This window comes from Pleurodeles waltl, chromosome 11, assembly GCF_031143425.1.
Source record: "Pleurodeles waltl isolate 20211129_DDA chromosome 11, aPleWal1.hap1.20221129, whole genome shotgun sequence".
NCBI classification, from domain to species: Eukaryota; Metazoa; Chordata; class Amphibia; order Caudata; family Salamandridae; genus Pleurodeles; species Pleurodeles waltl.
In genome coordinates this window covers 386,653,969-386,714,916 of record NC_090450.1, presented here as the reverse complement: position 1 = coordinate 386,714,916, position 60,948 = coordinate 386,653,969, and the positions used below count along the sequence as shown (strand labels likewise).

The 60,948-nt window shown below is 44.1% G+C and overlaps 1 protein-coding gene across 1 annotated transcript; it reads left to right on the top strand.

Moving 5' to 3' along the window:
* Window positions 1-24,017: 24,017 nt before the first annotated feature.
* GPR148 (G protein-coupled receptor 148) lies at window positions 24,018-25,120 on the top strand. Its single transcript, XM_069212645.1, has one exon. The coding sequence runs from the start codon at window positions 24,018-24,020 to the stop codon at window positions 25,071-25,073; it is 1,056 nt and encodes a 351-aa protein (XP_069068746.1). The 3' UTR covers window positions 25,074-25,120.
* The last annotated feature ends 35,828 nt before the right edge of the window (window positions 25,121-60,948 follow it).

Genomic DNA, 60,948 nt, shown 5'->3' with positions numbered 1-60,948 from the left:
ACGTTCTTCGCAGAGGCAGATGTATAAGGAGTCAGGAAATCCACAGGTGGTGGCGCATGAGATGTCTTGCGTATCAACAGTAGTCTTAATGGACATGACCGTGAATGAACCCTCATCGAGAACATTAACAGATCCATGTACACAGAAGGCACAGGCTGCACTGCAAGGCACATCTTTGGTGCACACTCGAAGAAGTACCACAAGCAATGGAAAATTGACTGCAGACAGGTCAGTATTAGTCGGAATGTCAATGACCAGTTCTGATCACAATACAGGTGGGCTGGTGGGAGCTCCATTACTCTGCTTTGCTGAGATAGGACAGCCCTCAAAAATAGCAACAGCAGGATGCTGCCAATCAACACTAAAGTTATTGGGACTCCACTAAAAACACTTGAAAAGAGTGGATGGATGGCTGAAGGTATCACTCCAATTACAGGACCTTATAACGACCTTGGCAGAGGGGATACTCTGTCACAAATGTAACAGATATCCCATCCATCATACTACAAGTTCCATCATATCCTATGGAACTTGTAAAATGGCGGGCAGGATATCCGTCATGTTTGTGACCGAGTATCCCATCCGCCAAGGTTGTAATCAGGCCCACAGTCTGGAAGGTGCTAACAAATCCAGAACCACCACCGTAAAAAAGTGCACAATTCCTGCAGTATTAGATGCGTTAAAAATCCAGTTAAAAAACTCTCAAAAATGTTTGGGGATGTTGGTACTTAATAGGGACTCTATCTCTACTGATGACCTTGCTAGTGGAAGTTAATAGGTCTCTGGCTGAAGTCAAAACCACATGTTTTTGAAACAATAGCGCCTTTAGTCTGCTCAGCTTGTCAAAATTTACATTTGAAGTAGCAAAGTGCAGCCAAATTTCTGCTTCTTTTATAGCTCGTATGGGGGGTGAATAAGACATGGCCTTAGCAAATTACTATTTGGGAAACTGAAATCACGTAGTTGATTCCAGGCTTCATCCTGCAACAGCCTTCACTACTCAGCATTGTAGGAAGCTGGCCTGGTGCGTGGTGGACACCTATGGTGTTGTCATCCTATACCAGGTCCAGGTATCCCGTTTTAGTGAAGTGTAGGCAGCGTCTAGGAAGTCAGGGCTCTCTAGAGGTAGCTGTGGATGAGCAGCCAAGACTTATCTAGGAGACATGCACAGCTTATGCAATATCACTATAGTCACACAGAACTTATTACACATGAAAGAACCACACAGTGTTACAAAAAATAGGTACTTTATTATGGAAAACAACACTAGAATACTTACAGGCAGTCTCTCTCAACTGGAGGTAGTTACACAATATAATCATACACAATAGCAATCAGTAAATAGCATAGAAACAACCATCATTGGTAATGATGGAAAATAGTGAGGGCCGTAGGGGAGGGTCAAACCATATACTAAGAAAGTAGAATGAGAGATACAGTCCCCCACCCAATGATGTGAATTTGTTATAGGGGAGCTGGAAGAACTGGAAACCCCCAAATTCAAGTACCTGAGGGACCCCCAGCAAACAGGAGAGCAGAGGTAAGTATCTGGTCTTTCCAAGGACTAATAGGAGTATTTAGAAAAAGGATTGTGCAAGAACAGGACCAGACAAGAAGAGACCAAAGGTGGATTCTGACAGAAGAGGACCTGCAACAGAAGGGTACAGAGTCCAGTCCACGATGGAGTGTTCAGTGGGGACAGGAGCCACTACCCACCCTCCTATGGCTGCAGAACCAGGCCGATGAGGGAAAAAGAAGACCACCTGTGGAGCCAAAGAGCTGAGGAGGAGCCCTTGAAGCAGTGCAGATGGTGTCCCACGTCGTTGTTGAGTCGCAGATGGTCAGTGGTGCGGGAGAACCACCAAGAAGCCTTGGCAAATGCAAGAGGAGCCAAAGAAGAGTTGCAAGGTGGAGGAGGACCAACAAGGCCCAGGGGACACGACCCTTGGAGGGGACTCTGTGGTGGCCCTCAGCAGTCTGGAGAGCCAACAGAAGCAGTCACAGCCCCCTCAGGCAACCCCCTGGCAACAGGCACAGTAAACCACAGTGACGCCCAGTCAACCGAAATGAAAAGGAGTTCAGCGTCGCTGGAGCAGCAGAGAGGAGACTGTTGTAGGCAAGATGAAGTGCTGGAGGCTGAGGCTACACAGAGCCTAAAGATCCCTTGGAGCAGGAGCAAACAAGCCTTGGTAGCTTCAAGAGTCGCTGCGCACAGTGGTACTATCCTGCAAGGAGATGCAAGGGCTTACTGTCTCCCAAGTTGGACAGTGGACAGGGAGGAGCAAGAGAACCACTTCTGATTACCACCTGTAATGCAGGACCCACGCAGTTCCAGAGGAGAGCATATCCACGCAGCCGGTCGTTGTTGCAGTTGGTGCCTGCAGATGCAGGGGAGTGACTCTTTCACTCCAAGGGAGATTCCTTCTTACTTCTTGGCGCAGGCTAAAGTCTCACTGACCTCAGAGGATGCACAGCCAGGGAAATGTTGCAGTTGCTGCAGGGAGCCAGAGAAACAATGTTGCAAAGCGGAGTCATTACTAGAATTGCAGTCTTGTCGGTTCCTAAAGAGCCCAGTTGCGGTTTCAGTGGTCAGAAGTGGAAGTAAACAATTCAGAGGAGTCCTAGTGGAGTCTTGCACATCAAATCTGAGGACCCAGCCACAAGGGAGTCTCTAAATAGCCCTAGAAGGGGAATTGGTCACATAGCATGGTGACCACCTACTGGGAGGTTGCTGTGACGTTCACCTGCCTGACTGGCTGCCCAGGTGCTCCCAGGGGCCTCTCCAAATCTTGGTTTTAAGTTGTCAGAATCAATTGGCCACCTGGAGGAGCTCTGGGCATCACCTCTGGGGTGGTAATGGACAGGGGAGTGAGTGGTCACTTCCCTTTCCTTCCATCCCTGGGATGGTGATAGACACTGGAGTGTGAGGTCACTCCCCTTTCCTTTGTCCAGTTTTGTGTCAGAGCACGTATCGGGGGTCCCTGGGCTGGTGGAAAGCGGTTTATGCAAGGAGGGTACCAGATGTGACCTTCAAAGCATAACAGTGGCTTGGGGAGTATACCACTCCCAAGCCTTGTAACACCTATTTCCAAGGGAGAGGGTGTTGCCTCCCTCTCCTACAGGAAATATTTTGTTCTGCCTTCCCTCGCTTGAGCTGGTCAAGCAGCAGGAGGGCAGAAACTTGTCTGAAGGGTGGCAGCAGCGTGGGCTGCCTGGAAAACCCTAGAAGACTGGTAGGAGCAATACTCAGGGGTCCTCTAAGGAGCCCCCAGAGTGCGTGGAATCAAACAACCAATACTGGCAACAATATTGGGGTATTATTCAAACATGTTTGTTACCAAACATGCTCAGGTTCGGAGTTACCATTCTGTAGCTAGAAACAGGTAGTTGCTTGTGTCCAGTACACAGGTAAAATGGCTTTCCTGTACTTACGAAGTCCAGTGAAATGGAAATAGAGTTTGCAGAGGCACCTCTACTCATGCAGGGGTGCACTCACACACAGGGATCTGCACCCTGCCCTCTGGGCTAGGATAGCCTACTATAGGGGTGACTTACAGTCACCTGGTACACCTGTAGTGAAAAGGTGCATGCAACTTTTCACGCAGGCTGCAATGGCAGGCATGCAGACACAGTTTGCATGATCTCCCATGGGTGGCGCAATATATGCTGCAACCCATATGGAACCCCTGGTGCCCCAATGTCCTGTGTACCTAAGTACCATATACTAGGGACTTATAAGGGGGCACCAGTATGCCAATTGTAGGATGTGCAAAGTCCTAGGCAACCAAATTTAGAGGAAGAGACTGGTGTCCTGTGTAGGAGGATCCCAGTGAAAACAGTCTAAGCGTACTGATAGCAGTCAAAAAGTGGAGGTAATCATGCCAAAAAATGAGGGTACTTTCCTGTAGCATCACATAACTTCTGTTTGAAAGTATCTGAAATACTGGCCAAATCAAAGAGACGGTAGTAGTCCTTCAAATAACAAGCCAAGTTCGCTGTGGCCACACTACAAATGCTGTGGCAGTACACCTCCTTACAAATCATAAAATGACTAACTAACAACAGTCTCACATATACTTCCGCTAATAAATACCTCTGTTTTGCTGTTTAAACATTTGTAAACTAAAGTAACTCCCACATCTTGTGGATGGAACTGTCCTCTAACAGCTCAAATCTGCCAACTGCAAAGTGTTTCAAACACTTGGTGAAATGAAATGTTGAAATGGGCACATTAATCACTCTGTGTATTATTCATATTGGTGATGAAATTTCTGCTACATTAAAAGGCAACTTTTCCAATTTCTCAGTGGTTAGCATGATGTAACTTGCTTCTTTTTTAGCCATTATCTGTTGTTGTCTTGTCAAATTGAATGCGGCAAATAACTCTGTAGAGTTAACTTGCTGTCAAGGTATGCAGCCATTTCTAAGAACCTGCAATGTCCAACTGAGCTGTATAATGAACCTAAGTTGACTCTGTCCATGATGTAAAAATGACCTGTCATTTTGAATAATGTCTACTGCAGATGACACAATATTATTTAGTGTATAAATGCGGTTGGACAATGTGTTCATACCATTATCAACAGCGGCTAGAGTCTTTTCCATGTTTTCTTTATCAATCTGCCTTGATGTGCGGCAGCTTCCATTTGCAAAATCTTCCAAATTTTATTATATGTTGCATAAAAACGTTTTGAGCATTGCTTTCTAGAACCTAACAAGAAATCTTGTAAGTCTACTTCTTATGAAACATAACCACTGTTGGCAAAGTTTGCCCACACTATGGCCCTCATTACAACCCTGGCGGTCTGTGATAAAGTGGCAGTAATACCGCCAACAACCTGGTGGTAACTACTGCCAAACTATGACCATGGCAGAAAGAGCTCCTATAGACAAAACTTTACAACACCGACCGCCAGGGCAGAAACAACAGGCACCACAGCAGTAGCCGCCTACAGCCATACGGAAGTCAATGTTCTGCCCTTCATATTATGAGGCACAAATTCGCCACCTTTTCCGGGGCGGTACGAATGACATCAAAAGCCTGGTGGAAACAATGCACAGCAGGGAAAGGACTCACTATTGGAGATACAGGGAAGAACCATGCCGCCATGGAGCCCGAGCTGCAAATATTTCCGATGATCTTCTACGTCCTGTTCCACCACGAACACCAACGACGGCGAAGACGACCACGGTCAGTACAGCTGCCTAGCACACAGGGGATGGAAGGAGGGAAAAGAGAGGGACACACACATGCAACACACGCACCCCCACCCCCAACACCATACACACATACAGCTGCAGTTAGAAAACATATATACCCGGTACCCCTAATGGAATAATGCAAGGACAACATGAATAAATGAAAGTGAGAGTAATAATGTATATACAGTAAAAATATCTACATCCAATCTAAAAGTATATAAATATGTACAATTCACGGGACACTGACCAGTCCTCAATGTGCGTGGGCCACAGGGCCACATGACAAAGTCCAAGGCCCCACTTGTCTCCTGCAACAACATGGAGAGAACACTGCAGGGGCATCAGTTGGAAAATAGCCAGGCACCTCAGGGGGATGGAGAACGGGGGCACTTCAACCGGCAGATGGAACAACACCACTGGTCTTGGAGGGGGCAACATGCCCATTGCTCTGTCCTGGGGAGTGCAAGGCCACCGTCACGCAAGTGGGTGACTTGCCCACATGCTCTGGAGGAGGCAAAATGCCCTATGCTTGGGCATGGGGAGTGCAAGGCCACAGTCTCTCAAGTGGGTGCCTTGTCCACTGGTTCTGGAGGGGGCATTGTGCCCTGTGCTCTTCATCATGGGGAGGATGGGGAGTGGGTGTTTTCGCCACTGGTTTTGGAGGGGGCATCGTGCCCTGTGCTCTTCATCCTGGGAGGCTGGGGTGAAACAGTGTTTTCCCCACTGGTTCTGGAGGGGGTATCTTCGCCTATGATCTTCATCCTGGGGAGGATGGGGTAAGTGGGTGACTTGCCCACTGGTTCTGGAGGGGGCACCATGCCCTGTGCTCTTCATCCTGAGGAGGATGGGGTGAGTGGGTGTTTTCCCCACTGGTTCTGGAGGGGGCATTGTGCCCTGTGCTCTTCATCCTGGGGAGGATGGGGTGAGTGGATGTTTTCCCCACTGGTTCTGGAGGGGGCATCGTGCCCTGTGATCTTCATCCTGGGGAGGATGGGGTGAGTGGGTGTTTTCCCTTACTGGTTCTGGAGGGGGCATCGTGCCCCATGATGCAGATCTTGGGGAGCACAAGGTCACAGTCTCTCAGCTGGGCGTCATACCCACAGGTAGTGCAGGGGGCAGGCCGCACAACAGCCCATGAAGGCAGGTCTACCGAATGTCCGCCAGCGGTGACGGTGCCTCAGTGGTGGCAGTGGTGGTGGTGGTGGTGCTGCTGCTGGTGGTGGTTGTGGGGGGGGAGCTCCTGCCCATCCCGTGCAGTCTCAGATGGCTGCCCACTGGAGGTGGTGGTGGTGCTGCTGCTGCTGCTGGTAGTTGAGGTTGTGGGGTGAAGCTCCTGCCCATCCCCTGCAGCCTCGGACGGCTGCCCACTGGAGGTGGTGGTGGTGCTGCTGCTGCTGTTGGTTGTGGGGGGAAGCTCCTGCCCATCCCCTGCAGCCTCGGACAGCTGCCCACTGGAGGTGGTGGTGATGCTGCTGCTGGTTGTGGAAGGAAGCTCCTGCCCATCCCCTGCAGCCTCGAAGGGCTGCCCACTGGAGGTGGTGGTGGTGTTGCTGCTGCTGCTAGTAGTGGTGGTTGTGGGGGGAAGCTCCTGACCATCCCCTGCAGCTTCGGATGGCTGCACAACCATGGTTGTTGTTGGGGGCTCTGACTGAGTACCAGCACCAGGCCCGTTGTCCTTTCTGCCTGCTGGTGCAGGCCCCTTGCCCTTCCTGGCAGCAGCTGGCGATGGCCCCTTGCCCTTCCTGGCAGCAGCTGAGGATGGCTCCTTGTCCTTCAGGGCAGCAACTAGGGTTGGCTTCTTGCCCTTCCTGGCAGCAGCTGGGGATGGCTCCTTGCCCTTCCTGGCAGCAGCTGAGGATGTCTCCTTGCCCTTCCTGGCAGCAGCTGGGGATGGCTCCTTGCCCTTGCAGGCGGCAGCTGGGGATGGCTCCTTGCCCTTCCGGCCAGCACTTGGAGCTGGCACCCTTTCTGTGAGGCTGCCTGGTGCTCTAGATCCTTTACCACCATGAGTTGCTGTGGACACTACTGGGCCCGTGGACTGGGCAGCTCAGGTGCTTGCCTCGGTTTTAGCCACCCTGGCCTGACGTGAAGGATGGGGGGAGGCGTGGGAAGAGGTCAATGGTGGAGAGGAAAAGCTTCTTAGGGACATTGGGGCGGGAAGACGGAGAAGGTTTGGGAGTGGAAGAAGAGGGAGTATTGGGGAGGTGTCCGTCTGCTGTGTTTGGGTGCAGGTGCATGGGCTGGATGCTGTTGTGAGGTGGATGGCTGTTGGGTGTCTGAGTGCTTGCGTTTGTGTACCTTGGGAGGGGGGGACAGACAAAGTGGGAGAGGACACAGGGGACGTGTGCATGGATGTTGGGGTGGTGTCTGCCAATGAGGTGTGTGTCCTGATAGGTGTGCTGGTGATGGTAGAAGTGGATGAGGATGTAGTGCATGCAGGTGTGAGTGTAGACGCAACTGGGAGGGAGGTGAAGGACGAGGAGGAGGGGGACACAGTGGAGGCAGTGGATGTTGGTATGTCTGCATCTGGATGGTGTTTGTGTGAATTCCTGTGGGATGATGTGTGGTGCTTGTGTTTGCCTGTGCCACTCTTTTGTGTTGTCTTGTGTGCATGCTGGTCTGCCTGTGTGCTTGGGATAGGTTGGGGTTGAGGGTGATGGCATTGGGTAGAGGAAGTTGGTGGGGGAAAGGTGGAAATAGGGACAATGGCTGCCATCAGACAGGAGGCCATAGCCTGGATTGATCTCTGTTGGGCCGCCAAGCCAGTGTGAATGCCCTCCAGAAATGCATTGGTCTATTGCATTTGGGCTGCCTGCCCCTGGATGGCATTCACAATGGTTGACTGCGCAACAGAGATGGATCTGAGAAGGTCAATAGCCTTCTCACTCAGGGCAGCATGGCTAACAGTGGCAGGGCCTGAGGTGCTTGGGGCGAAGGAACTGCCCACCCTCCTGGGTGAGCAGGCAACTCGATGGGGGGCTGCTGGGAGGGCGGTGCTGGTACGGGGGTGGCAGCTGTACCTGTAGCTGGTGTGGTCACAGAGGTGTTTGCCACCACCAGGGAGCTTCCATTGGAGGAAGTTTCTGATTCTGAACTGTCCCCTCCAGTCTCTGCCTTGGTACTCCCCTCGCCCTCCGTCCCACTGGTGCCCTCAGCCTTGGTGGACTCTGCCTCCAGGGTCCTGTGGGATGCAGCTCCCTCTGTTGCTGGTGCCTCTGCTCCTCTGCCAGATGATGCTAATGCACATAAGGACAGGGTGACAAAACAAAAAGGGGGGGGGAGACAAAGGATACACTGGGTCAATGGCTGAACCAACACCACCGTTGGTGTACTCAGCACCCTCACACATAGGGAACAGGCCTACGCACTATGCAATGCACTACCATTAACAATGCTAGGCACCAGGGAATGGAGAGGAACACATACCGCCAACTGCAGCATACCTGAGACCCACACAGCCCTGCCCAGTAGTGGATGCCTACAAGCTAGGTAGGAGGAATATCACATCAGAACCCTGCCCAACATGGAACCTACTCTGAAATGTCAGGCCTGGCCTAGGGGCACCCACAGACACTCATCCACCACCCAGATACCACCCCACCAAGCGTAAGTAGTAATAATGGGCACTGTACTCATCCCCTTGTGGCTGTTGTGATGCCCTCAAGTGCCCATCCAGCTCAGCATAGGCCACCGGCAGTATGCGGACCATCAGGAGGGTCAGGGTTCGACGGGCACCTCTTCCTCATTGGGAGGCCATCCAAAGCTGGGCCTCCGCCGTCTTCCGAGCCCAGCGTCTCAGAACAGATAAAAAATGGCGGTCACCTCCGCAGCGGTGCATACCGTCCCTGCCGGCGTAGATCATCATTGGCCACTGTATCCCATAGGGTGCAATATTATCCAATGAGGCATTGCACCGCGATTCCTGACCGCCTCCTGCAACGGCACACAATGTCAGCAGAATTACCTCACTTCCACCTGTCCCTCCATTCAGGACAGGCAGACGCCATTTCATCGGGGGGGGCAGGCCCTGGATTATAACTGCATCACAGTTCACAATTGTACATTCAGGACAAATGCCACTTATACATTTCAGATTTCCATCATGCATTGTACTGTTGTGGCTACAATGTACAGTTTACGACCGGCTCCTCACTCTTTTGCCCCATAGATTGCTACCGCTGTGGATGAATAGGAGATGGAGACATGCCCCAGTGTACAGACTCCTGGTAGACTTGGCAACAATGGAGGACAGGCACATTATCCTCACCTACAGACTTGACAGGGCCACAATCACAGAGCTGTGTGCCCAATTGGATCCTGACCTGATATCTGCTATCCGTTACCCCACTGGGATCCCCTCCATTGTGCAAGTCCTATCTGTGCTCCAATTCTTGGCAACTGGTTCTTTCCAAGTGACAGTGGGCTTGGCAGCAGGAATGTCACAGCCAATGTGTTCAATAGTGCTAACCAGAGTGTTGTCTGCCCTCATTAAACATATGTGAGGCTACATTGCTTTCCCCAAGGGGAGAATTTGGCCACATTGAAGGCTGACTTCTATGCAATGCGAGATATACCCAACATTATTAGGGCAACTGATGGGACACATATTGCATTTGTCCCCTCCCAGCAAAATGAACAGGTGTTCAGAAAGCAAAAGCTTTCACTCAATGAATGTCCAGATGGTGTGCCTGGCGGACCAGTACATCTCCCACGTCAATGCTAAGTATCCAGGGTCTGTGCTTGATGCTTTTATCCTGAGGAATAGCAGCAGCCCAAATGTGATGGGCCAACTACAGAAGCACCGGGTGTGGCTAATAGGTGAGCCCTGGTTCCCACCCAGTGGATTTTGGTGTATGGGTATGGTGTGGGCCATAAGGGATAGTGTGTGGCTAAATGTTGTCCCTCAATATTTGCAGGTGACTCAGGTTACCCCATCCTTTCATGGCTACTGACTCCTGTGAGGAATCCCAGGACAAGGGCAGAGGAACGTTACAATGAGGCACATGGGCGAACAAGAAGGATGATAGAAAGTACCTTTGGCCTCCTGAAGGCCAGGTTTGTGTGCCTCCATCTAACAGATCCCTGTGCTACTCACTCAAGAAGGTCTGCCAGATAATCGTGGCATGCTGCATGTTGCGTAACCTTGCCTTGAGACGCCATGTGCCTTTTCTGCAGGAGGAGGAGGCTGGAGATGGCCGTGTGGCAGCAGTGGACCCTGTGGACAGTGAAGATGAGGAGGCAGAGGATGAGGACAACAGAACTGCAGTGATTCAACAATACTTCCAATAACACACAGGTAAGACAGTGTAAATTCACATTTCATTGTCATTTTTTTTGTTTCACATTGTCACTGGCATGCTGTTATTTCCCACTTCTATGCTCACTCACTGTACCCTTTGGAAACTCTTTTTGCAGATGTTGGTGCCCCACTATCGTGCCTGGTGTGTTCACTGCAGCCAACTGCAGGTCTATTCTATGTACACATTAGTGTACAGTTGATTTGCAATGTCTGATCCTTGTTAAATGAATACATACTTAAATCATTTCACATACTCCGTAGTTTTCAAAGTGTGTTTATTGCAGTGCTAAGAAGATAACGGGGAAGTGCAATGGGCTGGGGTGAAGATGGAGGAAAGTTCAGGGTATTGTTCAAGTCTATTTGTAGCACAGGTGCATTGTCCAAGGGGGCATAGGAAGGGGAGCAATGGCAGTTCAAGGTGGACAGGGTGACGGAGTGGAACACAAGGGCGACAATCAGGAGAGTCTCATTTCCTGGCGGGGTGCTTGGCAATAGTCTCTGGCTTCTGCCTGGATTGCAGGGAACGTTTGCAGGGTGGTTCCCCTTCTGCAGGGGGAGTGGTGCTGGTGGCCTGTTGGTTCTGTGGTGGGGTCTCCTGACCACTAGCGGCAGCGGAGGTGGAGGGCAGTTCAGTTGTATGGCTAGTGGCAGTGGCCCGCTGTTGGGAGACTGCTTCCCTCATAATGTTGGCCATGTCTGCCAGCACCCCTACAATGGAGACCAGGGTGGTGTTGATGGCCTTCAAGTCCTCCCTGATCCCCTGGTACTGTCCCACCTGTAGCCACCTGTTCTCCTGCACGTTGTCCAGGATCTGGCCCAGAGTATCCTGGGAATGTTGGTATGCTTTGAGGATCTCAGTGAGTGCCTCCTGGAGAGTCGGTTCCCTAGGCCTGTCCTCCCCCTGGTGCACAGCAGTCCTCCCAGTTTGCCTGTTGTACTGTGCCTCTGTCCCCTGAACCGGGTGCCCACTGACCCCAGGTACCTGATTGTCTTGGGTGCGAGGTGTGACCTGGGGTCCCTGTAGAGGTGGACACACTGCTCATTGATGTGTCCTGGGGACAGAGGCATGGGTACTCTGAGTGGATGCTGTGGTGTTTTTTTCTGAGGGGGAGGCTCTGTGGTGGTGTGTGACTGTCCCTGGGTTACCAACTGTCCAGAGGTCCCTGATGGGCCAGGTTGGTCATCCAGATCCAGGCGACCAGAGCTGCTGTCATCACTGTGGGCCTCATCTGTGGGGGGACTGGAAATTGCTGGCTCCTCTTCTCCGCTAACATTGGCTAGGATACCTGTGGGGATGTATATGCAGTGTTATTGTTTCTGCGTTTGACATACTGTGCATGGATGGCTTGCCCTCTTTGGTTGTATGTGCCCTGGCTGCTCTAAAGTGTGTGAGTTGTTATGTGGTGGGCTAGCTGATTCTCTCTAGTGTGCATGCTTTAGTGATGAGTGCCCATGCAGGGCTGTGAGTAGTGTCCATGCATTGTTAGAGAATGCAGGGCTTGGCATTGGGATGAGTGAGATGCGATGGTGGTGTGTGTGGGAAGTGGTGGAGTGATGGGAGTGAGGGTGAGGGTAGGGGTATGTGATGGCATGCAGGTAGGGGTGTGATAGTAATAAAGAGTTGACCTACCAGAGTCCAGTACTCCTGCTACTCCTTCCAGGCCCTCAGGATACATGATTGCCAAGACTTGCTCCCCCCATGTTGTTAGCTGTTGGGGAGGAGGTGGGGATCCACCGCCAGTCCTCTGTATAGCGAGCTGGTGTCTTGATGCAATGGAACATACCTTCCCCCCAGGTCGTTCCACCTCTTCCTAATGTCATCCCTTGTTCTGGGGTGCTGTCCCACGGCGTTGACCCTGTCCACGTCCATCTTCCTAGCAATGGATATCTGTTGCACCTGTGCTCCAAATAGCTGTGGCTCTACCCGGATGATTTCCTCCACCATGACCCTTAGCTCCTCCTCTGACAATCTGGGGTGTTGTTGTGGTGCCATGGGTGTTGTGTGAGTAGTGTTGGTGAGGGTGTGTAGGGTGATGTGTTGGGGTGTGTGTTGTGAGGTGCGTGGGTGGTTTATAGGTGATGGTAGTGTGTGGCTCTGAGCTTGTCTGTGGTCATGGTGTCTATCTTGTCGCAATTGTTTGTATTCGTAAAGAGTTGTGGGTAATGTGGGTGTGTGTTTTATAGTGGTGTGGGTGTGGTGTGTGTATGGGTGTCAGGTGTGTGTAGTTTGAATTGTCCAATGTGGTGTTGTTTTGTATGTGTGTGTATTTTGAGCGCGGTGGTATTTACCGCCAGTGATTTAACGCCATGGATTGTCCGCCATGGTGATTTGTGGGTCATAATGTGATGGGCATAGTTCTCTTGGCGTAACAGTGTTGGGTTTGATACCGCCAGTTTATCACTGACCTTTGGTGTGGCGGATTTGTGTGTGTGGCTGAATAGTGACGGATTGGAGTGTGTGTGTCATAATATGGTGGACGGATATCCGCTGCAGTGGCGGTATGTTGACGGCAGTCAGGGTGGCGGTAAGTGAGATTTACCGGCATTGTCATAATGAGAGCCTATATGTTGTAATGATGTCTGAGTGTTGGGCTTTGACGTTGTGAGGTTCCGGTCGGCTTGCTCGGAACCCAGTGTGAAATTAACAAAAAGTGCCTGACAACCATTTGTGCCCACTGGTCACAATAACCACCCACAAGGGCACGAAAGTGAGGAATTAAATGTACCATTCTATACCGAAGTAGTGAGCTGCTCCTCAGTGACATTTAAAAGTGTCTGCCAGTTGTTAAAATTAGCTGTTGTCGGGATACTAGTCACATTCAGGGCTTTTAATTTTTGCTAACCCAAGGCAAGTTGTTTGCTGAACTGTGTCCTTCAGAAATATAATTTCTAATGGAATAAATCATGCTCTAAATAAATCTTCCTTCTTCTGGGGTGTTGTTGTGGTGCCATGGGTTTTGTTTGAGTAGTGTTGGTGAGGGTGTGTAGGGTGATGTGTTGGGGTGTGTGTTGTGAGGTGCGTGGGTGGTTTATAGGTGATGGTAGTGTGTGGCTCTGAGCTTGTCTGTGGTCATGGTGTCTATCTTGTCGCAATTGTTTGTATTCGTAAAGAGTTGTGGGTAATGTGGGTGTGTGTTTTATAGTGGTGTGGGTGTGGTGTGTGTATGGGTGTCAGGTGTGTGTAGTTTGAATTGTCCAATGTGGTGTTGTTTTGTATGTGTGTGTATTTTGAGCGCAGTGGTATGTACCGTCAGTGGTTAAACGCCATTGATTGTCCGCCGTGGTGATTCGTGGGTCATAATGTGATGGGAATAGTTCTGTTGGCGTAACGGTGTTGGGTTTGATACCGCCAGTTTATCACTGAACTTTGGTGTGGCGGATTTGTGTGTGTGGCTGAATAGTGACGGATTGGTGTGTGTGTGTCATAATATGGTGGACGGATATCTGCTGCGGTGGCGGTATGTTGACGCCAGTCAGGGTGGCGGTAAGTGAGATTTACCGGCATTGTCATAATGAGAGCCTATATGTTGTAATGATATCTGAGTGATGAGCTTTGACGTTGTGAGGGTCCGGTCGGCTTGCTCGGAACCCAGTGTGAAATTAACAAAAAGTGCCTGACAACCATTTGTGCCCACTGGCCACAATAACCACCCACAAGGACATGAAAGTGAGGAATTAAATGTACCATTCTGAACCGAAGTAGTGAGCTGCTCCTCAGTGACATTTAAAAGTGTTTGCCAGTTGTTATAATTAGCTGTTGTCGGGATACTAGTCGCATTCAGGGCTTTTATTTTTGCTAACCCAAGGCAAGTTGTTTGCTGAACTGTGTCATTCAGAAATATAATTTCTAATGGAATAAGTCATGCTCTAAATAAATCTTCCTTACCCTGTATTTGACAATTTGTTGATCCCAAACACATTTCAAATCAAGTGTTTTTCCAAAACTCATAGCCCTAAACACCCAGCTGGGAAACAAAGGAATCTGAATAGATATAATTTTGTGTAGGTTAGCAATCTCTTTCTCACTTTAGAAGGAGGTCATTTAAAATAATATGATTCTGCATTCTTATCATCATGCCCAGTAAAATATGCAAACCTTTGTACATATGTTTTGGAACTCTCTACTGGTGGAGTTGGACAGTGCTTCCATTGTGTGTTATTAAAAATTGATCTCCGGGTACTAGCTTGGTGCAAAAAGTAATGCCCATAATGATGGTAAACAAACATTTCCCCATAATTCACTATGTTCATTTATGCATCTTCACTTTCAAATACAGTATAATATTCAAGCTCAGAAAGCATGGAATCAACTGTTTTAACATCCCCGTCATCAGAAACTACCCCAGGTGTAATAATATAATTCATAGAAACTTTAAAGACATATGGACTTTGAATGACCTCAGTAGGTCCAAATATATCATATGGTACTTTGTCCCACACAATGCCATCAGGAATCAGAACAGCTGAAATGTACACAAGGGACAATTCTCTTCGGACCTTATAGCAAGAAAGGTAAGATGTGAAAACCTCATCCACCAGTTCAACAGCAGAGCGTTCAGGAAGATAGTGATCATCTATCAGTAATAAGAAAATGATGACAAACCAAATCCAAGACAATCAATGTCAGCAGTATCCATAAATAGTACCATGGACGAAACAAATAATTGTTTTTAAGCCAGTTGTAAAATGTTCGTGTTCTTGCGACAGGTGTAGTCGCAGATGCAGGGGAATTTGAAGAAAATTTGTTAATGTCGACAAAATAACCAGAAGCTGTTTGTGCAAAAACAGGAGCTGATGCAGAACTGGTAGATGGACCCAAAGGTGGTGGTTAATAATAAACAATGTCATCCATTTGTGTTGAATTGGAATAGCAATGATCCAAGTTCTGGATGTTTCTTGCCAGTGAAGTGGTGACCGAAAGTAACAAAAATTAATTCTCCACCCTCCGCAAGCTTCGGAGACACTTGTAGCATTGGTACTTACAGAAGCATTATTGAGTGCTTGAAGGGGTATATCCCATTGGGTAGTGAGGGAGGCTAGGGAACTACCCAGGAATCCTTGTGGTCTATTGTGCAGGATTTGCCACATTATGCAATTTGACGTTGTCAATTGGAACACAGCAGTTTTCTTTACAACCAGGCAGTGGTAGGATTGATGAAAGTTCTGGTACCATCTATTTCCAGGAGAGGAACCAGTGCTCTATATGATGGACAAGATTCCTTTTTCACAGCAATCTTTTCTCGTACTAGATCCCACACTTTAGGAATCCAGATTACACATCGGTGTAAATTTATGTTCTGTATTGATCAAGAGGCATGATTTTAAAGGGCACGGGGTACTGAAGTTCATATTGAAGAAATTCTTGGGTCTGTAGTTTGTGATCAAAAACATAATCGACATCAGTGGCAGTAAGGGAGGTTTCCCATTGGATGTAATGCTTTCACGTTTGGAACACTAGCTTTGGTAACCACCTCAAGGGCTGGTACCGGGGGAACAACAATAATGCATTTCTCTTGGGCAAGTGGCCTCTCCTTAATGACAGCCATACATACAGCAGTCAGTATTTTTTCTGTTGGTGCAAATCGAGTTCTGCATACAAATGTGATTTGTATGCTGTGGGTACCGTGCCACCCTCTTTGAATGTGACATAGATTAACCTGATGGCACCAGGAGTTATGATGACCAAATTTATTTTGTTGTCATATGTGTGCAAAATGTTGTGCTTCAAGCATGTCCTGTTGTAAAGCTCTGAGCATGGGTGTATGTTCTGGTGTCCGGTGTTTGCTTGAAAAGTCTGGCCAAATTAAATCCTAAAGAGGTTTTATGGTTTGTGAATAGTCAGGAATGTATGCTGTGCTAAAATGAAAGAAACTCAGCAATGACTGTAGTTTCCTGATGGTATTTGGAAGTTGAAGTTGAGTGCATTCTTTTAGAAAGTGTGGGGCTAGGCTCTTGCCCTCATCAGATAGTTTGTATCCTAGAAATTAGACACTAAGAAAAGCAATTTTAGTTTTAATTGAAATTGAATTCATAGTCTTTGGCAGCAAATCCTAAAATGATGTGATCCACCAGGGCCAAATGTGCATTGAGGTCTTTCTCTGTGAGATAGATGTTGTTGGAAAATGGGTTATTGGTAAGGGCAGGTAGGTACCTACACTTAGCAATAGGCCACTAACCTCCACTAAGGTCCAGTTAGGTCTCAGTAAATTAAACCCAGCTCAACCCTTGGTAGCTTGGCAATGAGCATCAAGGCTTAACAGTTTAAAAATCCAAAACCAATTCATAAAAATAGATTATATTGTTATCTTTAAAATGACACCAAAACGAATAGAATCGGATAAGGGGAACCGGAGATATGAATTTTTAAAGAATTTTTTTTTTTTTAGCGCCTAGAAACAAAAAGCGCCAATCGGGTCATCTGGTTGCACCTCGAACGGGGCAAAGTCAAAGTTTAAGGCCGACCGCGATGGAGCCCTGCTCGGCTACAGGCCACTGGAGGCCTCGGTTAAAAGTTTACCTTCACACTTAGGCGGTCATTCTGACTTTGGCGGGCGGCCTCCCGCCGTCAGAATACCGCTGCGCGGTCAAAAGACCGCCGCGGTAATTCTGAGTTTCCCGCTGGGCTGGCGGGCGACCGCCAGAAGGCCGCCCGCCAGCCCAGCGGGAAACCCCCTTCCATGAGGATGCCTGCTCCGAATGGAGCCGGCGGGGTGGAAGGGGTGCGACGGGTGCAGTTGCACCCGTCGCGATTTTCAGTGTCTGCTTGGCAGACACTGAAAATCTTGGTGGGGCCCTGTTAGGGGGCCCCTGCAGTGCCCATGCCAGTGGCATGGGCACTGCAGGGGCCCCACGACACCCGTTACCGCCAGCCAGGTTCTGGCGGTCAAAACCGCCAGAACCAGGCTGGCGGTAAGGGGGTCGGAATCCCCATGGCGGCGCTGCCTGCAGCGCCGCCATGGAGGATTCCCAAGGGCAGCGGGAAACCGGCGGGACACCGCCGGTTTCCCGTTTCTGACCGCAGCTGTACCGCTGCGGTCAGAATGCCCATGGATGCACCGCCAGCCTGTTGGCGGTGCATCCGCGGTCCCCGGCCCTGGCGGTAGTCAACCGCCAGGGTCAGAATGACCGCCTTAGTCTCTTTTTCGAAGCTTTTTCTTCAGCGGGACGAACCTGCCAGTCCAATCCGACCTCCTGGAGCCCTTCTCCGGATACGCGATGCGGGAATCCTCGGTGGAGATTTTTACCTTCGGACTTAGTCGTTTTTTCTAGGTGAAAATCCTTCGACCGGGGTAAACCTGGATCTTGATCCGACGTCCATGGAGTCCTCCTCGGATACGCTGGCTGGGAGGTCCCGGTCAACTTTTTACCTTCGGACTTAGTCTCTTTTTCAAAGATTTTCTTTACCTCAACGAACCAGCAATTCAGGCAGGGTCGCGGTTGAGGCAAGCCGGCTAGAGTTGCCGCGGCGGGTCGGTCCCTCTATGGAGCTTTTTTTCAAAAGTTGTCTAAACTTCTCCAAACTTCTGGGGCTTCTCCCAGATGTCCTTTTAAAGTTCTTTTGGTGTCCACAGCTCACCCCAAGGGTCCAGAAGTTCTGAGATGGTCCTTGGGGGGTGCGGACTACATCTCCCAGAATGCACCTGGCGCAAACTCCTTTTTGGCCACTGGACAGTGGTCAGCTGGTCGCTTTCTTCAGGAGTTGGTGCAGGGGACTCTGGTTAGCAATTGTTCACCTGTAGCAAACAGGGAGTCCCTCCTTGAACCAGTTGAAGCCAGGCAAAGTCCTTCTTGTGGTGAAGCCCAAGTGTGCAGCTGGTGCAGTCCTTCTGAGTGCAGGTTCCAGGTGTAGGCCAGGGGTCCAGCAGGGCAGTCCTTCTTCTTCTGTTGTTCTTCCTTGTTGGATGTGGTAGGGAACTGAGGTGTGGGTGCAGGTCTGCCAGTTTTATCCTTGCTCCTGGGTGAAAAGCAGGGGGGTCCTGGTTCTCCAATCAGGTGCAGGGTCCTTTCCCCTGTGATGACCACTTCCTGGGAAGTGTGGCAAAAATCAATCCCAGGAGGCAACATTCTCTAAAAATCCATCATGGCTGAATCTGATTTTTGGAGGTTACATCTGGCTGAGCCCACCCACTGGTGTGGCTAAAAATCATAAACACACCCCTCTCCTGCCCTCTCCTAATCTAATCAAGGGGGCACCTAGTTGTCTGGGGTTGCAGGATGTGGGGGGGTTGCTGGTTGCTCCAAATGTCCTTCTCTGCCTTTGAAGACCAGTTTGGCAGCCCTCCCCCTTCCTGCCTCACCATCTGCTGAGGGGAGATTCCTTCCCACAGGCACATTCCTTTGTGTGAAGCCAGGCCACTTCACACCTCATCAAGGCAGCTTGGTCAAGCTGCTCAAGGCTGGCCAATCAGAGCACAGCAGTAAAAACAATGCAGGGCTGAAATTGGCAACTTTTCAGGTAAAGTTTAAAACTCTTTACCTGAACAAGTTATATTAAATCCCACAACTGGAAGTTGTGGGATTTATTACAACAATTAATTTGATACCAAACTCTTGGTATGCATCATTTAAGGAGACTTTAAAAATTAAAATAAAGTCTCCCCATTCTAGCCTATGAAGACCATTTACTACAATGAGGGAAAAACGAATTTGGCAGTTTTTACCTCACCAGGGCTTATAAAACTATTTTTATAAGGTCCCTGCTTATAGTTACATGGCACCCAGCCCTAGGGGCACATAGGGCACACCTTAGGGGTGACTTATATGTAAAAATAAGGTAGTTTAAGACTTTGGAACTACTTTTAATTCCAAAGTCGAATTTGCATATAACTTTAATTTAAAAGCAGCCAGCAAGGCAGGCCTGCCTTTAAAATGACACTGGGCACCTCAGCAGTGCACCTATGGGTGCACTACCTATGCTGTGGTCCCTAAACCTACATGCCCTACCATATACTAGGGACTTATAGGTAGGTTAACTTAGCCAATTATAATTAGCCTAATTTGCATATCCATTTTACACAGAGCATAGGCCCTGGGACAGGTTAGCAGTACCCAGGGCACCATCAGAGTCAGGAAAACACCAGCAAAAAGTGGAAAATGGGGGCAAAAAGTTAGGGAGCCTCTGCAATCAGCCCTGTTTTCTCACAGATGTCATCAACATAAGAAAACGCCTCAAGAGCATTATTATGTAATATTGATGTGACATAGGCAGAAAACACCTCAGAGCTTTTCTTATACCCTTGCGGTGAACAACAAAAGTGCCTCTGAGAGCCAAACACACTGAAGGAGCTTAAATCCCAGTTTTCAGGCACTAGATTTTGGCAAGAAAAAACATTGGCAATATCCAAGGCTGTTTTGTATTTTTTACGCACTATATTACCGATTAGTGCTGTGCTGTGTTCATTTTGTATTGTAATTGTGGGTGTATGACTGATTAAATGTCTGTAATCTAAAACTGTTCTATATGAATGGTCAGATTTTACTACTGTGAAAAAACGGTTATTCATTGCAGAGACGCAGGGTCTACTACTCCCTGGTACTTAATTTGTGTGAGAATCTTTCTCACGGGTGCTTTATGTTTATTTGGATATTGAGGCTGGATCTGCAGAGTTGATCTAGTTGGTATTACATGGTAGGGAGAATCTCTATCCTACCTTATGTGGTTGCGATACAGCACAGGAGTCTGTGCCAAGGTGCATTTTGCAGCATAGGCTACTTTTACTAGTTCTGGAAGTACAACTGAGAAAGAAGGCAAAATGATATCTTCCCCTTATTGGAGCACTCAGACAAATTAAGGTAGCCAATCTTTTTCTGTCAATAAAATATCATAATTTTGCGTTTATCTTCTCAAAATCAAATCAAATCATTAGCATTTATAAAGCGCGCTACTCACCCGTGCGGGTCTCAAGGCGCTATGAAGATAACTTTAATTGTGGGCGCTATGTTTCCCACAATCTGAATATTTAATCTGTATACCTTGTTGGATGGGGAGATGCGTCTGTCTGCTGCTTTGACTTCAAGGAAGTCATTAGTCGGTGTCATATTCAAAAGATCTATAAGACTCTGATGAAATATCATGACCTCTGCCATGCTGTCTAGTAGATTCTCTCCCACTTCCTGTTCTTCAACAGCGTTCTAAATACAAATGGCATCTGTGGTCGAGCCATCCTCCCTTCTTTGACTTCTTTTTCCAATTTAGCTTTGATCACAATAGGATGTTGCCTAGCTGACTTCAAATTTTGTGCATAGCATCTGAGGGTGTTTGGTCCCTGTGGTGTCACAGGACCTTGGAGTGGTCTCAAGGCACCCAAAGAGTTTTCGTTATGTGTCTCTTATAGATCTTCTTGGTCCTGGTGATGACCTGTTTATAATTTAGTTACTTCTGGGGTCAAAACATTGACAATATTAAATGTGGACAGTTTACAATTTGTTTGGTTTGAAGATTGGTGGTGCGCAATATATGTGTGTCGATCATGAATGAAGTATACCTTGACAGCTACATGGTCATGTATATGTTTGTAAATATCACTTTCTTGCCTTTGAGTCAGCCATAATCATCAGTCTTACTGCTGTAGAAGCAGTATCCTCCACTTCATCTGGTGCGGTGGGTTTTGCACCACTGGCGGATCAACACTTTGCATACCGCAATCGTGCAAGGGAAGAAGAGTCAACAATATCAAAACGTTTGAGTTTTTACTCAGAAGGGAATGACGTGAGAGTCTCGTTACTACTGTTCACAGTACCCATAAAAACCATTCCTTTGCTTACTGTTTGAATCCACTTATTACCACACAAAGTTCAATTTCTGAAAAACAGACTACTGTGGAGCACTTAGTCGAAGAATCAGTATGTGACTTAAGCTGGCAGTGCATGGATACATGATTTTCACGGTCCATTAATTAACTTGCCTATGCTACTTTTAGAAAAATGTCCTCTCAGTTGGAAGGTTTTTAGGAATAGCTTTCACTCAAAGAATTATCATGTTCTATTCGCTAATTGTATTTGGGTCACTGTGCGTTTAATACCTCAATTAAATGGGTACACATTAGTCACACTTGTGGCTTGATTGCTAGCGTTGTTTTTTTATTTGTCTAAGGTCCTATTTACAGTTTCACTTACAGGGCACTCTAAATACGATGGACCCTTATATTAAAGACCTCATTGAAGTCCGTGACTTAGACCTCTTAGAAGCAAAATTCTGATGATAGACACTGGCCATGGAAAGATATCTCCTGTTTATGCTTCGTTTGTGACATATATACCCTGGACACTTTTGACACTCTGGAAGGAGACGTGGGGACTCAGACTGGTGAAAGATGGCAAATAGCTTGGGTGGTACCAAAAGAGGTGGTCAAAACCAACCAATTCTGCATAATTCAACTCAATTACCTACACCTTATATGTCTTATACAACCGGTTATGTCTTACATGCTAAAAGTTGTGGCACTTTGGGAGAAGTAGTTCACACAATTACCTGAGATGCATAGTACCACGGGCGGTTCTTATCAACACCACATGATGGTACCCTAGATTAGACCCTTATGGGCTGGGAAGACACCTGCTGAATAAACTGACCATGTGGCAATTGGATGAGAATCCCAAATTGACCCTCCTACATATAACCTGCCACCTGCACAACAACAGCTAAATACTGTCACTGATACACCTAGGGATTTCACTCACCAAAAAAGACATCAAAATAAATAGGATACCATCCTAGCCTGGAGGGATGTGCACATGGCATGAATCACCACGTGTCGCTGTAAGTTGCCATATACACCTCACTTGGCTGCCTAAAAAACACATTAACATTTGTGGAGCCTCAGTTGACTACTGGGAATTGTAAAGGAACTGGAAATTGAGAAGGAGAGGCTATGCTACACTCACTATGATCACTGCCCTACCTGGGAAATAACTGGGTAAGATCTTCATTCAAGTGCATGTCTGATATTTAGCTGCCATTTGAAACCTAAATGACAAAAAGGTGTCATGTGTTGATGCTGCATCGATATAAATGTTTACTGTAAATAAAAATGTTAAATAAAAAAATTCAGAACAATTTTGACATAAGACACTATTATCGCAAAGATTTATACAACAAATTGTTTTCCAAATATAGATTCGTCAATGTTGTACTGAGTATAAATAATTATTGAAAGGCAAAAATGCATCAATACATTCGTAAGTCACAGAAATAAATAAATACATATAAATCAAGAACTCCGTAAATTAAATGATTATGTTGAAACTGATTCGCGAATGGTGTCACTGAAAAACATCATTAAAACTAAAAGTTTCAATTTTTTTTTTTTTTTACTTAATACGTTACCCGAGTCTTAAAACTTGCCGCACAAACAGAAGATGCTATGGATGTATGTGTAGCTTGTGTATTAAATTATTGATGTAGACTGTAAACTACATGTACGTGCAGGCTTCTGGTGTCGGGAGTGGGTGGAGTTGCAACGGGGGTTGCGGGGAGAATAACCAACAGAAGTCATTTCATAAACCTTGTCAGAATGCCTCACTGAAGAGGTGGGTTGTGGAGTGCTTCAGGGTATCTTCTGAACCCTGCCATCTGGTCTGTAGCGGAATGGCACAGATAATAAATAAAGAAATATTAATGAAATATGTAACACTAATTGCATAATTAAATTGCTAATACACACATAAATATTATTACAATATGTAATACATAATAATGACATAATTCTTGATAAACTTGATAATTCTTCATTAATAAATCCGCAAGTCGCGCAAATAAATAGATACCTAAATTAAGAAGTGCATAAAGAAAATTATTGTGTTGAGACATATCTTGGCGGCGACACTGTTGGTCGGCGATGTTCAGTAGAGAAGGTAATACATCTGTAAATGTTTACTCGCACTTTTCAAGGGCGCTTCCTTGCAAGTGCCGAATCTGGTGCTGTAATGTGTTAGAACTTAGAAGCCACCCTATTAGTGCTAACTTGCTTAGTTCCTAAAACTGCATTGTCCCAATAGGCTAAATCTATGCGAAAGCACTCTTTTTATTTTTAATATTTATTTTTCATGAGGGATAAGCACTGACAGCTGCCATTGATCGCTTTTAATGGATGTTTTTTTAGAAGCCAGTGGCGAGCCGTCTGCTCACACCTGGTTTATGGCTTGGTGCGCCTGGAATGTCTCTCTTCACCTGTGTACCCAGGCAGCTGATCCATCTGTTCCTTTCCACTCTGGCTCCAGCTTGGGCACGCACACAAAAAACCCTGGACAATATGAGAAATGCCCTCGGATTCACAGTCATGCTTTGATTAAAGGAACGAGGACAGGCTGGATGTTTTTGCGTACAAATTCCTACATTTCCGGGCAGAAAAAATAATCTTTCGCCTCTTCTGGAATAATGCCATCTGGACGCTGGCCTTTTCTATATATTGTTTTACCACTGCTGGAAAGCGATGCTGCCAAGCTTCCGAAAACAGGAGCCAAAAGTCTCTGAGCCTCAGTGAGAAGCGCGCCTGCCTCTCCTGTAAGGAGAGAAGAGATGAATTACACTTTGACTGACTGTGGCACTGCGCGACTGATGAATGCGACCTTGTACTTGAAGAAGGAACAGAATTCAAACAGCTCCCGCCTCTCGAAGGATCACCCTCTTTTATTGCATCATGAGTGGCTCGTCTTGCCCACTTCCGGAGAGGCAAAACTGTTTCTCATTCCGACTGTGTCTTGCTTCGGTGCTGCCCTCCTCGTTATTCCTGCCATTCTCTTCGTTATTTGCACGAACCTCAGCCTGCGCCAGGAGACAAGATACCAGCTGCTGGGCAACGCCCTTCTCTCTGATTTGATCTACCTCACATTCTACACTCTGACTGCTGTCTTCAATGTGGTGAACGTCAAGCTTCCTGGCTATGCATGTGTACTGTTGCTCTTCTTGCTTGCTGTCACATACTCTGGTGGAGTCTTGACTGCTGCTGCCATAGTGCTGGATACCTACTTGGCAGTCTTATGGCCTCTGCGGTACATCTCTATTGTGTCTCCCTCTAGGACCAAGAAGCTGATCATGGTCCTTTGGATTTCCTCATCTTTTTTCCCAGCCGCCATTTTTGTGGTGTTGTATGTGACTCAGAAGGCCAGCCCGTGTCCCTTTGAAATGTGTTCCCTGCCAGTTATCCTAATCATCATGCTGCATGGAGATAGCACAATCAAATTCTGCTATATCATCTTTGTGGCTTCCTTCCTGCTCTGCATTTCCTTGGTCCTATGTTGCTATGCCCTGCTCTGCTTTAAAACACGAGAATCTGGCATCTGGAAGGGAGTCACCTCCCGGGCCAACATCACATTCGTCATGCACCACACTATCCTCTTTTTCTACTTCTTCCCCCTGCTCCTCCTCATCACAGAGACCCTGCTTTATATGAACAGCATTATTGGGCTTCGCACAGGGCTGTGGGTCACCCTGACCATCTGCAATGTGCTTATTGTTCTGCCAAAAGCACTCTTTCCTTACTTCTATGGACTTAGGTACAGGGAGATCTCAAACTCTGTTCATCTTCTGTTCCAACGGAAGCGTCTTAGTTTGGTGGCACCCATTATACCATAAGATGTCAAACTATGTCTTGCTGTTGTTCTCACTAAAGTTCATTATTGTTGTGCCACTTATTGTTCTGTACGATTTTAAGGTGTGTCGGACTGCTGTGCTGATGAAAATGGCTTTGTATGATGACAACTATAGCCAAGGGAATCTTCGCATCTTTCCGGGATCTAGTCTGATGGAAGCATCTTTATCATAGACCATACATTGCTTTGTGATGTCGCAAACTCAGTTCGCCTTCTGTTCCAATGGAAGCAACATAGGGGGTCATTCCGACCCTGGCGGTAAAAACCGCCAGGGCTGCGAACGACGGAAAGCACCGCCGACAGGCTGGTGCTTCCTGGGCCATTCCGACTGCGGCTGTAAAGCCGCGGTCGGAAAACCGGGTCCGCCGGTTTCCCGCCGGATTAACCCCGGCTGGCCGAATCCTCCATGGCGGCGCAAGGGGATTCTGACCCCCTTCCCGCCAGCCTGTTTCTGGCGGTTTTTACCGCCAGGAACAGGCTGGTGGGAACAGGTGTCCTGGGGCCCCTGGGTGCCCCTGCACTGCCCATGCCACACGGAGCGGCCATCTGGCGGTTCCCGCCAGGCGGGCGGCGGTCAGTGGAAAGAGGGCCATAGTCTTTTGACACCCATTAATTCATAACACCTCTTAGTCTGCCTGCTATCCTTACTGAAGTACCTCATTGTGATGCTGCTTGTTTTCCTATAAAGTTTTAACTGTGCCCAGCTGCTGCTTTATTGAAACCACCTTTGCTTGTTGGCATCTTCGCAGGAGTCTGGCTCGTGGTCTGATGAAATCATATTCTCATCCTCTGACATCTAAAAATCTGCTTGGTTTCTATTCCAACAGAAGTGTTTAGTTTTGTACTTATTATTCTTTAAAGTGTAAAACTGTGTCTGATTGCTGTTCCACTAGAAGTTTTGAGTGTGATGGCAACCATAAGGCTTTACGATCTTTAGCTCCCATCTGCCTTCTTTTCAGACTGGAATATATTTTTACTGCTACATCCACTAACTGAATCTTATGAGTTTTTGCTACCCCTTCGTTTTGATGGCCTAGTTGTAGTGTTGTGGAATGCTTTATCCCTTTATATTTTGAACTCTGTCGTTCCTATTGGAGTCCAAATCTTGTGAAACCCATCATGCAATAAGGGTTTTAGGCAGAATACTGGCGCAAAAATATTATGGGACAAAATATTGTGTCAAAAATATCAAGGACAAAACTAATGTGAGGAGAAGTTTCTATAGGTAAATAAAGCTTTCTACACATATATGTACCTTGGTGACATATATACAGTGGCGGCTCCTCCATTAGAGCGGAGGAGCATCGCCTCTCCCTGCCAGCAGTGGCAGCTGCAAACCTTTTACCAAACAACGATAATAAACTGTGTTGGGGTGGGGCCACGGGGTGACAAGCAGTGAGGGGGAGTGCACAGCAATGTCGGGCCGGCCAAACACACATGCGCAGTAGGCTCTCTTCAGCCCAGCAACACAGTTACCGGGCTGGAGAGAGCCTGTTCAAGCTCCCCGTCTGCCTGGGAGCACCCTGGCTGGGTGCTCCCAGCCAATCCTGACGCTGCTCTGAGCAGCATCAGGATTGGCTGCAGGGCAGGCTGGGAGCCTGTGCCTGCAGCCAGCAGAGGTACGACGAGGGACAGAGGAGCGGCGCGGCAGCAGCAGAGGAGGTAAGTGCTTTTTTATAATTAATTTAAGTTTTTATTCCCCCGCGTGTGCCGCCCCACCTCTTCTACTTGCCGCGAGATGTGAAGTTTAGAATTGTAATTTTACCTATTTGCACTTACCTTCTCAATATTTTGGTCCTCTACATTTTTGACACAATGTTCTGTCCACACAATATTTTTGTTTTCGATATTCTGTCAGTGATCCTCCCAGAAGATCACAAGCTCTAACTGGTCTCTTCCAACAGAAACATTTAGCCTGGCAGCCTATATGGTCTAGACTTCTATTGAGTGAAAGGTGTAGGATCATGTTTTTCTATCCAGAAAAGATTCTTGCAACGGTTGCTTGAATTTATTGTTCTTTCTACCTAGTTTTGCAAAGGCGACAAACTTTATTACTTCACAAAGTCATAGTGTTCCTTACCTTTGCAAAACAATCTGTGTGGGCAATACTTCCCACAAAAAATGCAATTGTTGGAGACTTTTTTAAGGAAAGAGTTTATGTCAGAAAAGTCCGAGTCAAAAAAGTAAACTTATTCCCACAAAACTTACTCTTTGTGGGACTTTGCCCCAACACGTTTTTACTTTTTGGCAACTTTATGAGGTTGGGGAACTTTTTAAAAAATAGCTTCACATAATTGGAAAGCACCAAGATCACAAATTTTGTTCATCCTTTCTCTGGAATTTGTTTTAGACACTAACATTACACATCATAAGATATTAGGATATTTGATCTGTCTGGTGGTTGAGAATGTAGGTTTTGCAAAATGAGGTTTTAGGCTTGTCTTTGAGTTCCTTACTTCCAATTCTTGTGCATGTGGACAGACTCCGTTACATCTTTCTTTCCATTCAACTATTGTTGTTGAAAAAATCAAATCACTTTGCAAATAACGTAGATAAAGAACTTCATTAGTCTATATTCAAGTAAGGGATCGAGTGACTGCGTGAGGGAAAGAGTGGGGAGAGAAAGTTGAGAATTGGTGATTTAAGTCATTAATTGACGTGAGTTTTAACAAGCTTCTGATTTAGATGACATAAAACCATACCAATGAGTTCTAGGCCCAAGGTTACTAATAGACCTTTATGATGTGTATATTGTAATCTGTAAGTAAGCTCTCAGTCGATGCATTGTGCATGCAGTTAATGCAACTGGCACATAAGTGAAGGGATTAACAATATAAATTATTGTATCCTTTCCTACAAATAATTTTTTAGCTTTCAATACCCTAAAATAATATGTATGGTGAATGATGGTAGTCTTAATTTGCGTCAGCATGGATAATAAACAGTATATGCCAGTGTTTTTATGCGTGTTGAGGGAGTCCACACCATTTTAGAAAGTTAAATAATATTTGACGATTCATAAAGTATTTACAGCAAAGAAAATCAAAATGTAAAACTGAAAAATTGTAAATGTTCCATAACTGTGAAGGAATTTGAAACTGGAGGATTAAAAAGTTGATACGCTTTGCTTAATTCATGGGAGCAGCGCAAGTACAGCAAGCTATAGTATGGACCAGTGGTGGCCTTAATTGAAGCCGCTGAATGTACAAAAACAGAGAATGTATTAGAGGCAAAAAAGACAAACTGATATACTAGAATCTAGCATAGTGTTAATTTTTCGGAAATAAAAAAATAATTTTGAAACGTTCTAACCTTCCATTAAAATTAAAAGCACGATTTTTGGATACTTTGTGTTTGTGAATTAAATAAAAGACTTCATAATTTTTCATTTGTTTGATGTATACTTGTTTCTGCAGTTTTGTATATTTTTTGAGGTTCCAGTCTTGGAAGTTGGTTAGGCCTGGGAAACTGACTTCCAAATCTGAGTCAGTTGGGGGGTTGATGAAAATCAAAAAGCTAAGAACTAGTGGCATATAACGTTCAGGTCTTGCTTCTGAGTGGAGAAGATGCAGATGCTAAATTATGTCTATTGCCAAAGGCTTTAGGAATAGAATATTTTGATTCTACTGTGACTGGCCCATCGGTACAGGTGAGAATGGGGAATAACATACATTTGAGCCCGTGTTCAAGCCACATCTATTTTACTTGAGTAAAGTCCACAGGGAGTTCACTTGAGCCAGGACCTTCTATAGGCCTTCCTCTTTTCACTGAAGAACAATTTAGGGCCTTGGAAGAACCTCAGGTAGTGATGAGCTTTAGATATGCCCGGAATCTATCAAAGACGGATGGATTCGATTTCTGATTAATTAAAGAGACAGATGGCAAGCACATCTATGACCAGGTGTCCAGACATATCCAGCCACAAGAAATATTCAGATATGTGGAGATGTCAGACAATAGTGAAACCCCCGCCTCAATGAAACGGTGAACATATAGGTGGGGCCCTTGCAGGTTCTGCATTTTACCCATTTTGTGTGCTGTTTATTGTGGCGCAGTTGTGTAGTAAAATAGGGCACAACATATGCTGGGGTCGTAGTTTTACTGACGTGCTGCTGTTGCCATGCACAGGTTGTTGATTAACATTATGCAGCTCCGTACTCGCAGTTGCAGCGCTACTGAACAACTCCATAAAATGGATTCGTTATACTAAGACTTTTTCTAAGTGTGCTGTACTCGAAACGTAAATATCTCAGAAGATGCGGGCTCCACGCTCAGCTTTAAAAATGCTCTGAACACGTGTTTTTGTAATAAGGGGACACGTTTGCCTTTCACTGGCGAAACAAATGAAATAGGCAGAAAGTTATCACTGTTGAAGCCTTATCACAGTCTGAACTTATTGGCGTCCCTGATCTCCCTCTACCAGCCGTCTCTTTTTGACATTATTCCTGGAGTCAATGATTAATGAGAAAACCATTACTGCAAATATACCCTATGCATAGCGGGACGTTTTCTGATTCTGAAAAGACAACGAAAAAAAACAAACAAATCTGTAACCAGAAGACTAGAAAAATGAATCATTATGTACGAACAAGTTGACTAATCTATCAAACACAAACAACAGACCTTGCTGGCTGCAGTGAAGATCCCAACCACGAGCGGGAACAAGCATTTGCAATGCAATCGGTCTCTCAGTTGCTAGAGTTATCAGTCTTGGTGTTGTAAATAACAAGTTTCTTACCCATATGTTTTGGTTTTGAATTGAGTGGATGTATGTGGTGTGGAATTATGTGGGTTATCTGTTTGGTTTTGAATTGAGTGGATGTATGTGGTGTGGTGTGGAATTATGTGGGTTATGTTGTGTTATGCTATGGTGTGTTATGCTTTGAAATGTGTTGTGTTATGCTATGTTGCGTTATACTATTATATTATGCTATATTATGTTGTGTTATGTTATGTTGTGTTATATTATGCTATGTTGTGTTATGCTTTTTTGTCTTATGTCATACTAGCCTATGTTGTTTTATGTTATGCTATGTTATGTTGTGTTAGGCTGTCATGCTATGCTATGTTGTATTATGTTAGGCTGTGCTAAGATATGCAATGTTATTTTTTCTTATGTTGTGCTATGCTATGTTGTGTTATATTGTGTTATGCTATGCTAGGCTATGTTGGCTTATGTTGTGTTATACTATGCAATGTTGTATTATGCTATGCTATGTTGTGTTATGTTATGCTGTGTTGTCTTAGGTTGTGTTATGTTATGATATGCCATGTTGTACTATGCTATGTTGTGTTAAGTTGTGTTGGGTTATGTTATGCTATGCTATGATGTGTTATGTTATGCTATGTTGTGTTATGTTATGCTATGCTATGTTGTATTATGTTATACTGTATTTTTTTATGTTGCGCTATGATGTCACCTAAATAAGTAGAAATCCATCAACAAACTAACCCTATACTAACTACTAAAAAAGCCCCAACTAAACTAATCTTTGACACCTGTGAAAGTGAATGCGATCGCAGTGACAGGCCCTGGAAAAAGAAAAAGAAGACAACTAACTGTTCATCAATCGACTAAGGCTGGCAGAAAAGGTCAAAAGAGAAGCTCCAAGGGTACATGAGATACCCTCTGTATGCTGCTGCCAGGAAAAGCACAGTGAGGTCATTTGTTAAAAGAAAAACAAAAATAGGCAATTAAAAGAGTTTACATCGCCTGCGGGGACAAAAATCCCCTGGGGCAAAATTTAAACCCATTAGACAGGGCAAGAAAAACTAGCATTGCCCAGCTTTATCAGTTATACAGCATAGTCACAGTCAAAAATAAAGGGACACACATCACCTTCAGTAAAATTAAAATTTCTTGGGAGGGAGGTGGCCTAAGCCAAGATGGTAATGGACACATTGTCTGATTGCTCTGCTTCTGCTGCAGGCCTGGGGAGACGTCCCAGCACTCATGGAGGCCAACCTGAAGCAGTTTGGGTGTGAAAGAGCCCCTAGCACTGTAAGTGAACCTCTATGGAGGTAAAGAGAGCTGTGTTAAGGGTGAGCAGATGACCAGTGGGGCCTGATTCGAGTGGCGAGGCAGACAAGATAGTGTTAGCACCTCTCACCTTATTTGGCTTTTCTTCATTAATTTATAAGGGGACACGTTAGAGGTTCGATGTACCTTTTGTCTGCGCTTAGAGTAATTTCCACCATCTGGCCCAATCTCAATACCAATCAATAACAATATCAATCAACAGAATCAATGATCTCTGGAGTCAGAAATTTCCACTCACCATGACTTCTTTGGCCATGAATAACCACACCTTTGTGTAAAAGTTAATTTGTTCAGTGGCCTAGATTAACAATGCTAATATCATGTAACTTAATCTTAAAATCAAATGATAAACATACAGAAACAATACAGGTTGGACGAATCTCCTAAGAGATCTCAATTTAATGAAAGCATGCATGGTTATGAACTCTAGAATCACAGTACAAATCAATAGCAAGAATAACTGAGCAATAGAAATAGCATACCTTTAGATTTAGCAAAGTACCAACTTCACCTGTTGTTAATAATCAGCAAACATCTTTTGTGTGTCCCCTGGCTAACCTTCTGATTAGAACAGCATGATTGGGCTCCATGCAAAACAATTAAGCTAACACAAATTTGGAAAAACATCTAGCTATGGCGCTATCAAAATTAGCAGTTGATACCTAGGGACAAAAGACAAATTACATCAGGAACAGTAACATTCTGATATACCTCTCCTTGGAATGGATCAGCAAGCTGCAACATTCTTCGTCAATTCGACATCTGTTCAGTCAACATCGGCATCGGACCTTGCCCATAAAGTTCAAGATAGGAAACGTCTCCGGGATAGGAATAATCAGAATGGCGCTTCTCAGTAAAAGATTAAGGAAAAGTGAACTCTCTCCTCTCAGTGCTGTTGGGCTAAGTTAAAGTTCCCTACAACATCTTCCCACGTTGCTATTGGTCAAAGAATTGTGTGTTTACATTTAGTTCAATGAAAGTAGAACCTCAAGTCTAAGATATAACTAACTTCACATGTCGATGATTGGCTCCCCTTCTCCTGTTCCCGTTGTTGGGCTCGTCAGGTAACAATTTTGTATCTCTCTGTCCTCCAGTCAGTGCATCCATTGTTAGCTCCTGGGAACATCGCTTTCACACACACTAAATTCTACATTGTAACAGTAGCTAATACAGCGTATTCTAGCAAGCAGTTCTCATGGGAAAGAAACTCTTCTACTAGCATTTGGTCAACACGGTGAAAAAAAGACAAATATTCATTTCTCTATGCAGCTATTTTCTGTGACTTTTTTATTTAAGCAGTGCAACTTAACGTGAGGCAGTGCAACTAGGCCCAAGACCTAGTTAACTTAAGGCCTACAATTAATAAAGCAAATACATAAAACATGATATTTAATATAACATACTACTACATTAATCTACACATGAGCATGACATTTCATATGGATAAGCAATTAATAAAGACACTTTGTGATTAGTGTTGGCCACTCAAGAGGCACATTTTCAAAGTTGTGTATTATTTTTCTGTATTAATTCATTTTCTATGCAGATTCAACATTCAGAGTACATGTATATTTATTAGTAAAATTCAGGGTTAATAATCCCTCCTCTGATGACTAAATATGTCATCACATTTACATCTTCTCACACAAAGTTTCGCTCCGCTAACATTTGTCAACTCTATCTCTTTTAATTGTTCATTCCCCCTTTGAATTTTCTCTAAACAATTTTTCCATTTTCATTTCTTCCCTCCTCTGATCATTCTTTATTCTCTTTAATTTGATCACATGATACAAATTACATATTCCACATGCTGCAATTATGCAAATCACAATAATCAATATCCCTTGGATTATTTTCAATATTATCTCTTCCCCTAAGTTGTCAAGCCATTTTCCCACAGAAGCAAATCTTTTGACAACCTTTTCTCAAACTCCTGGTTCTTTCAGCTCTTCCAAATCAGCCCTATCATTAGTCAGAATACTGAGTAAGCTTCTAACTTCTTTACTATTATCAGGAATATAAGAACAACAATGTTTTGAGTTAAACATTTTGCAAACTCCGCCATCCTTTGCCAAAAGAATGTCTAACGCAAGGCGGTTCTGAAGAGTCATAGATCTTACCGCAGCCATTTCTGTGTCCATTAGGATCATAGCTCCTGACAAATCTGTCAGCATGTTATCCACAATAGTAGACAACTTTGGAATCTTTATAGAATTTAGGATAACTCCTATTGAAGGAATTATTGCTCCAAATATATGTCCAACTATACTAGAAGGAGACTCTCTCTTTTGCCTATTGTGATGTAATTCAGTCATTTTAGGTAATTTACTCAATCTATCCCCAATTAACATGTGCCATACCATCCTCTTGAAAGACGGTAATACGCATTTGATCCACCGATGTAATAAACTCCAGGAATTGCAGGATCCGGTCCATTCAACATGAAAGCCCATTTACTCTGAAACAAAAACACATGTCTGCATTCACTCGTTCCCACAAACAATGTATCAGTTCTAGATTTAGGTCTATATACACACAGCTTTCCTACATGTTATGCATCTAAAGCTAACCTTCCTTGAGTTTTTATTTCTCTAAATGCATAATCATTCCTAAATGTTCTTTTCTCTAAGCCCTTTTCTAATTTGTCTTTTAGTGCTTTTCTCCTATCATCTGCCTGCTCTAAGAAGCTTTTTCTATGGGGGTAAGCAAGCATGTTCAATTATTTCTATGCACATAAGCTGTACCAAATGTCAATGTAGGTTCAAAGAATCCTCTCACTAATTCTATAGTGTTCTCCTTAACTACTCTACTCAGGTACATAACTATAGGGACAAACGAAAACACAACATCATAATTGGAACAGAAATACTGAATGTACTCCTGTTGTTAGTAACAGACTCAACTTATTCCGAAAGTGAGGGGCAAACTATGATAAGTAACTTGTTCCTCGACTGATGAAGAAATCTGCATGCAAACATAACAATTTGTCGCATCCATCGTCTCAACATACTCACGCAATAAGTGAGAGAAAATGTTAGAAGAAAGTTCTCCTTGTGTGCCATCTAGCGCAAATATTTCTCATCTAACATAAACTTCTCTATTTCTATGAGTGTAGTAGTTGCCTCTAAAGCTAAGGTATGGTTAATTTTACTTTTGTCAAGAACAGTCATACCCACAATCAAATACCAGGCACAATATTATGCATACAGTCGCTAGACCAGTACTCATGTATTTACAGCACCTGTTCTTCCTACCCTCCTGGCTAAGGTTATTCACGATCTGTAAAGAATCAGAAAGTAGAAGAGAACAATTATAACTATGCAGCAAAAATCAAAAACAAATCTCCAATCTTCTTTAGCAGTTATTTACAGCTTTCAGTCTTTTTTTTAGGATCCATATGTCAAAAATCAGTAAGTTTATCAAAATTGGTTTAGCAGCTGGTGAAAATCAGGTTATCAAATGTTTTCTCCAGTTGCTTTCAATAGTCCCTTTCTTTGCACTATCTCAATTTACATTTCTCACCAGTTCAGTTCACTTATTTCCTTCAAGTGCCAAAATATTGACTTGGAATGTCTCGATCAAAACAAAAAGACAAAAATTATCTTTGCCATTCACTTGTTGTTGTATACGCCTATTCAGGACCAGCATATCTTTGACTTGCAATTCTCTTTTTTTTCAATCTTCAATCTCCATTTAATTCTCCAGCACTCAAATCTTCTCTACTTGTTGTGTCTACTTCCTCCTCAATTGTTGTCACTGTAATTGCTTCTTTTCTTTTTGCTTGTGACTTCAGCCACTTATCTCCTTTCAGTGGACCTTTCGTAAATGCTCTTTTCAGTGTCGGACTTATAATTGTCTTTGTTCTGCATGATTTTCTCTTGACGGACCTGCAACTGGTTCAGGAGGAGTCAGACCACAGTGACTTTGATCCGCTTCAACTCCTTCCCCCTCGGGGTCTGTCTTTGTTTGTCTCTCAAGACTGTCTGCTTCTGGGAGAGCCCTCCTCTGACTAGACTCTCCTGCTACCTCAGTTGAGGTTGGTTTATTTACACCTTCCTGTGGGTCTTCTCATTTGTGTCTCACAGGAGGAGCTGAACCGCTTTCAGTTTGCTCAGATTCAGTCTCAGCTTCCCCTTCTCCCCTCTCCAGCTCTGGGGTAGGTCTGGATGTTGTTGGTACTCTCAACAACTCTTCATGGTCCAACGGACATGCCACTTTCCTTGTATGGCTTGTGTGGATCCAGTTTGGAACTCCAGCACACTTCACAGCTGTGGTAGTGATCAACACTACCTGGTAGGGTCCTTTCCACCTAGGCTCCAAACACGTCTTCCTCACATGCTTTCTGATCACAACCCAGTAACATGCTCTCAGGTTGTGTCCTTGATCTTGAGGCAGTTGCAGTGTGTTGGCTTCCACATGATGAAAGAAAGAGCGAACCACATCAGCCAGACCTTTGCAGTAGTCCAACACCATATCATCTGTTATGTTCACAAGAGCATTGGCAGGAACCTCTGGCGACCTCATTGCTCTACCTATGAAGATCTCATGCAGTGACAGTCCTGTCTTCCTGTCGGGTGTGTTCCCCATTGTCATCAGAACTAACGGTAGTGTGTCAGGCCATTTCAGATTTGTGGACGCACACATTTTTGCCATTCTTGATTTCAAGGTACCATTCATCTGTTCTACCAGTCGTGATGCTTCAGGGCGGTAGCTACAATGCTACTTCTGCTCAATGTTTAAAGCTGAACATAGTAGTTTACTTAGTTCATTGTCGAAGTGACTTCCTCTGTCTGATTCTGATGAGATCGGAAACCCAAACCTTGGTATCAGTTCCCTAAGCAGTAATTTTCCTACTGTGAGGCTGTCATTTCTTCATGCAGGGTAAGATTCAATCCAATGGCTAAAGATACAATCTCCAACACACATCTCAATCCTCCACACACAGGCATCTCAATAAAATCCATCTGCATTCTGCTGAATGGACCTCCCGCTCTTCCATTGTGGCTCAAATTGACCACTGTCCCTTTACCCGCATTCATTTGTTGACAAATGATGCAACAATGGCAAACTGCTTCGGCAACCTGTCTAAACTTGGGATTGAACAACTTTATTTAAATAACCGAATCATAGCATCTCTCCCAACGTGCCCTTGACCATTATAATATCTAGCCATTTGAGTCAACCAGTTGTTTTGCAAGACCAATTGTCCCTCTTCTGAAACCCATAGTTCATCCTCACGATGTACACAGTTCAATTTGACTCAAGACCTTTTTTCTTCCCTTTCAAGGTTATCCTGCAATGTTTTCAGTTCTTCCAATGTATCTATAACATGTAATGTATAACTTGGGCATGTCTCGTCTTCCTCAGGTAACAATTCCCATTTATCTTTGAACGATATACAGTTCAATGCGCAAAACCTTGCGACTTGTCCGCATATCCTTTTCCCATTGACACAAAATCTTGTGATTTCAGGGGTGCACTGCATTTCACCATGGCAATCTTCTCAGGCATTTGAATAGCTTGTAGCAATTCATGAATTCTCTCACCATTTTTGACTGGTGAACCAGAAGAGGTCATGAAACCTCTCTGTGACCACAACTGGCCAAAATCATGCACTATCCCAAATCCATACTGGCTGTCCGTATAGATGGTGACTTTAAGCTGTGCAGAAACATGTCACACTTTAGTAAGGGCAACCAGTTCCGCCACTTACGCAGAATATACTCCTGGAATCCAGGACGCTTCAAGTATCCTGGAAATTGTGCATATGGCATATCCTGCTCTCACTGTTCCTGTGCTGTCTCTTAAACAGGAACAATCAACAAAAATAATTTGGTCATTTTACTCCAATCGGGTATCTCTAATATCAGGTCTCAGTTTTGTGCACAGATCGGTTACTTCGAGACAATCGTGTTCAATATCTTCCAATTTGTTGATTTCAACATTTTCCTTCTGGAGTAAGGTTGCTGGGTTAAGCACTGTACACCTTTTCAATGACACATTTGGGGACCCCAGGATGCTCATTTCGTAACTAGTCAGCCTAGCACCTGTAAGGTATTGCGTTTTGGTTTGTGTAAGCAAAACTTCAATGAAGTGAGGGACCATAATTGTCAGGTGGTGTTCCATCACAATGCTCTCACTGTGAGTGAGGCTCAGTCCAGCCGCAGTGACGAAACGCAGACAGCCTGGTAAAGCTGCTGCAACTTGGTACTAAGTAGCTGAAAAATATGATACTGGGTGGTTTACACCACCACAGACTTGAGTCAAGACAGACAATGAACCTGCATCACGCTCATGACAGAACAAAGTGAAGGGTTTCGTGTGGTCATGCATTCCCAAAGCTGGGCTTTTGCACAGGCTTTCTCTCAACTCTGAAAATGCTTTCATACAGGCTTGATCTAACACTAAGGGATCAGTAACTTCTTTGTGAGCCAGCTTCTGAAGTGGCTTTGAAATGACTGAAAAGTTGGGAGTCCACTGGCAACAAAAGCTTACCATTCCCAAAAACATCCTAACATCTCTCTGTGTGCCTGGGGGACTCATTTATAATATGTTTGTAACTCTTTCTCTGGATATTATCCTAATTCCTTTCTCAATTTGGTGACCCAAATATTTCACTTCTTTCTGACAGTATTGTAGTTTCTATGGGGACACCTTATGACTATTTTTCCCTAAATGATTCAGTAAGGCAATCGTATCATATTTGCATTCTTCTTTTGTTTTGGACGCAAATAACAGATCATCAATGTACTGTACAAATGTCGATTGGAAAGGTACTTCAAATGACTCCAGGTTTGTTTCCAAGATCTGGTTGAAAATAGAAGCTGATTCTGAAAACCCTTGAGGAATTCTACACCAACAGTAGACTCAATCTTAAAAATTGAAACAGAAGAGAAATTGACTATCCTCCTGAAGAGGAACAGAAAAGAATGCTTGTGACAAGTCTATTGCGGTGAACCATACAGCATTGTATGGGATCTGAAACAAAATCACTGCTGAATTTGGCACTAAAGGGCAATATTTAATCACAATGTCATTTATTTCTCTCAAATCCTGAACCATTCGAAATTTCCCAGAGGGCTTTCGCAATCCCATTATTTGTGAATTACATGGACTGCCCAACACTTCTTTAAAAACTCCATGGTTTACAAATTCTGCAATTATGGGTGCAATTTTTTCAATTGTAAACTGAGTCATGTGATACTGAGGAATCTGAGGAAAAATCGCATTTGGCTTGACTGGAACCTTAACTGGTTCAACTCCTTTCATTAGACCAATGTCTTTCCCTGTCAAATCCCACACGTTCATTTTAACTGTTCCGTGTAAGTCAGAAGGAAGATCTCTTACTCTGAAATATGAAAAGAAGCTAATCAAAGGGTACTCCTCATTTATTGTCTCACAATCTGTCTCTCGAGCTGGGTCATCTTCATCATCACTGTTTGTATGAATTTCAGTTCCATCATTTGAGCAAGTAATCGAGCATCTTGTTTTACACAAAAAGTCCCTTCCCAGTAAGGATACCCGACTCTAGTCACAAACTACAAATTTGTGTAACCCTTTAAAGTTGCCAATTTTAACCAGAACTGGTTCTGTAATTGGGTTGGTCAAATGCTGATTCACGACTCCTACAATCTGGACAGTTTTCCCTGAAAGGGTCAAGTTTGGAACTTCAGCAGTCCTTACTGTAGAGCGTGTAGTTCCTGTGTCAACCAAGAATGAAACTTTGTGACCCATTACATTTTCCTTTACATAGTGACCTTCCTGATCTATTTCTATGCTTCCTCATCCGAACTCTCACTCACCCAATCATCGTTTATTCCATTCTCATTGTGTAGCGGGAATTGGTGCACTGTGTTATTACTCTGGTTAAACCTTTGACCGGTGACCTGTTGATCAAGCATCACACGCTGCTGTTCCTTTGGGAATTGAGGTATTTGAATTTGCTGTCTAAGTACCATTTGTACCTGTTGCTGCATTGGCTGTGACTGAGGCATCTGAAAATGTGGCATTTGCACCTGTTGCATGGGCTGAAAACCCTGCATCTGATTCATATTACTTTGAAAACTTGGATTATGACCTCTTATTCTTGGTCCTCTCATGTTTTGGAAAGAATTGATGTCACTTGTTGGCTGAACGACACCTTCCTGTACCAACATCGGACACTCCCGCTTCCACTGTTCAAGCCCTCTGCAAGCGTGACATGGCAACAATCGCTTCATTCCGTGAACATCATTCTGAACCACTACAGTACTCAAAGCAGGACTACGATTTATGTTTCCAGTTCCTCCATGACCTCTACCTCTTGCTTGATTCTTAAACACCACATTTCCCTGCTGCTGTGGAAAGTTTCCCTGCATTCCTGTCTGTGCTGCTTTAATCTGTGTCACCATTGCCTTCTCTTTTAACTTTCTCTGCTTCAACTCAATCTTGTCACTACAGTACTTTGCATACTGAAATATCTCATCAAATGGCTTTGCTTGCCAGCAAATCAAAAGGCTCCTAATCATTTGACTAATTTCAGGTCTCAATCATTCAACAAATCTGAACACAAAATGAATCATGTCCTTCGGGTCAATTTTTTCTGTACCACTGTAATGTTTGCACGCCTACAACAGTCTCTCAAAGTATGCATGTATTGACTCTTTCGCTTCCTGGGCTGTTCTATTTATTCTCGGCCAGTCAATATTCTTGGGTGAAATTCTCATTTTAAAAAATCCAGTTACTTTATAGTAATATTTCATTACGTCAGGGGATGGTGCACTTGTTGCTGGATCTCTCTGAGGTTCTCTTGTCGGCCAATCTATGCTCCTCTTGCATTCATTCCATAATTCTGCTGGGACTACTATCTCTAACAGGGTGTTCAAATCCTCCCACAGGCATTTTGCGAGTTTCACAAACCTGTCTTGTCTGTTGGTACCATTCTACTGGCTTCTCTCTCAACCTGGGGTAATCATTTGTGAACGAGAGAATGTCACTTGTGCTTGAAGGGACATGGACAAAATTCCCTCTGTGGAATCGCATTTTACAGTTCCTAGGTATGCTATGCCTAGTGGCCCCTGTGATACACAATGACAATCTCTGCACAGGCCTATCATTAAGTAAAGAGGCCTACAAATGTATTTCGCTACTGCTAGGAACGCATTATGTTGCAAGGCTTGCCCTCTGAACAGACATCATGAAAGATCCTCGTCATTGCATGCTAGCTGAAGCAATCTCCCTTCTGGAAAGTACCAGTCTGAGTACGTGATGTTCTCAAGTTCTGTCACAAGATGGACCATGTGATATTAGGCACGTAGGCCACCTTGTGTAAAATCCTTTTCTATGCTTTTTGTTACTATATATGGTATGATAGGAAAAACGACCTCAGCCATAATGGAGAAGTAGTCATGCGTCAATCATACGTCAAAGCCAAAGAACCAATAAGACGTTGAATTATGTTTGTGGTTTAATACTATAAAAGATCATGTATTACTTCCTTGTATTAGGCTGCTCGAGTGTACACTAGTACAGAGCATCCTCCATGTACATGTCTTTCTGTTCTATCCCTAATAAATTCATTATGTTTATCTAGAAGAGCTGGCTAACGGTCGTTTGTATCCTGAATGGGTGCTGAATAATTAGGCTTCTACATTTGGTGGAGAATGGAAGAACTGCGGTCTCGTTCAGCGAATAGCTTCCTTCAGCCCGGCTCCTGTTTCGGTTGGGGCGACAGCTGACCCATTGGACAGGGCCCCTCCTGCGACGGAGTTTGGAGCTGTCGTGAGTATCTATTGCTGCTTCGTGGTCCTGCTCTCGCTGTTTGCTCTTCTGTGTTTTCGGTGTAAATATTGCGAAAAAAGGGCGTTAACTGGGGTGTTTCGTTAATATGTTTCCTGCATACAGTGGTTATGCATTTATGGTTAATATTTCTATTTTGCCGTACCCCTTAGCCAGCTTTTTGTAATGATATTTGTTTTTCTTCTCTGTCTCCGGTGGCATGCCAAGGGCATTTCTTCCTCTGTTGTCCTCTGTTGCGGGCTCCGATAATGCACCTCGTGAAAACATTCAGATAGTTAACTATAACCGTCCGCAGGCTGCTAGCATTCTGTGTTAATTTGGTTCTTCCATTGTATTACACCATTTCCTTCCTCCCTGCGCTGCAGCTGTATACTTAGAATAGCTTCCTGTATTTCATGTAGCTTGTTACTGTTAAAAAAAGAAGTCTGAGGAATAGAGGCAACTAGTGGTGTTGCTTCAGAACACAGCGCGAGTCGCTGTTTGCAGTCCCCAGCCGGAGGGGCTGGGGCGGATAACTCTGGCCAGAGAGGGTGTTGTGGGCTCCAAGCCAACCCCTGGTTAAAAGGGCGTTGCCCAGATGTGAAATGGAATGGTAGAGGTCCGTTCCAGGTTCTATGTGTACATTTAAGAGGAACTGGCATGTGATGTCAGCATCCTTGTGTTTATAGGAGTGATAGTGGTTCATTCCAGTAACTGGATGATAGTGGTTCATTCCAGTGGAGCAGGCAGGCTCTGTTTGTCGTGTTAAACAATTGTTATGTTATCTGTTTCCTGTGATATTGCAGCTCTTTGAACAATGCTTATGGCATATTGAACTATCGGCTACTCATGTGAAATGGTGTAAACTATAGATGCTGGTTTGATTACGTGTGTGTGTGTGAAAGTGGTTTTTGAGGTATAAATCCGTGTGTGTGTCTGAAAGTGTTTTTTGAGATATAAATAAGTGTGTGTGCGAAAGTGGTTTTTGATTGATGAAGGAAGGGTTGACAACAAGGTGGTGTACTGTGATTTATTTTGACTTCATGCATTTGCGATTTAGGATAAGAATTTTTAGAAAATTTAAGACTAGGTGGGTGGACTCCTGGGAGACATAATACAGATTTTTATGACAATTGACTGATTTAATCTGCAAACATCACACAGTACAAACCCCCCCTGCACTCGCTACATATTGATACAAGGGGTGGGAGTAGGATCACCCCACAGGGCTAATTGTACTGTGACCCTTGTCTATGGTTCTGCCGTCACATGTGGTTGCTTGACTTGTTCACCGCTATTGCATTATCTGTGTGTCACTGGCCAAGGATCTGGTCCAGCTTCCACTATCATACAGCTGCACCCTGTCCCTCCTGACTATTCTGTCATCTCTTGATTAACCCCAAAGGACGCCAGTGTGGACGCCATCACTAGCACCTTGGGTACTGTCTGATTTCAAATTTTGTGTGAGCTAAGGTGGACATGGCTGGCTGAAATTGTGGCATGGATGCAGACCGGCTTGCTTCCTGCTTTTACTAATCAATAATTGCGGCTGGCAAAGAGAGGCTGCGTGTGTGAATATACCCATTGTTATCCCTTCTGTGTCACGGGGTATGAGCGGTGTAAAAAAAATACACCGACATCCTACTGTTTTCTGGAACTATTGTAATTGTCTTCGTGTTATGTAACAAAAGGCTAGGGTAAGACAGTCACGAGGAACCCTCTTAGTAAAGGCAAAGTAGAGACACATCAACATAGCCCCAAGGACAGTCCAGCGTACCAAATAGAGGCGAAAGAAGGCCTATAGGCACTACTGTACTTAGACTTTGACTTTGCAAGGAAAATGACAGTAGTGTTTCTGTAGCTTTGCGGACATGTGTGGTGCTTTACAATGCTGCCTACATGCTAGTTGCATATGGGATGTGCATTGAATGTGGGGCTGTCCTGTATGTGGAGGATAAAAAAAAAAAGAGAAATAAATAAAGTGAACTGAAGAATGGTTTCCTCCACATGGTGGGGGGGCTGACAAGGGCAGGGAAGATTGGAGGACGAGGACGAGGGCACCACAGCAGGGACCAAACACTCTGAGCTGCCTCTACAACAGCAGGCAGAGACGGAACGTGAAAGCCGCACCCTGGAATGGCGTTTGATGGATGAGGAAGTGAAAAATAAAAGCAAAACGTAAGAGACCTTGTGAAAGAATTAGACAGTTATTCCATAGCCAGGGTAAAGAGGAAGTGGCTAATGCAATTAGAAAAAATGAACAGAAGTACGAACAGATATCAAATGAAATGGAAAAATGTATTGGCAAGGGGCGAGAGGGATCACACAATTTACTATGGGATATGTCCACGTATGCACATCACACAATCCATAACATCAAGATGTGGAAGGAGGTGCTCAGCAATACAAACACACAGCTGGAGATCACAAGACACAGTCTCTCGACGTACATAAAAATGTACAGAGTTAAACAGAATAATAGCCATGGGAAGGGCTGCTTTGGAAGGATCTGGATACATTGTTTAGCATTATTGTACCATGAGATTGGTGGGAGGATTGTAAGAAGGCGATACACTGGCCTGAAATATGTGGCCACTACTCCAATTACTACACTATAATTTGACACTACACTGAGTATGGGAAAGGTTTGCAAGTAGACAAGGGATGGCTGTAACATGCTTACACACTGTAGAAAATGTAAGTTTAATTGTTAAGTTATCACACGTAATAAGACACAAAATTCAGACTTTATTACTTGTTATTTGCTTTAAAAGTACTGCAAAGAGCATTGTACAGCAAAAATAAAAGCGTCAAGATAACTCCAGTGAATAATGTACCTGCTGGGGAGGAATGAGAGTTTTGGACAGTGGCATTTTTGACTGAAAGATAGTGCAGATGGTTAATATGCAGGCTGCAAAGGATGTGTATTATGAAAAAAAAAAAAACAGTATTTTATGTGGATGGCACAGTGGGTTACTGCTTTTGTCACAGAGATTCTTTAGTTACTGTACAGTTCATAATAGTAATCTAGCACATTGAGCTATGAACTGCAATTAAGGAGCTGCATGCCAACTGCATAGCACAAATTAGAAAGCTGTTTTTTCCCAGTCTTTCATTTTAAAGTGCTGTAAAGTGCTCCAACACCTACACTGGTATGAGAGATGCTATAATAAAAATTAATTAAATGTGACAAAAAGGATAGGGAGAGAAGAGAGGCACTTATGGTTAAAAATTGAAAAGTTGGTCGCCAAGATACAGCACCAACATTTCCAATAAAATGTTTAGATTTTTGCATATTTTTTCAATATAAAAAGAATGATTTCATGTTTGAAATTTAAATTGTGCAAATTGCTTGGGGGTACCTGGCTTCCAGTAACGTTTCACTGGTGGTCCCCAGGAGTAAAAAGGTTAGGAACCACAGGTGTACAACAAATTAGAACTTTCTTATGTAGGGATTACATTTAAAAATATTTGACCCATGCAAAGGTTGCCAAAATTCTTACAGTGAACAAATTTAGTCTGGAGGGAACAGAGGATTCATTTGCAGCAGTTAACAATATGTTGTCAGGAGTGTGGAATTTTATAAAATGTCTAAATTGTCCATGGGACAGTTTGTGTCATCAGTCTACTTGTCCTGTAAAAAGACATGCATATTTTCCTCCTGCTACAATGGTGTTTACAAATATTGTCTAGGAGTTCGATTTCCTGGTCTGCCTCATTAAATGCTAGCTCATGTATAAAAGCTGTAAATTTGCACTAATGCAGGAACAGATACCATGGGTGTACTTTGTGATTTTCTTTGAGAATTCTGCCATAAACTGGTTATCACAGATCTTTTGTTATTTGAATTCTGTCTCTCTGTTTATTGGCTGGCTTCAGTGGTAGTGACACCATTCTGCTCTTCCATACGAAGAATATTGGCACAAAGTAGTTTTGGCACAAAGTAGTTTTGTTCATGCCAGGAACTACTATGGCAATGTGTAACTTCGATGAAAAGGTTACATTGATTTTTCCTGTTATGAATATAAATGTTGGAAATACCACCATGCATCCGCACATTTTACTAAATGATGCTTCAAAGAAATGACACCTAAAATATCATGGTAGTTTAGCAGAATGTTTCTTTCCTAGTTACATTGTTTGTGAAGGTATTTTGAAAGGAAGGAATAACAAAAGTTTGCTTTCGAGCTTCTGCAGATATTTGCATCTGATGAGAGAGCATTCTGGAAGAATTGTGCTGGGCATTTGTTTACGGTAGTTCCATACCCCTGGTTGTGTATTTCTTCATAGCTCTATAGAGTACATACTAATAATTTAGTCATGTTCAATGAAAGAAGAGATATAGAAATTAAAAGAAGTGTTAAATGTGATGAATTGTAAATAATATAAGTAAATAAGAGATATATAAAAATGTGGGTTTTTGTTGGGGTGTAGAGTGAGTTAATTATGTGATAACAAACTTCTACTAAGGTGTATTGATATTTAAAATAAACACATTAGTGCAGTAATAATGATTACACATGACGTGTTAGTGACTGATCGATTTCACTTAATGAGAGGCTAAAAGAAAATAACACAAGTGGATGTTTAAACATCTGCAGTACATGTAGTATGTTGAAGTCATGTGAGTGCAACCAGGGTGTCAAAAGGGCAATGAATGGGTAAAAATGCAGCACATTTGTCACAAATGTGTTTTATTTTTATGGTATTTTATTTTGTGCATTTATCTGCCAGGTCCCGTCCCTATATTAAATTGTAGCAGTTAAGATTACCTTCCCCATTTCTGAAAACCACAGGATCTGGGCATGACTCCAAGGGCAAAGCCACGGATTGTTGCGATATGTTACCATGACGTTCCAAGTAGAAATGTAAAATAAATGTACAGCTGAATGGAATAGGATTTTTTTTATATACACCCTGGACGCAGGATGTATGTATCTACGTAGGAGTATTTTTCTATCCATGTTTTTCCCTAGGTTTCAGAACATGGACGAGAAGATGTGGTTTCTGTATCCGTCTGTCTATGTTACGTTTTATGTTTTCATAATTATTGGGAGTCTTCCGTGGTACATCTTAAATGAGCGCAGTGAAATGGATTGCCTTCATGTGTTGGTAGATTGCAACTAAATATTCTCCAAACTGGTTTTGGGTATTGAAAATACCTATATTAGGATAGAGTTATTACTACCTTAGGATGTGCTATGTAGTACTGCAATACAGCTATGAGTAATATACCTCTGATGATGAGGGTGCCAAATATAAATAAATAAAATAAATATAATATCTTAAAGGAACATCAGCATTTCAGAACATCACACTTGTACGAGAAAGGGGAAGTGACTTCTGATGGCGGTGATGCCTGCAAAGTCCCAACCCTTCCAGCATTGATGCAGATATTCTGGGTGTTGAAATAGAATAATAGAATACAATGCTATGTTAAAAAATTATACTGGCTGTATACCAGTGTAACATGTGTTTTCGCCTGACCTTTGGATCACCATTTGTTTGGTGAAATAGTTTGTGTGAATATTCCACTGTTACTGAGTGTAATTGTTATTTATTTTTTAGTGTTTATTTGAGTTTAAGAGTGTGCTAGTTACCCCATAAACAAGTCAGATATGTCCCTTTATAAGATTTTGTGCATCTGCTGAGCGGTTCTAGATTGATGCAATACCGCTTGCTTCATTGGTCAAGAAAGGCACCCTTGACAAAGTTGTCAAAGTGAGCACCGACTGAGATACTGTTTGACTGGCCTATGAACATGTCTGGTGCTGAGAAGTTATTATCTGATAAGACATTTTGACAGCAGTTTGCCTTACCTTCAGCATTAGGTGCTGCAGGCCCTTCCTGGCTGGACAGCACTACCTGGACATGATCTCCAACAGGGAGATTGGGCTTGGGTCTCCTGAAAAGTAGGAGGGAATGACCTCCTGGATCCACAGCTATTACACCAAGAAGGTACACCACCGGAACACAACTGCATCCTGGAGACTGGGTGTGGGTAAAGGCCACACCAGACGTCACTGCCTTCAACCACGGTGGAGGGGACCATGCCAAGTCCTGTTGACAACAGCCACAGCAGTCAAGTGTGAGGGCATCACATCCTGGGTCCATACCTCACACACCAAGAAGGCCGCTGGACCAAAGGACGACCAGCCGCCAACAAAGTTGCCGATGAGAGTAATGCCACCTTCACCACAGCGGTACAACCTTCGTTCAACAAGCGCCACCAGTCAACACTGACGGAACTGCTTGTGCTACACTCCCACAGGAGTCGGAGAGTGTAAGTGGGTTCCCCAGTACACCAGAGCATTGTTCTTGGGCTGCTCGTGCTGCAACCCCACAGGAGTCGGAGGGTGCAAGCGGGTCCTTCAAGACACCAGGATTCTCTTTCAGAACTGCTCGTGCTACTCTCCACAGGAGTCGGAGAGTCAAGCAAGGCCACTTAAGTATTAAAGACATCAGGATATAAATGAACAGAATACTAAAAGTCCGCTAGAAAAATTTGCGCCAAGAGGTACAGATCCCAGTCCTACGGAAGCGGCTGGTCACTAGGATCAGTGCGGTTTGTAGCCCCATTGGGAGGTGCCTCTTCCAATTAGGAATACAGCAAAAATAGGACAAAAGGGCCATCCCTCTGGTCAGTGGACTATCGCACCCAACTCCCTTAGAACTGGACACTGGGATTCATACCTTTATACTCTGCATAACTACAAGTGTCAAATAGCATTCAACGTCGCACCGAAAATATACAGAAGGAATAGACTACTCGTGTGTCACTCCTACAGGAACAAGGAGGTATCAAAGGTTACATACCAATAGAACTGGTTTCAAGTGCTAGCCACATCCGACCACACCCTATAAGGCGACATGGATTTATGATTATAACGTAAGAAAAAGGAGCAGAAGAAGTGGCCCGTGGTGGTCACAGCGTTACTCACCCCAGTAGCAGCTATAGTACTAACAACAATCCTGATAGTATATAAAGACGACATACATATTCCATGGCTCGACCAGGAACACTACATCCCCAAAAATGGCCAAGGTGAAAGAACAACAGGTGGTGAGAACAACAATATCTCAAAATAACATGAGAGGGTGGAGGATAAAACAAAATGGGTGAAATATACGAAATGGAAAGAAGATGGAAAAGATTATAAGGACAATACATTTGTGCAAATGGTATCAATGTACAAAGAACTAGCAAATGTGTCTGATTGTTATATATGTACCCACCTACCGACCACTAGCCAGGAGAAAAGAAATTACACTTAAATGCCCCTCACAGAATTCGTGGCACGTAACATATTAGATAATATGTTAGGGGGAAATTTAAAAGGAATGAGTACAGGGAAAAGAAAAAAAAAGGAGAGAATAAGAGAAAATATAAACAAAGGAGAAATGAGGAGAAAAAGGGATGAGTATGGTTTGGAAGATGAACCTTATGTAGGTGATATGCAAGGAAAATTGGTAGAAAGAGTGTCAAATAAATTGAAGGAAGAAGATAGAAGGAGAAGAAAGAAGTGTAGGAGATTAGAATCCAAAGAAAGAAGAAGAGAATGTATTGAATGCATTTACAACAGAAAGAGGGAAGGGTTACACTGAAGGGATCATGGCTCAGAACAACGAATACCATGCCTGGCCATAGATACAGAAATAAAGGCACCATGGTGTTTCAAATGCTCAAGAGGTAACGCAGACACTAGCAAACACGGAATTGATGTGGGACATAGTATTTGCAATACAACATTGAGCCTGGACTACAAAAGAAATGACACAACAGGCTTGTCCATAGGCCTGACACCTCCCAAAGGAATATTTATTATATGTGGGACATCTGCATTTTTTTAAATTGCCAGCAGGTTGGCAAGGTACCTGCTACTTAGCATTCGTGCTACCAAAAATGGCACATAGAACAGAATTACAGAAGGGGGAAAAGAGAACACTTGGCGGGGTGCGCAGGAAGAGGACACCAACGTGGGGAATATAAGAAAGGAAATAGAGGATATAAAAAAGGAAGAAGAAGGAGCTGGGAAAGTGCAGATGGGACAGACGTCAGAGGAATGCTGGATCGAGTAGCAGCATGGTTCAGGGGTTGGGGTACCTGGTTGGTAGAGGTACTAGCGATAGGGATCGTGGCACTGATAACGATATGTGTGCTCATACCAGTTTGTCCATCCTTCCTGGCCCTACTCTTGAAAAAAAAAAAAAAAGAAACTGTCACCAGAAACACACACATTATCAAAGAAAAAGATATAAGGATGACAACAGGGACAAGCAAGAGGTATAAATGAGAGCAATACACCATGACCCTTAGATTTGTCATTGAGTATCAGAGGGCGGAATGTGGAATCGCATTTTACAGTTCCTAGGTATGCTATGCCTAGTGGCCCCTGTGATACACAATGACAATCTCTGCACAGGCCTATCATTAAGTAAAGAGGCCTACAAATGTAATTCGCTACTGCTAGGAACGCATTATGTTGCAAGGCTTGCCCTCTGAACAGACATCATGAAAGATCCTCGTCATTGCATGCTAGCTGAAGCAATCTCCCTTCTGGAAAGTACCAGTCTGAGTACGTGATGTTCTCAAGTTCTGTCACAAGATGGACCATGTGATATTAGGCACGTAGGCCACCTTGTGTAAAATCCTTTTCTATGCTTTTTGTTACTATATATGGTATGATAGGAAAAACGACCTCAGCCATAATGGAGAAGTAGTCATGCGTCAATCATACGTCAAAGCCAAAGAACCAATAAGACGTTGAATTATGTTTGTGGTTTAATACTATAAAAGATCATGTATTACTTCCTTGTATTAGGCTGCTCGAGTGTACACTAGTACAGAGCATCCTCCATGTACATGTCTTTCTATTCTATCCCTAATAAATTCATTATGTTTATCTAGAAGAGCTGGCTAACGGTCGTTTGTATCCTGAATGGGTGCTGAATAATTAGGCTTCTACACCTCCTGAATCTCTCTCATTGGTAGAATTTTCATTGGGTCTTCGACCTGCTGCAATTTTCAGTCAGATTTGCAGAATCCCTTTTCTTCTTGTCTCTTTTCTTCCCCCATCTGCCTTCCCATTTTTCTAATGCTCCCCATGTTTGAATGCTCTGTATTAATTCTCTAAGGCAAATTTTCATTCCTTGCATTCTCATATTCTCGAAGTCTTTCGAATCAAAATCTAATCTGTAACTCCTCTGCAAGTGTTTTGTTTTCTCAATCTCTATGTCATATTTTTCTGCTAAGTCTGCTAATTTCTGATGCACAACTCCTGCTTTGTTAGTGATCAGTTTGCATGAATAGATCAACTCGTTTTCCCTGAATGTATCAATCCAGTCCAACCCCACGGTTCCCTCAATTAGGTCTTCTGCTTCTATTCTAAGTCTGGTCATGTTCAGGGCACTTTCTCTGCTAGAATCTTCCTGAGTAGCACTCAGTCTCTCTAACCATTCAGTGAACTGCTGAGCTGTCAAACCCTGTAACGAAAAGTTTTTGTGACTCACATCTGGCATTTGCTGTACTGTCAGATTCGGGGTTTCTGGTGTCACCATGCTTGGATTTGCACCTATGTATGATCTCACCTCGATATTTGGAGGAGTCCTGAAAGGACTTAACTCAATTAACGGACCTGTCTCATCAAACGTTGGTCTCATAGGAGTTGTCATTCTTGCATTCGTGGTGTATCTTTCCTTTTCTACAATTGAGCTGAGAGATTTCTGTTCTCTGTTTTCATTATTTCCCTAGGAAAACAATGGTATGACCGGACCTATGGTAACTGGTACTGACACTCCATCTGGGCATAGTCTAACATTTGGCTCTCTTGGGTGCACTATTCCTGTATTTTGATTTGTCAATGTGAACATTTCTGTCTGTGATCCTGTTGTAGGTTTGTACAGTGGAACTGACTGTGACTTTATTGGGGACATCAAGTTTGGAGTGGACTCTATCTGGACCAATGCTGGCTTCCGGTAAATGTGTCCTGTAGGCACTATCAAATTTGTTACAGTATCTACAGTAGGTACGTCAGGGAGAATTCTTGGGATATCCGTTTGTGGCATAGGCTTCTTACCTGCCAAAGTAACTGGTGAATTATGGTTAACCTGTATCTGGCTCTGGGTTGGTTCAACTGATATCGGGGCTGTAGGACCTACACTTGTGCTTGAACTTTTCTCATGCACTGCATATGGCGGGTGACGATTTCTCAGTAACTGTAAAATGAATTCATCATCATCTGACTCTTCATCATATGTCAGAGAGTTCCTAGATCTTGTGAATTTCTGCTCTCTTTCTGCTCTCTTTCATCGGAAGGGTACAAGTCCCTCTTTCTGGTACTCCATCTAGCTTCATTCTCATTCTCCTGTGTAATTGCATGAAACAATTTAATTCCCTGTAAGTCTCAGTTCTCCAAAATTTCTGATCACTGTCCCACTTGGCCTCTGCTAGGGTCTTTTCAGCTTTTCTCATTCTCCTCTCAAATTTTTGTTGCTGTTGCTGTCTGGCTACTAATTCCCAAATTGGTAATACCTCAAACTGTGCTGGTCATGGAGGAGGTTTCAATTATACAGCACCCTCCTCAAATTCTCTAAGCTCCTCAAATTAAATGTTCCATGAGCAGGAAATGCTAAACTCCCACCCTTCTGTCACTTTGCACCATTGTTTCAGCCAAAGACATGCCACAGCGCCCTTTTCTTTGAATACAATAAAGGCGGGTGTACCTTCTGGTGTTGTAATGTCTCCTATACTCATTGATATATGTGGATCTCCCCTTAGGGGCTTATTAAAATTTAATTTCCGCAACTTTTATACTATTTTCAATCAAATCAGGAAATGGCTTACAATCCCAAAATCATTTTCGTCTACCTTCTCAACCAATTGCGCTTCACAGTTGTCCGCCAATCCAGCGTGACCCTTCTCACTAACTGACCTATCCCAGCGCAGCTCTAGTGACGTCACACTCACACACACAGGGGCTGACAAAGTCTTTTGGCTTGTCTTCCTAAACTTTGATTCCCAATATTGATACAGCGTTCCATACTAAGATCCCTAGATTCCCATCGTACATCTTGTTGGGGCTGCCCTATCCCCTTGTGTTTCCCTTGAGATCGCTAAAAGGGAGGTAGATGGCCCTGGTACTTAACGTAGCGTTACAGCTGATTCTAGCTCTGTGGGGTACAGATAGGGTCCTGACGCGTGTCTCATGGCTCCAGAAGCTGTGGTTTATCCTCGCCATGGAGAAACTCACCCTGGCCTCCCAGCAGCAGATAGGAGAAATGAGTGTATTATGGAAGCCATTCCTTCAGATCCTATCTGCAGAATTCACTGAGTTGACATGCCCGGCTTACTTGAGAGTATTGAGGCTGACTTGAGCTTTGGTCGGAGTGCTATGTGGAGAGATACTTGGGTGGGCTGAGACTGGGCGAGGGGGTGGGGTAGCGGAGTGGGGAGACAGGAGGATCACATGGGCTCTGGAGAGGAAGCATTGTTGGTGTGTTTTTATTTATGTGTTTGTATGGGTTCTCATCTGCGGGACTTGCAGTCTGAAAGACTATTGGGCGTTGCTAGCCTGCTCACTGGACCGCAAAGAGGGGGTCTGGCGGTGAGGTCCCTTGGGGCAAGGTTTTGGGATTCATTGGCGGGACTTCTGTCTGTAGATTTGGAGTTCTTACTGCGGTGATACATTTCATCTACTGTCCTGCGATGTGCTGTTTTTTGTATGTTTATACGTTCAAAATAATAATAAACAGATTTGATCCATAAACTTGGATTCCAACTAAACTAATGTAAAATCATTGCGAGCACTAAACAAAACTAAAACGCAATCTGTCTGTTTACTACAGGTAGGGTAACATAATTGCTTCAGAAACTTTACAGATTTTTAACTGATGGCTTTTCGCTCTAGCACCTAGTCTTTCTTTCTCAGTTTCCCTGATTCCCAAGCAAAATTCGACCCGCAAATGTTACTCTCAACTGATCAGTGGCTCTGTCCTGGTGCACAATGGCCTTGCCAGATCTTAGTCAAAACATTTCACTCATTTTAACACTCACGCTCAAGTTTGTCAACCACCCCCAATTGACCTATTAAAATAGAAAAATTACAACAATAAATCAAGTGTCTCATACACTTTTCAATATACTCCGGAGTCTTAGACCTCGCAGGGTCTATATACCAACAACAAAGTAGACAATGTTTGAGCACAAAGTACCACACACATGTGAAGTTTCGACGACTTCCCTATTTTCACACTTCAGAGAACGCAAACTCCTTCAACAACTTCAGCTGGAGTGTGCAAACTCCCTAAACCCTTACAAACATCACAATTCACATGGGAAAGTCATTCTAAGTTCTTGGGGCACATTTCCTCTCCACTTTGAATCGTCAAATCTGAAAATCCAAACTTTCACCAATTCCTTTTACCTAATCTACAAATTATTTTCTCTTTAAGGGACTAATCATTATCCTTCTACCGTCTCTGGGGACCTGCGATTTCTCAAGGGGAAACCTTTTGTGGCGGCCTCTTAAGGAGGCATAAGCATGCTATTCTCTTATCTTATCTGGCGGGTAAAATGCAATTCTACTTATGATGAAGGGGTCTTAAGGGGATTAACCATCATACTCTGCTACCATCTCTGTTAGCGCAGCTGACCTTATTTGGCTTTTCTTCATTCATTTAAAAGGGGACAAGTTAGAGGTTCGATGGACCTTTAAACTGCACTTAAAGTAATTCCCACCATCGGACCCAATTTCAATACCATTCAATAACATAATCAATCAATAGAATCAATGATTTCTCAGAAATTTCCATTCACCATGACCCCTTTGGCAATGAATAACCACACCTAGTGACAGTTAAATTGTTTATTTCCCTAGATTAACAATGTTAATATCATGTAATTTAATCTCAGAATCAAATTATAAACATACAGAAACAATTCTGGTTGACTAAATCTCCCAAGGAATCCCAATTTAATGAAAGCATGTATGGGTATGCACTCTAGAATCACAGTACAAATCAATAGTAAAAATAACTGAGCAATAAAAATAGCATACATTTCGATTCAGCAAAGAACCAACATCAACTGTTGTTGTAGTACAAGGACTTTATTCGACTTTCAACAAGTCATAAAAGTAACAATAATTTACATTTTGATAAACAATAAATAGAATACAATAAGATAAGCTAAAATCTTAGAGATTAAAAAATAATAAATAATCTAAAATAGTTCAAGTTATGTTGGTAGCCCCCATGCACTTTCTTGTGCTTAATACAGAGCATAAAAAATTGGCCAAGGTTCTGCACATCTCGATAGATGATAATACCTGAAGGCAAGTGTACGCGGTGCGGCACTGAGGGAGATTGATTAGCCTTAGGAGAGGGGCTACTAGACGCTTTCTTTGCTTAGCGTAGAATTTGCAAAATAAAACCACATGGAATGTGGTTTGTTGTGCCTTTGCGTCGCATGGGCAGGCCTTCAGGGTGGTGCTCCAATCATTCATGGTTGGGAAGGTCACCAAACGATGGAATATATCCAGCCTCATTCTAGTGAGCACAAAACGATGGCGAGGATTTATCACGTTCATCAGATAAGGCTGAATAGCCTCCGTTGACAAGATTATTTGATTGTGACTGACGGTGGACTTTTTTGATTCAACCTCCCATCGTAGATCTTCTAGATATTTTAGTGCCATAGCGCTCAGGTCTTTCCTAGAGATTGTTTCCAGGAGAGCTGGATTTGTGTAATAAGCTTTGTTGCCCATGTTTTCAAAGAAAGTCATGATGAATTTTAGCCATGGCACCCTTGTTGCGTATGTAGACTCCATGCAGTCGGTCAAAATGGCCTTATTTAGTTCAGTGTGTTCCGAGGTCCAAATTTTGTGCCATAGCAGTAAGGGTTGGATCTTTATCAGGTCGGTGATAAAGGGGGATCCTAGTTCTGAATGAATTATGTATGATGATGTGCCTTTTGGTACCATCAATATATATCTTAAAAAGTCGTTTTCAGCCGTCTGTAGCAGATTACAGTCTGGGTATCCCCAGATACCGGACCCATACGTGACTGCTGGGATGCACTTAGCTTTGTAAATTTTTATCATGTTTGGCGGGGTAATCCCCCCTATTCTTTTAGAGAAAAACCTTAAGGCCATCGTTGTTTTAATATGCTGGGATTTTTTTATCTTCCTACAGTTAACCCAGGAGCCCTGATTGTCGAACATTATGCCCAGGTAGGAAAAGGTGCTTGCGGTTTCTACTCTCCCTTCCGCGGTTGTAATATTGTAGGGTTTGCCGAGTTTCCCACCACAATTCATGATGAATGTTTTTGAATAATTGACAGTAAGACCCAATTGTGACATAAATGTAATACAAGTATTTAGTAGTTTTTGTAAGGCTAACGGGGTCCTGGCCATTAAAACTGCGTCATCTGCATAAAGTAAGACCGGGACAGGACGGTTGCCTATTTGGGGTAGATCTTTACAATTACTAACCAGCACATTTTCTAAGTTGTTTATATACAACGAGAACAGGAACGGGGCGAGGACGCAGCCCTGGCGCACGCCTCTAAATATGCCAAAAGGGCGGGTGCTCTCCCCCTTTAGGCCGTACCTCACTCTTGCTCTGCACCCTGAATACATGTCTCGTATAAACTGGATTATTGCTGGATCTACCCCCATGCTGGTTAAGATGTCCCATAACTTGTCATGTAGTACGCAGTCAAATGCTGAGGATAAGTCAATGAATGCCAGGTGCAAGTTGCCTTCTCTGATCTTAGTATACTTTCCTATAATGATACTTAGGTTCAGGCTTTGTTCCACTGTCCCAATGCCTTTCCTGAATCCGTATTGGACAGGAGACAAGACTCTCTTGTCTTCTGCCCAAATTTGCAATCTGTTCAGGATGATTCTCCCTGCTAGTTTGGCTGTTGAGTCCAGCAGGGAGATAGGTCTGTAGCAGGCTGGGTTAAGACGGTCACCTTTTTTATATATAGGAATTATATTGGAATCTCGCCAAGATGGTGGGGGACCTTGTGTGCAGATGGCCCTCAATGACTGCGTTAATAGGGGGCCCCATAGGTGGATATTGGCCTTATATACATCTATCGGGACGCCATCGGGGCCCGGGGCTTTTCCTGGTTTACTTAGAGATATGGCTTCCTCTATCTCCTTAAGGCTGAATTGAGGGGTTATTAACAGGCGAGTGCATTGCTGTGGGGCTTGCTCGTGTTCGTGTAATGTAGGGTTCTCCTTGCTGACTCGGGCATATGTTTTGGAAAAGTGTGCGATCCAGACTTCTTCGGAGATCGCTATTTCCATTCTGCGGGAATCTCTGTCCCCGAGCATAGGTGAGTTGATTGTTTTCCAGAAAAGAATATTATCTTTTGTACGGCTAGCTGTATGTAGAGTTTCCCACAGGGTTCTTTTCAAAGACAATTTCCTTCCCTTCATTGCTGCTTTATATTCTTGTCTGCACTTTCGTATCTCTGTTAGCGATCTTATTGGGGCTTTTAGCACCTTTTTCAGTTTCCTATGTGCTTGTGAGCAGTTATAATCAAACCATCCAGTAGCCCTTTTTTTTCCCAGGTTACCCCTTCTAGTAGTAAGGGCTTTCTTTATAGATTGCAGGATCGATATAAAAGCGTTCACACATCGTCCTGGATCTGTGTTCTCACTTAGACAATCTGCAAAAGCATGCTTCGAGTTACTTAATAGCTGCTTGAGGAAGAAGTCAGGGTCGATCTGTGACCATTTAAGGGAGTATCCGTTACACGACATTAACTCAGTATCGTCTAACAGGCTGATCTTGTCGTCTCTGTCAGCTGTTACGGAGGTTATTAGAAGATTGAGGCTCTGGGGGTAGTGGTCACTGATTGCGATGTCATGCAAGGTATATTTCTTAAGGTAGTGTGAGAAGTGGGTTGACATTAAAATGTAATCGATCACAGTATTTGCTCCCCTTCCATTGTAAGTTGGATAGAACTTTGGTTCAGCAGTGTGTAATTCATTTGCAAAGGATAAATTATGAGTTTGTGTCAGTAAATTAAGTGCGTCTCCTTGGGTGTTATGAGCAAAGTGGAGAGTTGTACCAATGCCCTCAGGGTCCCAGCCACATACCTTATCTGAGGTTTCTTTGCAGGGGTGGACGTTAAAGTCACCTCCCCAGATCATGAGGATCTCACGACTGTTATTAGTATTAGCAATTTTTTTAAGGTCATTACCCATCTCCAGTAAGGTATTAGCAAACTCTCCTGAGGGTGCATTATTATAGAAATTAATGAGGACTAGGTGAGTCTTATTGTCCAAGTTGCCCTCTATCATTTGGTAATATAGACTCGTAAATTTCATTTCTAAATTTTGTAGTCGTACCTTGTTAGAGATATATGTGCATAGGCCCCCTTTTGGTCTGCCATGCCTAGACGGGGCAGCTGAGGAGTGAAATGTTTTATAACCATTAATGTGAAGGGGGCTCGTCATCCAAGTCTCTTGGAGACATATACATGAATGTTTTTCTATAAAGTTCACCCAAGCCTCATTGTCTATTTTGTTATTTAAACCTGCGATGTTCCAGAATAGTAGGGCAATCTCTGCTTTCTGTTTGGGGATGTCTTGCTGGTCCACTGGTGTACCCAGAGGTACGATGTCACCTGGTGACTGGGGTAAATATCTGGGGGCACTATTTTGTATTGAGTGGCTATGGAGCGTGTTTACTATGGAGTCTGTTGTATGGGATGTAAGTTCTTTGCTTGGTGTCCGTCCTGGTTTATGTTCTATCTGGGGTAATTCGTCTGGAGCTTTCTGGTTCATACTGAGTCAATCGATATCTTCTAGAGTCCTAAGGGGGTGGAATCTGTTGCGCCCCGTTGGGAAATCTAATGTGTTAGAGGGCATTCTTGCTAGTTGTAGGCCTGTGAAGTTGTGTCCCTCTGGTTTTTGGTAGAAGAAACCTAGGGGTAGTAGTGAGATTCCTTGAGAAGTGACCTGTTTAGCCCCTAGATTACGGATAATTTTGTCCACTAAATTTGGTGACCCGAATGAGAGTACCACACAATCGCCTTCCAATACTTTCTTATTGTTACCTATCCATTTGATTCTCCTGACCATTTTTATGTTTTCAAAGAGAGGCCCTGCCATTCCTGGGCCCGTACGGACACTTATCCAATTGAGGGCCTTATTTCTCAGAGCTGTCCAAGATTCTGTCTGTTGGTCATTTAGGCAAGGAACATTGGCCAGAATTGCTACATAGGGGGTAGCCTCTGGAGGGAGATGTAGTAGATCACTTGGGCGGTAACATATGTTTGGGGGTTCAGTTCTGCTATGTGTGTTCCTCCCTGGGTCTACGTGAGGGTGAGAGGTCATTATCCTCGGTGTGCTGTTGTCTATTCTCTTGACTAGTCTAGGTTTTAAGTCTGGTTGGTCGGGCAGGGAAGCTTGAACTGTAGCGGTGGAGAATACGGACCTAAGGGTTGGATTCGAATTGGATACTTGCGGCTGCGTCGACGTATTTCTTAGGGGATCTACGTTCAAGTGGGTACCATTTACCCTATTTTGCAAGAAGGAGTGGGTATTTGATCCCTGCGCTTGGTTTGGAAGTGATGTATTAGGATCCTTTAGTGCGTGATGTGTATCTGTTCGTTGTATGGCCTCTATTAGACCAAGTCCTGCCTCAAGTTTATTTTCCACTCCCTTTAAGCACTCCAGCATGGAATCAAGAGTGAGTCCTATTGATGATTTCAGGGTGGTTACTAGGTCGTTAAGGTTTATAAGGAGTGATCTAGTCGTATCTCCTACATTATTTATAGGTTTCTTCCTAGTTGGTTTCTTAGGTAGTTTTGTGGCTGGGGTGACAATTGGGCCTTTCGCTGGGGGTTTCTTAGAAATCTTATCCTCCAGCCCCGCCTCTGGTTTCCTTGGTCGTTTGGCCACGGGCGAGGTATCATCCAGGGAGTGTATTAGGTTAGAGGTGTCTTTAATACATCCGTTGGTGTACCTTGATTCTATGTTCTCCTCGCCGTCTTTGCTTTGCTGTGAATTATTAGGTAGTTCTACAGAAACTAGTGGTTCGAGTGAATGATCTTTAGACCCCATCATTTTTTCTTCTACAGTGGCGATTTGTTTATCAATCATGCCCATTGCCCCTGAGATATATTTTAGTATAGATGTGCTATCTTTTAAGTTTGTTGTGTTATTTGTTTTGGAGTGTTTCCTTTTACCCATGTTTTGTCGGTACACGTGGCCCTGCCTAAGTAGTAAGGGATAGGGAAGGAGGGGTGAGTTAATCCTCCTTAGGTAGCTCCACTGGGCTGTTCTGTATCAGCAAATGTTTGCAGGGTGGGGGGAAGTCTAGGCTACTCAGTAAGAACTGGGCTTCTTTCTGGCCCTTTTCCCTGTCGTTTTGGGTTGATTAGATAGGGAGGCAGAGAGGCCTAGGGTTGCAGAACCGAAGTTTAAAGAGGGGTGGCCCAGCCCTGCCTCTTCCTGTCGATGACGGGCGAAGGACGGGCCCGCCCTTGGCCCGGGCTTCGCCCGCGCGCGTCCCGCCCTGCGGGCGCGCTATGAGTTGTTTAAAGGGCCTCCCGCCCAATCAGCAGCTGAGGCTGCTCTGCCGCCGAAGTTTAAAGGGCTCCTGCCGGTGCAAGTGTCTGTGCGCGTCCCGCGGCTGCGGGCGCGCTATGAGTTGTTTAAAGGGCCTCCCGCCCAATCAACTGTTGTTAATAATCAGCAAACATCTTTTGTGTGTCTCCTGGCTAACCTTCTGATTAGAAAAGTATGATTGGGCTCCATACAAAACAATTTAGTTAACACAAATGTGGAAAAACATCTAGTTATGGCTCTATCAAAATTAGCAGTTGGTACCTAGGGACAAAAGACAAATTACATCAAGAACAGTAACATTCTGATATACCTCTCCTCAGTATGGATCAACAAGCTGCGATAGTCTTCGTCAATTGGACATCTGTTCAGTCAACATCAGCCTGGGACCTTGGCCATAAAGTTCAAGATAGGAATGTAAATCAAGCCTTGTTAACATGAAAGGTCATGGCAGAGGACAAAGGTGCTGTCAAGGAGGCGTTCAGAGTGTTGTGTGCAGCTGGTTGGGATGATGTAATTATGCCTGTTGTGCTTAAACAAGCATGTGTCGGCTTGAGAGGCTACGTCGCAAGGCAGCGAGTGGCGTTGCAGCTGCTATTTTGGCATGCTCTTAGTCTTTACATTAAAAAGTAAGCTCTCAAATCTAGAGCCATATGGGCATCAGCAGGAGCACTTGAGAGGGAAGCTTCGCAGAGGAGTGCAACATCTGACAGAAATGAAAATGACTTGACGGAAATTCCTGTAAGATCGTCAGCGTGCAGCAGAACATGGTCTCTTTCTGTGCAGGTGAAGAGGACAGAGCTCTCAGGAGGCACGTCTGGGGCGGGGGCTTATTAAACAATTCATCAAGAACGAGCCAGCCCCACCATGAGTTGAGATAATGAAGCCTTCCAAACAACAGGCATCTTTGGGCCCCAGTCAGTGAAAGGCTCGAACACCAGGGATTGTACCCAGGGACACTCAGTGCTGAGAGCCCACAAACAGCAAGTGCAGCATTAAGGAGAGACACAAGAAAAAAGTGACTTGCCAACGCTGAAATATATCGGCGACTGTGCAGTAATCCATATAACAGGGTTGGTCCCCAAGACAGTAACAAAAGCACCCCAAGGCGGGACAAACATAAAGCATTTACCAATGTCATCAAATAATTTTTGAAAGGCAAGCCCACGAATGAGTGAAAGTGATGGCGTGAGGTGGGTGTGGTTAAAAGCCCACATAGAAACTAACACGTTAGAAAAGCAGCGAATGCACACTGCTATGCTTGACCTGAAAAGGCATCTGACTAGAAAACGTGTAGAGTGGTGAGAATAAAGTGACAGCACATGCAGCTGCTAGGAGGCAGGTACAGCGCTGTCGAGCCCTGTACCTCAGAGTCAGCCCCAAAGAGTGGAGCTGTTCTGGTGGGTGAGATTGAAGATAGGTGTCTCCGATGGGAGAGTATGTTTGTATGAGCTCTGGGTGAACATGGAAGGAGA

Coding starts and splice junctions, on each gene's coding strand:
- GPR148 (XM_069212645.1), top strand. CDS start 24,018: ATGAATTACACTTTGACTGACTGTGGCACTGCGCGACTGATGAATGCG.